This window comes from Varanus komodoensis, unplaced genomic scaffold (genome assembly GCF_004798865.1).
Source record: "Varanus komodoensis strain SLA01 unplaced genomic scaffold, ASM479886v1 scaffold2, whole genome shotgun sequence".
Classification (NCBI taxonomy): Eukaryota; Metazoa; Chordata; class Lepidosauria; order Squamata; family Varanidae; genus Varanus; species Varanus komodoensis.
In genome coordinates, this window is record NW_025335568.1 from 58,901,332 (window position 1) to 58,970,585 (window position 69,254).

The 69,254-nt window shown below is 46.3% G+C and overlaps 2 protein-coding genes across 2 annotated transcripts in view; one reads left to right on the top strand and one right to left on the bottom strand.

Moving 5' to 3' along the window:
• LOC123022490 (phosphofurin acidic cluster sorting protein 1-like) overlaps positions 1 to 24,623 on the bottom strand; it is a 155,703-nt gene extending 131,080 nt beyond the window's left edge. Inside the window, exon 1 of the mRNA XM_044428192.1 lies at positions 24,515 to 24,623. Within this exon, the coding sequence (XP_044284127.1) occupies positions 24,515 to 24,570 (56 nt within the window). The 5' untranslated portion in view covers positions 24,571 to 24,623. The remainder of the gene's footprint in view (positions 1 to 24,514) is intronic.
• A 17,651-nt stretch (positions 24,624 to 42,274) lies between these two features.
• LOC123022939 (transmembrane protein 121-like) lies at positions 42,275 to 53,275 on the top strand. Its single transcript, XM_044429113.1, has 2 exons — positions 42,275 to 42,322; positions 51,762 to 53,275. The coding sequence occupies exon 2, from the start codon at positions 51,763 to 51,765 to the stop codon at positions 52,708 to 52,710; it is 948 nt and encodes a 315-aa protein (XP_044285048.1). The 5' UTR covers positions 42,275 to 42,322; position 51,762; the 3' UTR covers positions 52,711 to 53,275.
• The last annotated feature ends 15,979 nt before the right edge of the window (positions 53,276 to 69,254 follow it).

Genomic DNA, 69,254 nt, shown 5'->3' on the forward strand with positions numbered 1-69,254 from the left:
ATGTTTATAACCCATACCATACCATTTACACTCTCGTGAAAGCCGGGACACGGCTGTCAGGGTTGCCAAACGGTATGCCCAAGTAAGCAACGTTCTTCGGGAAATCGTGCCCCGCCAGAATGGGAAAGGGGCACTGAAACAGGAAGATGTTAAAACGCTCAGGGCAGAACAGTCAAAATGCCATGCTTCAAGAAAGAAAAGAAAGGAAGCTTGTGTTTAGACTTTTAAAAAACAGGAAAATGGAAGTGGGGGAAGAAAATCAATCTCTGAGGTAACAAAAAGAAGTCCCTAAACAAAATTACTAAATAGCCATGAAAATAAAAATAGTAATAATGCCCAAATATAAGAAGTCTCATCTATAACTCAGGAAATAGAGAAAATAAAAAGTTGCCGCATATCATATATATACTGGGGTGTCCAGACTTGCTCAATGGAAGAGCCACATATGGTAAAAGTCAGGTGTTAGAGAGCTGCAAGACATGAACAAATGTTTATTTATTATGACCATACAGCCATTGCCACAATTATCAAGCTACTTACTGCTTAAGTAAGTCTCCATCTTGGCTGGGAGTTGTTGAAAATCTGGCTGATGTGTTGTCAAACCTGTATGAATAGCAATTCTCTGGGAATTATTAATGGACAAGATTGTCCCATCAGTCGGGCTCATAAAAATGCTATCAGTCCTATACGCAGTTATTCCAAGATAAGTCCTGTTGATTACAACAATGCTTACGCACAGTTAGGTGCACAGAAAACTATGCCCCAAGGAGAGCTGTGGTAGCCTTTCATCGCCAGGTGGATGAAGACGCGTCCGACACTTTTTACAAATGTTTGGAAATGAAGGAAAGTTTGATCTGTCACCTAAACGACTGCTCTGATAAAAGCACTTGACTAATTGATTAACATGTTTTTCAGCTAATGCAACCCTACGCACACTTACCTAAGGAATAAGTTCTGCCAAACATAGGACTTATTGCTGAGTAAACTTCTGTTAGGACACTGCTATGCTTTCAAGTCTAAATGACTAAATAACTTTTGGAGTGGGGACTGTCTGTTTCCTATTTATTTATTTAAAAATTTTGTGTCCCGCCCTTTACAGTGTCTCAGCAGAGCTGTTTTTAGCTCAGAATTTATTTATGGTGTTAGTATAATTCACCAGGAAGTCTACAGTGCTAATGCAGAGTAGTTTGGCTGCTTCTGATTGCAAGCCCTTCAATTCATGCTCATGTGCTCTCCATGGTGCACCACATGGGGTGCGCCAGCTTGCACACAGAATAGCTGGCGTTAGTCTGTGGGAGTGTCGGTTGTCTTTCGGGGCTCTTTTGCCACTGCTGCTGCTGTGGGCTGGTCCTCTCAGTTCCATGCAGGTCACTAGCTTCCCACCAAGTGGGCACTTTGAGAGACAGCCTTTGGCTATGGGGCCTTTGACTATGCAGCAGCATACAAATGTGACTGATAAATAATCTACAAGCACTTTTACGTGCTTCTGAACTGCTGGGTAGGAAGGAGCTGGGACAAGGCAAGTGGAGCGCATCCAGCTACACAGATTCAAACTGCAGGCCTTCTGATCGGCAAGTTCAGCAGCTCAGCGGTTTAACCCACAACACCAACTCACTCTGAATATCGGAGGAAACGGAGTGGCCATGCACTACTGCTTCAGGAGTTCAGCTACAAGACCCAACAGCAGAAGCAGACGGAAATCTTGTCACCAGCTATGGTGCTGGAAGCTTCAGCAAGGACCTGCTCCTCCCCTGGAATGCATCTGTTGTGAGGTCCCTCAGCTCCAGCAGGGCCCACGGAGGAAGCAGCCTAATTTCACATACCGACTTCGGCCTCAAAAACACACCTTGTCTGATCAGGTGTGTCCCATCTTGTCCCTCCCTCACTCCACACCGGGGCCAATACTGTGCTATAGGCTCTTCCATGAGCCACAACATAAATTCAAAAAGCACAAGTGACTTGTAAGCCTCAGTTTGGCCACAATACCTCCTTGAAGAATGTGTCCTTTATTGCCCAAAATCAGCACAATCCTGTGCATATTTAAAGAGAAAAAGTCCTCTATTTCCCAGCACTCCCAATCAAGTTTTTTTCCATCTAAACATGCATATCACTTTTTTTGCCTAAGCATGCATAGGATTGTACACTAAGCATCTTCCAATACCGATCAAAACTGTTTTGATTTGCATATCTTGCTCTGTTCTCACAGAGCTGGCAATATTTGTCATATTCCCACATCTTGCATTCTCATTCAACAAACCTTTGGCTTCAAGTCCATTTCTTTCTATTTTGCATAAGAGAGCCTGTAAGCAGTTCCTTCTCTTGTGTTTAAAGTCCAGCAGGAATATAAATCAGCAAGAGAGACAAACATGATATTGTCAGGGTTTCTTTCAAGAGTCTCCCTGACAATGAGGGGACATTAATGCAATGGGCTTTTAATACACACGAGGTGCAGACTGCCTCATTATTTGGGAGCTGAGGAAAAGATCTTGCTACAATTGCAAGCAATCACCAATGAACACATCCTGAGGACTTCTTTCTCAGTCTCCCTTCACAACGGAAGGAAGAAAACAGGGAAGGATCTACCAAATTGATGCCTGGAGTAACTCGCCAATAAAGAAAGGTTCAACATCTACCACTATTTAGAGAAAAGTCAAGAAAGAGGTGCCCACCAACCATCAGTGGCTACCAGTCCTGCTGGCTATATGCTACTTCCAGTATCAGAAACAGTATTACTATTATTACTTTACATTTCCGGAGCTGGAGCTCTCTGGGCAGTTCACAACATTTAAGTCAACCAGCCTGATTTCATCTGGGCCCAACCCTGTTTAGCTTCCAAGATCAGGCAATTCAGGCTATACAGTACTGGGGAACTTGGGTGAGATGGGGCTGGTTGGCCACGGTGTGACCAGAAAGTCGGATCCAGTAGGGCTTCTTCTTAAGTGCCCCTCACTGCACGAAGAATCTGGGTTGGGAGTGATGCTTTGAGTAAGGAGGTTGCAAGGTTTGCAGATTTGTCTTATGGGACAAATTCATGGAGGAGAAGGTTGTCCATAGCGACCAGCTTCGCTGGCTGTGTGCAGCCTCCTTTATCAGAGGCAGCATGCCTGCATACAGTAGCTGCTGAGGAGCCGGGGCGGGTGGAACTCTTGCACCTGTGCTGCCCGAGCGGTCCTGTGGGCAGCTGGTTTGCTATCATGGAATGGAACGCTGGTCTCCTCATCTTTTTCTCCCCCTTTAGTCCACCATAGGAAACAAGCTTTGTTCTTTGTCCTGTGCCTGTATGGGCTTGAGGCAAAGGCAACAGGGCATCTCCCCTGCAAAAAGATGAGGTTCTTGCTGAGAATGGGGTGCACATTCTCACATTCACAGGAACACCCGCTCTGCTGAACAAGATCCCTTGAGACTTGGGTTGGAATGCCCCATAAGCCACTGCTGTTCATTGCCCAAGGGGGTCCCTGCCACCCCTTGGCACCAGCCACGCCCTGGGCCATCGCTTCTGCCAAGACTTGAAATCCATGAGTTGGCACTTCCGCAAACAAGAGTATTCAGTGTAAAGGACTTTATATACAGTGCACAGCTCTGAGCGCAAAACTGCTTTTCAGAAACGCTGGAGAGCCACAGGCGACCCCTCCAAGGCCCTGCTGGAGCACCTCGGAGGGTATCTTGTGGGTGCCAAAACACGGATTGCAAAAGTGGGCTTGATAGCTGCCTTTCAGGTTCTTCCCAAAACCCCTTTCCAAGGGAGAAAAGCAGGAAGAAGCCTGAAATGCATTGCAGCAGGGAGCAGGGGAAAGATTCCTTCCCCTGGGATACCTGTGGGAGACCAGAGGAGGGAGGAAAGCAGAGGAGGGCGACTACTCTGCAAAAATGGCCCAACTGTCTGTCTGGCACATTGGGGGCAGGCTGGCTTATAAACCACATGGTGTAGCTTGGTATGCGGAGTGACTTATTCTGCAAGCCCACCCACTATGCAGCTGCTGCAAACAAGGAAAATCTCATACTAGGCATTATTAGGAAAGGCTCTGAAAAGAGAACTGCTAGTGCTGCAATGACTTTCTACTGCCATGCCTGGAATACTGCGTTTGGTTCCTGCAATCACATTTCAAAAAGGATACTATAGAGGCGGACAAGGTGCAGGAAAGGATAGCCAACACTATCAGGGGGTTCTAATTTCCCTGCAAAGGACAAACTAATGGGCTTGAGGAGCCTTAGTTTATTTTTATGGATATTATACTATTATAAGTCTAATATATACCTTGATTAGATTTCATTCAGTGAAACATTAATATACAATCAACCTTAACTGCTTAAACTAATAGCACTAGAGCAATCAATTGGGAAGATGCATTAAGGGCATAATCCTTTGATCTCTACTTGCTGTCTAACCATCCATAGGAAAATATGAAGCCCCAGCTCCAGCCTCAGAAAAGGGCTTTGAGGTGGCAGGTGGGACTCCAAATTCGGAGTGCCTTCCCTCCACCCTTGCACCCTGCATGGTTCTCTTCATGCCAGCTGCAGTGTTTTGTCGGGTGGAGTGGAAAGATACGCCTGTACCAATGCAAGTCTGCGCCAAGAGAAGGTGGAATCCCAACACTGCCTCTCCCTGCAAGGTAGGTGGGCTGCAAGGCCGTGACTGGCCCAAAGTCTCCCAGTTGGCTCTATGACTGAGCGAGGACTAGGACCCGGATTGCTGAAGTTCCAGTCCCGCACTCTTAACCACTACAGCACACTGGCTCTTTGTTTTAACATACTTGATAAAACTATACCAGGCTTTGTATAAATTGTTGGCTTCATTTTTTGTTGGCTTCTTTATAGTCCCTGCAGTTCTCAGCTGGCCTTTTTTCTTTTCCCTATCCCCCAGTCAACCTGCCTGATGAAGATATCCAGAGATCTATAAAACAAGCACATTTCTTGTGATCTTTGAATTGGACTAAAAAGGTATCACACTATATAGATTTTGGAAGTTTTCTTATTGCCAACACGGCTGTCTTTGTCACTAGATGTGTAGTTATTTTTTTCTGCTAGAACAATCATTTATACTTGGCTGTGTGAGACATGTTTTTGTTTTCCAGATTTTATTATTACTTACCTAGCAGCTACAAAGCAAAAGTTAATCATTCTTTGTGAAGCATTATCTTGTTTGACAGTACAATCCTTAACAGACTCACATCTGTTCAGTTCAACAAGGGTTACTCCCTTGGAGGAGTGTTTAGGATTGCAGCTTAAGGGGGAACATGACATAACCCTAGATATATATAGATAAATGCAAGCTTCAGAAATATTCATCTGGTTTTGACCAAATCGACTAGTGAAAAGACCCAAGTTTTTTTAATGATTGGTTTTAATTAAAATCAACTAAGGTTGCTTGAAATGGGCTGCAGCCCTGCTCAGAACCCCAAACTTGAGCAGATGTCCTTCCTGACACTGAGGGAAAGGGAACTCTTGGCTAGGACCAATGTTCACCTTTCTCCAGAATTTAAAGCAGCAGCGAGACTCTGCCCTAGGTGTACCCGTCTGTCCTCTAGTCTACAGAGCCTGCTGGAGCAAACACCAGCCACAGAAGGTCTTCACCTTGACGTGATGCACACAAGGCCTGCCACCTGAGCATCACAACAAACATTCTCCAAAAGAGCTGCTGTAAAGCAGTGATCCTGACTGTGAGTGCAACAAAGCACTCTGGGGAAGAATTAACTCTGGCCTAATAAATCACGGCGATACACTTCTTCTATGTCCCTGCTTTAGGTGAGCCTCGGATACCTTCCTTACCCCTAAAGGCCTCCATGTACGAGGCTGAACATGCAGGTGATGCAGAAGGGCATTTAAGCCTAAGGCACATTGCCCATGCATGAGTGCATGCATGCGAACCATGATGACCACGCATGAATATGCCCTAGAAATCCACATGCATGAATGAAAACCAGCTGGCAAATGGCCATCCAATGTGTCTAGCAGTGCAATCGAGTTATTGGCAGAGCGGAATGTAGCCTACATAGGTCAGTGTTGTTTCATTCCTGCCACTGTTGAATTGCTGGCTTTCGTATCTCTAGGAGTCTCTGGCAAGGCAGAAATAACGTTTCCAACCAATAACTGGATTGGAGGACCTTCCTGTTACCTCCAGGTAATGAATGAAAAGTCCACCTCCGTTTAAGGATCCCATCTAACTTCTCAAACCGGTGCCAATGAAAAAATTATTTCACTTTTAGAACTAGGGGCAAAATGTTTCCTCCTGAAGTCATTCTTTAAAAACAGCTGCACTATTTTCTGCAGCAACATTTTAAAGAGGTCACCAGGGGCACAGGACACGCACCCGGCAAAATTAACTGGAGACAAGGAGAGAGAGAGATCCTTATAATAGAAAACGCTTTGCAAACATGATGAACTATAGCTAACAGCTTTACATATAATTATGGTAATCAACTGACTTTTTCGCAATCAGAAGCTCGTTAGAAAGCAATCTTAAGTATGATTCTCTGCACACACAAATCTTCCCTCCAACTCCAAAAAGTTAGACTCGGAAAGCTTTGCAATATACAATTTTAGAGAACTCTTTAACAGCTTTACCTACACTTATATATTACTTATTACATTCATATCCCTCTTTTTTTTTTCTTTCCAGGAACTCAAGGCAACTTACATCATTCTCCTTCTCTCAATCTTATCCTCACAACAACAACAACAACAACAACAACAACAACAACAACCCTGTGAGGTAGGTTGGGCTGAGAATCTGTGACTGGCTCAAAGTCACCCAGTTGGCTCTGTGGCTGAATGAATACTAGAACCCAGATCTCCTGAGTCCCAGGCCCAATACTCTTAACCATCGCACCATGCGGGTTCTCTTATATGCAAAGAACAGTTGCTGAAAATTAGCCAATGTCTGTACATAACCTTTGCAATGCATACAAGATTGTTGAGGATGACTTAAGAACCAAAATTAATTGATGGTTTTCCGCACTTGTGGTTTTGTTCCTTCAATTAAACAATGTAAGGGAAGTGCATGCAATTGCCTTTACATTTTTCCAAGTACTTCAATAAAAACATCAACATAATACAGCTATTATTAATAAGAATTAATATTATAATTAAGTATAGTTATGATAGGGTGAGCTGCAAACCCTTTTCTGGATTAACAAGCATTGGATTGCGCCCTCAATCACATTAAGGGAAGAGTTTTGGCACTCGCAACCTACATGGCTCTGGCTTTGGATAGGCAAAGGGCTCAAAGACCCTCCTTCCATCTATTGAGCATCTCTCTTTTAGGTTTGTGCACCGCTAATATTTTCCCACAAAAAAATCAAGACAAATACTTGTGGTTTACTGGGACAAAGGATTAACATGGTGTACTAATATGAGATGGACTAAATACAAGTAAAATCAGCTCCCCCAGTTGAATCACCTTCTATGCAGGGGGCAATGTGTGGCCCTCCGAACTCTAATCCCCCTAACCATGAGCTATGCTAGTTAGGGATGATAGGATTTACAGGCCAAAGCATGAAGGGCATTAGAAATCTCCCTATGCAAATTTAGTAGCCTATCCAAATAAAGTACCCTAGTTTGCATAGAATTTTCCCCCACCCAGGAAATTTTCCAATTCAAAATATTCCAGAAAATTCTAAATGTTAATAGTGCCAGTATGGGTTATCTGTTCAGAAGCATCTCAAGCCTCCAAGTTTGGATCTGGATAGTCACAAATGCATTCAGTATCCCAGTTGCATCTGAAAAACGAATGACAAAAAAGCCAGAAGCAAAGCCATTGTGGAAAGCGGTCCACAGTTTATAGCATAAAATATAGCCAGGGCACTTTTACAGAATACCACACAACCCAGTAATCATTTCAGAGACACCTTTTAGTCCGATTTATGCTCTGGCTGAGACAAAGACAATGCCCGCCTCCTACAACAAATCAATTACCAAAAAGGCAATTGATTCCAGGCAGAATGGTGATCTCACCTCAGGACTGCCAGTCTGGAGTAATTGTTTCAAAATGGCCCATAAAAATCATGCTCTGGAAAATCAATCAATCAACACTCCTAGAACGCATGCTGGCCACCTTGTTCAAGAGACTGCTCTGATAAAAATCTAGAACTACAGCTTTGTTAGAATAAAGAGCCCCAAGAGATGAGAATTCATTCAAGTATCTTATTGGGCACCCAGGTGTGCGCTTCAGCCAGCAGAACTAAACCTCTTTTTTACTGAAACACCTATTAAGCTTGTCACCTTTTCTTAAACGGCTACTTCAAGCTATACGGCAGCTTGCCAGAAGAAATTCAGCAGGTGGATGTTTTGCTATCACTTTCCTCTGTGGTAGGAAAAGCTCTACCTGGTAAACTTGCACATCCACTGGACTGCTTCTTAAAGGTACAGCCAATTAGAAAAGATGGCAACCCCAGTCATTGTGTGTTGCAAAAGCATAAACACTCTCCTGGGCAATTTGTTCATGTCAGGCTGGTTCCTTTTGACAATGTACCGGGAAAAGAACACACTGGGCACATTCGCATATAACAAATAAGCCTATTACACCACAGTGTGCCTGAGTTGCATAGTAATGCACGCAGCCTGTCCATACTAATTTGCCTCCTCTCACTTATGCAAGAAGTAAACAATCTTAATATGGAGAGTTTCCTGTTGCTTTGTGATCCAGGGTTATGGTTTATTGCACACAAACAAGTCAGGTTTTTCAAGTCCTCAATATGAAACTTGGGTTGTTTGTGTACAACAGAACATGTACAAAACCAGAAACAATTATTATTTCACATCAGCAAACTCTTTAAAATCCTACAGTTGATAAATTTCTGCAAGAGCAATATCCTCATTAATCACTATGTGGCAGATGCCTTTGAGTCATAATAATAAAGCCAGGGCTGTACTTCTAAGAAAATTTGTACAGGATGGCAAACCATGCCCCCACTTTGTTCAGTGGGACTTTCTTCCAAATAAGTTTGCCCAACTTCTTTCAACTTAATTGAATTTCATGCTGTAAATTCCTATTCCAGAAGCCTATCTATCTGCTAGGGACTACCCTTACAAGAGGTATTCAAGAAAGTGGGTAAAAGAAGGGTCAGCTCTCAATTTCCTAATGTAAAGCACATATTTTATGGCACAAATATGCCAACTGACTTAATTATGCATGATAGCCCAAAACCAAGAATATGTAAATTTAGCAGGGGCATCACTGCATCCCCATTTACAAAAGCAGTAATTAACTATATTCCTGGTCAATTGCTCTTCATGCCAAACTCTTATTGTAAACCACGAACAATATATATATAGTTTTCCTGAACATCAAATACCAGTCTCAAATGTGAATGAACTAGAGTGGCCCCATGAAACACACAAAAGCATTTATTTCTGCAGAGTCCAGAACAAAGCACAACCACCTCCCAAACTCATCCAGCTAACCCACTGCAGACTTTTATCAGGGATAGTCTGATAAAAGGGCAAGCAAGAAAGAAGGGCAAGCAAGTAACAACTCTGCTCTTAAGCTGGAAGAACAAAGGGGCCAGCTCTTAATTAAGAGATAAAAAACTTGGCCCACTCCCAACAAGCCGATTGTCTTAAAGAAGACTTGCCAGAAGGAACCAAGCAGAGGGAGAGTTTCACACCACCTTTAGTGAAGAAGAGATGGCTGAGGCCTCCAAGGATGTCTGGTTTGTGTAGCCAAGGCACTGGGAATTACAGAAACCAAGGACTGTGGCTTCTGCTAAGGGCCCATGCAGGGGAGGCATGGATACCGCACACCACCACTGGCTAATGTGTGGGTAATCAATGATAAGTCAGCTAGTGTCAAATGTAAGATTATAACCACCTTACTCCTGAATGGAGGGAGAGACACAACCCGCACAACTGAGTATGTCTCACTGAGTTCAACTGATCTTATTCCCAGCTAAGTGGACACAGCATTTCAACCTCAGGCTTTCATTCTGCTTCAAACACTGGCTAGCCTGCTGTTTCTAAGATGCTCAGAAGCCAGGCTTAATGAAGATCACAGCAGGAAGCAATTCACTGCCACTTTCCCCCAGCACCCAAGAGGAAGAGAAATACTAGCTCTGAACATGGGAGTTCCATTCTTAGGTTTGTATCCAACATTAGTTCTACATATGCTAGACCCATGGGAAGTAATGAAGTTAGACCAAAGCTGAAAATATCCCTTAGTTAAAATGGCACATAGTAATTATCCGAATCCCAAACTATCATCGACTTTCAGGATACCTTGACAAATGGTATGTGTCTGTTCCTAAAACAGGAAATGACTGTTCCTAAAACAACAATATTATTTATTAGTGTGATTGATTAGATCTGAATACTGCTTAACTTTGGATGGTCCACAATCAGCAACCAACAAACACAACTCTAAAATAAATAAAAATACAACAAACTATTTAAATAATAAATAGTAAACATCACTTTTTTAAAAATTGTGGAGCCAGTAGTAAGATCAACCATCAGGTTAAAAGATCAAAAATTAAATGCCTGCTTGAAGAGGAGTGTTTTAACCTGGCTTCCAAATGGACTCTATCTTCCTGGGAAGGGCATTCCACAGACACCCCCCCCCCTTACAGAGAAAGCTGGCTTTGTCTCATCACTGTGGACAGCACCCACAAGACTGTCTTTGCAATCAGGCAGGATCACAGGGAGAAAGCACTCTCTCCAATTAAGATACAAATGTTCTTCAAGGGTTGCATCTGAGTCCACCAGTCTAGTGCTAAAGAGGCCCAGAATTTAACCTACAATTCATGCTCAATGATTCCCATCTGATGCAACAGCCAAGGAAGGCAAGAACCTTAACTCATTACTAAGTCAAGCACCCGGCGTGCTGTACACACATTGGAGCTGAAGCTCTTCCAAGAAATAATCGTGTTAATGCTGTTTTCTCTTGCCACAGTCATTCCTCACCTCCTGGAAATCCCTAACTCCAGGAGCTTAATTTTACAGCTATTAATTAAGGCTGCCATGTACTTTTATGGGAAGTGTGATAGCAACTCTGTAATTAGAGACAAGGTTCACTTTCAAAGTTTATTATTATTATTCTCAAACAAACTTTCAGGCATTAAAAAGTTTTTTACAACCCAAGTTTATCACATGTGGCTCAAATTAGATTACCAATCAATTTTGTGAATTATGTTTATGATTTCAATTTCATTTTTGAAGTCAAAGCTTTAGAGCTGGAATTATTTCTCAGGTAGGCAAGGCAGTTAACAGGAAAATAGTAAGTCAGCAAAGAGGTTCATTGCTGAGACGGCACAGAATGGCCAGTGCAGAGGACACAGAATGGCCACAAATGCAGGGGCACGGGTGTCACTAGAACAACATACAAGGAACCACAAAAAGCCGCAGGCCATCATTTCTCGGCCTTGGTTGAGAAAGACTGTTGATGAAAGCGAATGCATCTAAGGGCACTGACCAGACAGCCACTGTGTAGTGGTTAGAGCATCATAGGGGGCTGGAGAGACACAACTTCATGTCTTCTTTTCACCCTGAAGCTCGCTGGGTAAAAACTTTGGGCCATCACTGACTTTCAGCCTAGCCTGCTTCACCAGGTGGTTGGTAAGGATAAAATCAGAGGGGAGGGGGAAATAATTATTCACAGTTTATTAATTTTTTCCAGTTAATACAAGACAAACAGTGGATCATATCCAATATTAACCCTATTCAAATAAACCCACTGTAATGAATGGGACTTTAGTTGTGACTCAAGTCCCATTCACTTCAACAGCTCTACTCTATGTAAAATAACACACAAACAGTTCCTTCGCCTTGCTCCAGTTCTCTCCCCTTTTGCAGTCCTCCCTTCACCATATCTTGTATTTAAAGAGTAAAGATTTCAAACATGTAAGTAAAATCATGGAACAAAAATTGGACAAATTGTTACATTAAAAAAGGAAAATAAAACTATTGTGTCACACATTATCTTTACTGTCGCAAATAAAACTATTGTGTCACACATTATCTTTACTGTCGCGCACTGATTTTGAAATGAGCCATACTACTCTACACATAATTCAAAAAGCTTTCTCCTCCCTCCCCACACCATGTTAATGGGAATCTATTGAGTAATTTGGTATAATATACCTTTTTGAAAGCAACTAACGTGTTCTTATCCATGCCAGGTGAAGGCCAGCTTTTCCCTGGAGTATTTACATCTTTCTTTTGTTTTAAAAATGTTACTTGATTTTAAATCTTTGTATTCCTGCTAGCTTTTTTGTTTTGTTTTATGTCATACTGTCATTTTAAGCCTTCATAATATATTTGATCATGATCTATTTTATAGTTTCAGTTGCTTTGAACTGCCCAGAAATCTATTGGACAGTATAAAAATATAATAAATTAATAAATTTTGAATGCAATTCTGTAGTATTTCTAACATCACAGAGTGCACAATCCTAAGCATGTTTAAACCAAAAGAAGGCCCACGATTCCGCTGTTGTCCTGGGTAACTGTGGGAGCTGGAGGACTTTTTTCTACCTCAACATGCACAGCACTGCACCCTTAGCCATTTTGGTGGCCTTACTAAACCATGCAGCAATCCTGTTCAGCTGAGTCCAATTTGCCTGGAATTCATCCCATTAAGGCAAAGGCATCTTTCCCATTGGCTGCGGTTTCCACGATTGGGATCCCAATTCTTTACTTTTCTGGGTGTTTCCAGATGTTGCTTTTGTTGTGCCAGTGTGCTGCCTCACTCACAAAATCTGACTGTGGGGTGGGGAGGGGGGATTTGACTGATCTTTCATTTGTCCCCCATGTTTCTCCCACTGTTTTGGGGAGGAGAGGAAAGAAGTAAACAAACAAACCAATACCAAGGCGTAAAAGACCAAAGAGTAGCATAGTGTACTTCAAATGGAAGCGTTAGAACATCTGGAACCCCCCCCCCACCAGGAAATACCTTTCTGATCCAGCTCCAGCTGCTGGATCTCAAGGTTCTAGTACAAAAACAAAGTAGCTCCCCCAAACCTGGTATCTCTCTAGGAAGACTTCCACTAATCTAACACTGGGCTACTTCCGCCCTCATGAAAGCTACGACCGAAATGCAGGTGTGCAGGGCTGGGTAACTGATTTTTTCTCCTTTTAGTGGCTGCCATTTCAAGTCAGAACAGCCAACACACAACACAATACTGTCTTTCCATGTCCCCTCCAGACAGAAGAATTCCATTTTTCATTTCATGTATTATATTTCTATACCAACCAATAGCCCAGACTGTCTGGGCACTTTACACAGATTAAAAACCTGAAAAGATGTTTGAAAATGACATTACATACAAGCATATAAACCAACAACACAGAAATGGTGCTGGCAAGCCACAGAATGTTTTCTGTGGACTGGACCTGGATGAGACCTTTCTGTTCAGTGATTCAATAATTCCTACCTACACCCCACAGGCACTTGTTCAAAAAGTGTATTTGTCTCTGCCATATGAGCCACACATGAATATCCAGTGGTCAGTTCTATATAGACTGAGTTTGAGAGACAACCTGCTGAGATGGAGCTAATATTCTTTCTTACTAGCCAGCTTTCCAGATGTATTGGACTATGGTTCCCATCATTTCTGGTATAGTCCAACCCATCTCTATTAGATACAGCTGCTAGCTTCTGTACCTCTTCTGCCTCAGATCAGCCCTGTAATCCTCCCAAAAGCCTAGAAACACTAAAGAATGCACAACCGTTTTCCACCGTTTTCTTATTTTACCTACTTCAAATTGCACCTGCCTGAACTAAGTATTTGGGGCATCTATCAGCTGAAGAGCCTCTCATTAATGCTTCCTCTCCTCTCCTACAAATTAAATCTCACAGCAAATTTTAAAAGCTGGACTTACTTGGCAGTTTTCATATTAAAGGCTGAAGTGGGAGGGTTTCTTTAGTTCAACAAGGTTCTAAGGAGAAACTCCACGTCTAGGCATGCAGTCCCTAATGCATTCATTCTCTAGGGCAGTCCTTGGAATTTAAAGGCTTCCAGAATTGTGATTGTGTTGCCCAAATACCTTATTTTGAAGAGCAAGTGCTGTTTTTTCAGCCTGCCATGCCACCAAATCAGAAAAACGGGGACACAAAAATGATCAGGACCACATGTGACCTGTAGATTTCCTACACCTGATTTAGATCAACAGTGGAGAACTCTTTTTCTGCCGAGGGTCAGAACCAACCCCAGTTTTCCACCCATCCCCATCACATCCTCCTCCTTCTTCCCTCCTTCCCTTGCAGGCAGCACCCAGAAGAACCCTGCCAGCAGTTAGCTTTGAAATCCGGCCAAGGGCTACATGCAGCACCAAGGCCAGTGGAAGTCAACCCCTGTGTTAGGCATAGGAGACACACCTGATGCCTTGCAGGAGAACAGCAGCCTGGCAGAGGAAATATGGGGTTGCCTTTCATAACCACTCCGCCCAACAAGAACTGGGTATATTTTCCCAGAGCCAGATCAGTTCATCAAGGGTGGAGACAAGCATCTGTTGCTCACTCAGTACGGCTACAAGGAGGCAAGGGCCTCTCTCCAAGTCCAGATGCAGTAGAAGTCCAACAAGTAATTCTTTTTGGCTAGAGCTGCAAGGGCTGAAATGTCACAGCCAGGATGACATGATTAATATGCAACACACGCCCTGCATGAGGCTGGCGTGGATGATCTAACCGACCTTTTCCAACTGGGTGCCTCCCAGTTCATCCAGTTCATCCAGATCTCCTGCCCCTGCCGCTGCCTTTGCCCCCCGGCTGGACCCCCCCCCCCCCCCCCGCAAAGCTTCCTGAGAGCTTCCAGAAAAAAGCAAGCTCCAAACAGCAATGTTTTCAGATGCACTAATGGGGATTTAACACGAGGATAAGCATCAACATTGGCACAGTTCCTCCTTCTTCCCTTTAAAATTTAGGATGTAGACAAAACAAAGCATTTCCAGAAGCCCCCTTACCCAGAAAAACCCAAATACACTTTTTCCTGTTTCAAGGTCAAGCTCGGAAGACGCCGGCACAACACATCTGAAGCAGAGGTTGGCTTTGCACAGTGCCCACCCGATGTCCACGCTTCCATCATTCAGAACTCCCCACCCACCCCAAAAACAGGACAGCTTTATGGAAGGGGTACTAAGATGGTGAATGAATAAAAGGACACTTCCAGCACACTGAATGGGGTCTGGGGAGGGAAGAAAGGCAGCTGTTTCAAGAATGGTTAGAGAAGCAAGACTGATGGGCCAAACCCCCTGCTGATCAAACTACAAAGCCAGAAGACATCGGCTGAGGTATCCACCAGTGAGGGGGCGAGTTGCCTGAAGTCTCCTGTTCCTTAGCCTAGAATGTTCATCAGCCACAGCCAACATAGCCAATAGGGAAGGATGATGGGTGCTGTAAGCCAAAATATATGGAGGGCCACAAGCAACCTGTTCTGGCACTAATATTTCTCGTTCTTGACTGCAACTCCCTCACCCCTAGGAGTCACCACTGCAACTCCAGATCATCACCCAACCCTGGTATCTATCTATCTATCTATCTATCTATCTATCTATCTATCTATCTATCTACCTACCTACCTACCTACCTATCTATCTATCTATCTATCTAAAACATTTTTACCCTGTCCTTCTCAACAAAACGTCTCAGGACATCTTACAATGTAATGCAGCCATTTTCTTTCCTCACAATGTGAGTGCCTTCCTGCCAAGGGATCCACCCCGCAACGAGATTACTCAGCCTTCCACAACCTTGGTGCAGTGCAAACTTGTTGATGCACTACATGCTGGAGAGGAGAGAGAACCAATGAGGCAGACACAGATGATAAACAGCTCGGAAAGCAAGGAATCCCTCCAGTGCCCTGCCCCATCAACTTATCACTTTCTTTGTAAAAATTTACAGCGCTTATAGTGTTTACTGTTTTCATAGCACCCGGAAACACTGGCACAAATAGAACCACTCCCTGCTGATTTTTAGCTACAATGAAAGACGATGAACTAGAAATGAAGGAAGCATACTTCAAAAGAACCTGTGGGAGGTCCATTTTTCTCATTCATAGTCCAGGTAGCAAAATATTCCCCAAACTGGACTGCGGTAGCACATCTTGGAATGCAGCTGCTGGCATTACCCAATCATCATGGTAGGCTGGAAGTAGTAGCCCAAGACACCTGGAAGGCACCAGGTTGGAAAGCAAAAGAGTTTAACAGTACCCGTTTTTGTGTTTACTCAAAGCAAGTCCACTGACGTCAGTAAAGCAAGAGTGCCAAGGGCTGCAGCAGACTCAACCCAAGTCTCTTTAATCTCTGCCTATGAGCTGAGAGCAGGCAGAAGCTTTCTGTACATATACAACTTGAACAGCATGAGTGTGTGCCCTGGAAACAATCACACACTGCTAAGGAACTTGCCACTGTGTGGAATGAATCGCATCATACAACCACGTGTGAACACTGCGACCAGTTGCATTATTTCTCACCCACCTGGGAGGGCTGCTTGCCATCCAACCAGGGTGCATTTTGGTAGGAAACAGCCACAAGGATTAAATTCCTTGTGAGTGTTCACACTCCTTTGAAGTGAGAAGCAAGAGGGAGCCAGAACTAAGCCAAATAAGAAATGCTATTCCACCCGTACTATTTCCACCCTCAGGATAGACTAGGGAGGAGTGCAGTTTTGCAATCAAAACTATATTATTGCTATGATTCCTCTTCAGATCTTTGGTTCCATCAGATTCTTTTCCACTCCTACCTGCCACTCCATGTTAATTCCCCATCTATTTTCTGCAACAAACCTGTATGCTGCTCAAAACACATCACCACATTCTAGACTGCACAGGTTAATCAGTGGAGGTTGGAATTGGAAAGATTAATTGGAGGGGTCCCTGTGCCTGTGGGAATGTGGGGGAAGCGAGGGAGGGAGGTTAAGGAAGAGAAAGGGGGCAAGACTGAAAGGCCAACTACCCTAGGAATTCACAGGAAGAGTTTGATTTATTTGGTAGAAGAAAAATTTGCCCAGGTTCAGACCTTGCAGACTTTCACTACCTATTTCCCTTTCTGCTATTTCTGTATAAATTGTTCTTAATGTCTTTAACAACAAGAATAAAAAGCTGAATGATACAACAGAGTACAGTTAATGTAATCCCCTTCATATCTTAAATGGGCTAGCTTTGCTCTCAACAATCCCTCCCATCCAGTAACATTGTTAAAAGGACCTACGGGCTTAACTTCTGCCTTTCAACATGCTCCTTGCCAAGCTTTTTGGCTTATGGACATGCTTTAATTCCCTTTTTCTCCCTCACCTCTCAATTTTTCAGGAATGTATTGCTTGCAAAAGAACTTCCTAAAGCAGTATGGCAAATGTAAGAAGTATGGTGCCCTTCAGATATTTTGGACTACAGCTCCCATATGCTCTGGTCATGCTGGCTGGGGTTGATGGGAGTTGTATTTCAAAACATCTGCAGAGCAGCAGACTGTCAAACCCTACAGTATGTTGATGGAGACGTCAGCCCAGGAGAGCCAGGTTCAAATCTCTACTCAGCTACACTCCATTTTTGGCCTAGTCCTCCTTGGAAGACTGTTGTGAGAATGAAGTGTAGTAACTTTGCTAAATCCTACCATGAGCTCTTTTGGATTCAAGCATGATTAATAGGCCTCTGTGAAAGCCTCATCATTCGCCCAGCTGCTTCTGCCCTGCATTCTTACCCAGTGGATCCACTATTTATTTTTAACTACCCGCCTTCTAAACAGCACTGGATGGAATCCCTCGCATTTAATTTCACAACAATCCCATAAAGTAGGCTAGATTCAGAAACAATGGCAGGTTCAAAGTTATCCAGTGAAATTGGGCCAAACAGGGATTTAAACCTGCATCTCACTGGTTTAAATCCAGCACTGGATCACTTGTTCTCTTGGAGATTTATTGAAAATTAACTACATATAACACAATACTGTTTCCTTTATGAAGTGCTCATCAGACTGAATTAGAGCCAAGATGGCCATGCTAAATATGAGAATCATGCGTTTATAAAAGTGTTCTCCATTCTTCTGCTCTTCCTCTAACACTGGAAGTGCCAGCTTATGAAGTCTGACAATCTGCAATAATTAAGCAGATTACAATAGATTTGGAAAGATTCCCCCTCCACCACCCTCTCATTATGCTCCAAGCACCTTTAATCCGGATTGGACCCACTACCTAAATCAGGTGTAGAACCTCTTTCGGCCTCAAGGCCAAATTCCATTGCCAAAAGCATCTTGGATACAACATTCCAGTGGTGGACAGAACATATTTTAGTTAAAATTCCTGCTGCCAGCAACTATACCAAAGGAGAGGCATTTCCACCTTTTTATTTTATTCGAACTTTTAACAACAAACCCAAACAAAAAAATGGGGACAACAAACAACAACACCAATTGAAAAACTTTATTCACAATACCACTCCTTGAGGAGAAAAACGATCCAACATTTCAGTTTCAAGCATATATGTTAGAATAAGTAGACTATACATCTAAAGAATCAGCCAAACAAAATTAACTGCCATAGGATACATGTTCCAAGGCAGCAGGCGCAGTAAGATCTTCAGACCATCAAACAACAGGCCTGAAAGTATTCATTTATTTAGAACATTTCTATGCCGCCCCATTCGCAAAAAGCGTCGGGGTGGCTTACATTTATCCTTCCTAACTTGCAGTATGAGTCTCTGCATCTCTTAGGCCGGTCAAAGTCTGCTTTGGCTGCCCACGTGTTAATACCCATATCTCACAAGCATAATTCAAAAGAGCATGAGCACCTGCAATTATAGCAGATTTTTCAAGAACAACATTTCTGCAGGCAGTAACTTCCAACCAGTTGGACATCACCATCTTTTAGAAAGCTGGGTGTAACTGCACAAAAGCTGGGACACTAACAAATGATCAACAAATTATTTGGGGGAACAGGTTGTGGTTTCCTGGGAACTTCAAGATTTCACCCCTGAACTTGAAATTCTATGCCCCTAACCTAGTTAGTATGTGGCTAATTTTTAAAAAAATCTGGTGTTAGTACTGAATAAAAATTACTATGAGTTTTTCACCAGATACAGTGTTCATATACCGTTGACCAGATGGGGCAACATATCAGACGGGGGAGCAGATGGAGGACCAAAAGCAACATCAGAAATAGGAACCAGAGAGGAGACAACATCAGGACAACCAGAAAGCTAGACTGCTCTTGAGCAGGTCTGCAACTGGAAATCAGAGGGCCAGTAAGCATCCCAAAAGCCATGTTCTGTTAATGTATATTCATAGTTTGAGATCCATAAAGGTGCAAGCTCCCAGTTTTGCAGCTAGGCTGAAGAAGGTCCATCTAATCACCTGATGGCAGCCTGCAGAAGACAGAAGTCTGCTTCTGAGGGTTCAAGATGGAGCAACTCACAGCAACATAGGAAGTAATATGGGAAGCTCCCTTATGCCTCGTAAAATCATTGGCCCACCAAGTTCAATATTGACTACACTATGGAGAGGCAACTTATGCACTATCACGGACTAATTGTCCTTCCCCAGTTCCCTGTGACTCTACATGGAGTGTGGAGCATTCAAGGAATGTCCCAAAAAGCATCCCCCTGATACACACACAATCTCTCTCACACACACACCAAGGAACTCCAACAAGACTCCATTTGGATCAAAATGAGAAACGCTCTCTTGGCAGTAAAGCACTTTCCTTCACAAAATGGCAGGAACCTCAACAAGGGGGAAAAGACAACAACTTCACAACCTGCCCCTGTTCTGTCTTGTGCCTGAAGAATATACTGAGCAAAAGAAATAGAAGATTTTTCTTCTTCAAGTGTGGCTGTTATTGGGGATCAGAGCAACACAGACAGCTCCCTTTCCTGTTGCTAAGAGAGAGAGGTGTTCAGGTACTGTGGCAACGCTCACCGTCTGAGGATGCTACTGACACTGATGAGATCTGCAGTCTCAAATGGAATGGACCAAGAAGGTAGTTAGTTAAATTTTCTTCCAAAAAGGCAGGCTTTCAACACCGTTTGCCCTTCCATAGCAAGACACAACAGTAGCAAGAGGTCCTAATTTGGAATTCCCAATATTTGCACAACTATTACTGTACAAGAAAATGCCAGTTATATCGACCCTGGAATTTGGCCTAATACAACCCACTAAATATAGTCTTTACTTTATGGTCTATTTGCCCATCTCTGTAATAGATAAGCTATACACAGAGATACTCTAAGATTGTGTTGACTGTGCATTTGTAAACAAACCAACCTGATTTGCACAACTCAGAGTAATATGTGGATTGGAACAAAGTTATCTTTCTGAATCCACACTGTTCCAATTTGTGCAATGCCTCTTCCGCTTTAAAAAAGATACAACTATGCCTTAAAATGTGTACAAATAGTTGTGTGCCTTTTAACAAACCAAAACAATGCAGACTAATACAGAAATGGGATGGAACAAATTCATCAATAAATACATGAAAAACTGTCTGGACCAAAAAAAAAGTCCAATTTGCCCATTGCCTAATCTGTCTATCCCTCGGGATGAGATGCAAGCATTATCTAGATCAGCAACTGAGTGCATGCATAAGGAACACAGCTGCTCCAGCTGAAGGGTCCCATGGAGGCCACACACTGCATGAGGCTCTGGGAAGCCACTACCAGTCTGAGCAGGACTCAGCCCTGGGCTAGAATGCATGAATCAATGCTGTGGCTGTTTGAGGCAGCTTCATGCAATCCTACCCTAAACTTCAAAACAGCAGGTCTCAGCAGGCCCTATCTTAACCCCAACAAGTCCCGTTCATTAATGCCCCCTTCCCCAGATTCCTGTGAAGCTCTCAAACTTGCTTGCTGCCCCAGTTCTCTTCAAGGGGATTTCTGGACAGAATCGAGAAGCACACGGGACTTTCCACCCTCCCTTTTATTCCTGGCATAGATGCTTCCTATTTTGAGTTCCTTCTATACAAATGTCAAACAAGGAAGGATCTAAACAACAGACTTTTAGAAAAGGAAGAGATGAGAGTTTAGGAAGGTGGGAGAAGTATGTGCTGCACTTGGGTAAGAGTGCGCAAACACATCTGCCACCATGACACATGGGTAATTGGGTGCCACTCACCAGGATACATAACTCCACTATGCCTAAGAGACATTTTTTGTCTCCATTTTTGGTCTATACAGAAAGGCTGGGTTCAGACAACACAATAACTTATATTCAAGGGTTGAGTATCACTTGTGTGAGCGCTGTGTGTGCTTGTTTGAACTCAATTGCATTAACCAGTCATGACTTCAACATAAACAACCAATGAAGAGAACCCATGGATTGTTGCCGAATTGTGAATTGTTCAGTCTGGTTTGTTATTTCAGCAGGGTTCAGACAACACAATAACCCATGTTTCAACAACCTACCATAGTTCAATGACAACCCACACTCAGCTGACATTCAACCCTTGTGTGAGTTATTGTGTTGTTAACCAGTCAGTGCCTTCTGTAAAAAGTGACATTCCCTATGCTTCCTTGGTCTTCTTTCTCTCCTGTTCCTAAGCAACCTTAAGTGTTCCAGTATCTCAAACATCACAGCTTGTACTAATCCCAAGCCCTGGAATGGACACCTGCTAAAAACAAAATTAAACAGAAAGAGAGGAGGGAGAGGGAGGGAGAGAGAGAGAGATTGGGGGGGGGGACCTCAAACAATTGGCCAGAAATACTCAAAAATGTAAGTGCCAAAATTATTCTCCCAACCAACATAAAAGGAAGCTGTTCCCACATATAATTCAGAGATTTGTTTTAATTTTGTCAGTCAACAACCTCCACCACCACCAAAACACATTAGAAGAGATCAGCTACTTGAACACCAATTAACTCCCTGAATCTTCTACAGACACCACCAGTTCCTAGATCACCACAACTAGCCAAAGCAAAACAGTAGACACAAAGGCTAGCTCCCCCATCAAAGCTGCCAGGAGAACTTTTGAATCTGTAGGGTAAAAAACTACTGTATGAGAATGAATATGAATAGTTGTCTCCACACATTTTAAGTGTTCCATTTTTCTCTCCAGCCTAAAGACAAAGGGCAGCTATATTCTAAGGGTCACCTTTCTGATCTGTTAATACAAGTGTAAGAAGTACAAAGAACAAACTTCAAGGCTGGGCAATAATACATGAATTCAAGTATTCCTCAAGCATTGCAACCATGCAAGACAACCACGTCTCATAAATCTCCCAAAGGGTCAACACTTGAGCCAAGCTTGTTTACATGAAGTACCTCACATCTTTCCCAGAAGCTTAAGAAGTTTTAAGAAGCAGCAGCAATATGAGCTGGGTAGTTAAGCTCTGGGCCTACCCAAGCTTGAGTTTTACTACTCCTTATTGCCCTAAGTCTCCCTGCAATAATAAAAGACATAACAGGACACACAGACTGAAAAGCAAACACAGCGAGGTGGCATAAACAATGAAAATTGCTAATGGAAGCAAGATTCCAACTCATGGTTTTTCTGCTTGGAAACAGTCGCCATCAGTTGCCATGGAATGTGACAAAGCCCAGAGACACACAAACCTTTTCAGAAGTGGCTTGTCTGGTAATGTACCCCTTTGTGCATTCCCACGAAGACTTTTTTACCAGTCTGAGAGGGCTGATCTGCCTCCCCTCCTCTGCCCCAAACATGCTCACACCATCTGCTATTCTGCCCAACACCCTTTTGATCAGCCTACCCCAACCTGCTGCCCACCTGTGTCGCCCTGCAACTCCCATCATTTCCAATTCTGCCATCTGCAACCTCCAAAGGTATTTCCAGCAAATGCCAGGTCATCTGAAGGTGGGGAGAATCTCTCCATCATATCACTAAAGGTGGCGTATTGAAATGTGCATGCAGGATAAAAGTACTAGACACTTCTGTTCTGAGAGCAGCAGTGTTTTTGTCAATCTGGCCTTGTGAACCTCTTACAGCACACAGGTAGCTTAGCCAAGGAATGTGACTCTTCACGATGCTCATGCACCTGTGGATGCCAGCACAAAGGAACAATTTTAATAGGCCAGGAGGGATCCATACATGCACACAGGGGCCCTGGAGAAGTCACAACAGTTGCTCTTTCTTGAGCACGTGGCCCGTTTGCTCCTGGCTACAAGCAAACCAACAGATGCTCTGAACAGTCTGACTCCCCTTAGCAGGGTTAGGTGGACCTAAACCCATCCATTTCAATATGAGTACATGCACCTAATTCTGCCAAAAATTGTCTGCTCAAGCAAACCCAAATGGACCAGACACACAAACATCACATTATCCTTCCTATCGACCAAGCAGCATTACTAACATCTCTTTCCCATGCTTGCCTTGAAAGAGCCAGCTGCATCGGCATCATCAGGGCCTTGTTCAAGCCAATAAGCCACAAAGACATGAAAACTAGTACTGAAGAGCACTAGAAAAAACCAGTAAGTAATTGTGCGAACAGGTCTAACACACACAGCCCATAAAAAACACAGATGTTGCTGGGAATGTGCACTGCCAATGAACAGAAGTAACCAATAATGTCCTGTCTAAAAGTTAAGCAGGAAAAGCCAGCTTGAAGTGCAAGGCTGAGAGACAAGTGGTGGAATAACTAACATGAATTAGGCACCCTAATTTAAAGTCCCACATGCAACTCTCCTAGCCAAGCCATCCATTCTTCAAACCCTTGGATGACTACCAACTTTCCTGAACAGCAACTCTGACAGAGAGTGAGGAGTTACAGGCCAATATCTGATACATCCCAAAACTCATCTGCCACAAGTCCAATTGTGTATCCACCTCCACTGAGCACTTTTAAAATTGACAGCTACAGGCCAGATATCACACTCAGGGTTGCCGACCCTATTAATAGCAAGATTTTTATCATGATCACAGAAACAGGAGGCAACAAATCCTGAACTGTCTGGGAATTCAAACTGTGGGCTGAAAACGGATTTTTTTTTTTAATACTCATGCCCCACTTACAGTAACTTAGCTAAATCAGTCCTTCTCAATTTGATGGTGGAAATCATAGCCCAACACATCTGGAAGGACACTAGGTTGGATCAGGCCGTGCTTCCCTTTTCCAAAGCACTGTTCTCTTAATACAGGAATACTCCACCCTTCCTTGCCCAAACTTTCTAAAAAACCTCACAAGATCAAAATGTAACCTCAGCTACCCTGCTGCAGGCTGATTATTGTGCGTGCGCGCAAATGCATGTGTGGACAATGCACACCTCCGTGTTTACCCTCCAACACACAACAAACCCCCCTCCCACTAATGCGCACGCTTTCAAGGAGAGGATGGGGAGACCCCCAGCACCCCCATACCATCCCCAGAGAGTACCCAGCTCTTGAACACCGCAAGCACACTCACTCTACCACTCCAGCCTGCCCAGATCCACCCCGCCCACGCCCCTAGACCCAGGCGACCCTTACCAAGCACCTCCCGGGAAACCCCAAAGCGCCCCCTGCCCAAACCCCTCCCGCTTCTCGCCAGACGCTCCGTTATCCCCCGCCGCGCCTCCACACCCACATCCTTCCCCGCGGCGAGGCCCCCACGAAAGGTCGCGTTGCTGCTGCCCGACCCCGAGGCAGCCAGCTCTCACCGGCCCCCGCCCACCTCACCTGGGCACGCAGCTGGGCGCCGAGCGGTCGATCTCCCAGGTGGCGAAGAGGTTCATGGGCACCGGGACCGGCCCGAGCCCTCCGGACACCCCCGACGCCACCCCGCACGGACCCGCCGGGGGCACGGCCATGCCGGACGCCCCCCCAGGCCCGGACCCCAACGAGCCCCCCGCCGCCGTTGCTGCTGCCGCCGCCGCCATCGCGCCGCTACCCGGGAGCCTAAGCTGGGTGCGGTGGGAGGGGAGGTGGGGGTCGGCCGGGACCCTCGGCCCAGCCCCGACCTCCGCCTCAGAGCGCGGGCGGAGCCGCCGCACCCCAGCCAATCGGTTGCGAGGGGGCGGGGCTTACGGCGCCCACACGCCAACCCGCGCGGGAGGGTAGGACTGGCCCTACAGCTCCAGCCAATTAGCATGCGATGGGATAGTCTTTGAAAGAAGGAAGGTTCGACTGGGTGTGGGCTTAGGAAAGGAGAATTAAAACGGGGCGGGGAGACAGAATATTAAGTACCAGAAAGAAGCTGAGTGGCACGAGTTTCGTCCAATTAAGAAAGGAATCATTATCATCATCAAATGTTTTATTAGTATCACGTTGATAATACACCAATACACTTGGTATGTTGCAAGATATGAATATGCAATTTAAAATATTATTTTATTAATAGCATTATTAGTATTATATTAATAATGTCTGTCTCACTTGGGGCATTGTAATAAATAAGCTTAATAATCTACAATGTACAATAATGTTTTATTTGTAGTATAAGAAATAAACATAATCCAAAATGTAAACTCAGGTTTTAGTAGTATTACTATTACATTGATATCTTTCACCTGGGGCACTGTAATGCATTCGCAAATATCTGTTGTAGTGGATTTGTGGCTAAGCTTACACTGGAAGTGGTGAGGAAATCATTGCTCCTACACGGGTGGAATGGCTGCTGCATCCATTACGGATTGAAGGAAAGGGGAAAGCACACCACTCAGATATTCCTAAATGAAGGGGAAATGGAAAGCACACTTCCAGTAGCCATAGAAACACATTGGCCAATCAGTGGCTTATTGAGCAAAAGTGATGTTCTGTGTATATTGAAGGCTGTGATAATAGGGGCTTGTCCAAACCAGCTAACTATTGGAGAAGTAACACAGCTAATGCTTAGCTTATTCATATGATTTGGCAATGCCCAATGGCTGCCACTTTTGGGGAGGAGGTAATAATATGGATAAACTTTGTGTTGGAGAACTTGTTAACATTTACTGATGTACATATTCCTCTCAATTATTTACCTGCTGTTTGAAACTGAATGCAAGATCAATGTACATGGATTCTGCAGGGTCTTCTCACCGCTAAAAGACTATTACAGTCCTGGAAGCATGAACACCTTCCTCCAGAAATACAATGGACTGAAAACTTTTCAGCTTTCAGATGGGTGATCTTGAAGCATAACCTATGAATGGATAAATATATGAATATATATCCTGCCTTTGTTGAAGTCTTTGCATAAGTAGACTAATGCTAGTAGTATATCTTGCCTTACATAAAATTTATAGAGTATAAATTCCATATGCATCTACTGTAATTGATTCATTCAAATGTTATGTAATTTATTTATTTTAAAGAAGGCTGTTTTTAATCTTCATTTAATGAAATTCACAGTAAAAAAAGTTAATGGGGGGAAAATCAGAGGCTGAGCTGGCAATGACACCCACATGCAGCCCACATAGGGATGATGTGTGTTCATTTAAGAGCTCGATACAATTGATAGTTGTATTTTTACATTCCTGTCATTCCAGCTTCGCACAAATTCTTATGCCAGGAAAGAGGGCTTGATTTTTTTTGGTATTCGGAGGAAGCAGTGGTGAGAAGAGCCAGTGTTCTCACAATAGCACACATGGAAATTTTCAAAGAAATGACACCATCTGATTCAGTTCCCATTTGCTTATGGTTGCAAAGCAAGGTACCTCCTTATAGAATAAAGTGAACCCAACTACAAATGTGCACTTAGGATATGAATTGCAAGTTCCCTTTTCACACTTTTGTTTTATACTACTTCACGTTCACCCAGTTTCTAGTTTGGGGAATGTCCATAATGTGCCCTTTCCCTCTGGTCTCTTTGTCCGCAGCATGACTCACCAGGTGCGCCACCTGCTTCAAGGCCCCTGCCACACTCCCCTCATCAGGCTGCTTTGGCCGTAAACAGGACTGGAACTGGAAGCCTCACCAAAACTAGGATGCCATCAAACCGAAGTCTGTCCTCTGGCAGCTCTCCAAATTAGAGCACTGCCTTCTGTGAAGCACAGGGTGTGGAGCACAAGCTATACAAGCCGTGGGCATTGCACACAGCGGCACCATGCTTTTGTTGGGGAGCTGTGGATGTGTGAGACATGGCCATTCAGTCTGCCCAAACTCAAGCCACCTTCCCGTTTCTGTTAGCAACCAGGTGTGTATAGAACCGATACAGATGCACTTGTGTGCGTAACCCCAATATCTTGACGTTTCACCCTTTGCCAGCGAGTGAGCTCTGCCAGGCGGCCCTCTCCCCGCACTGACTTCTTGCCTTGGCAAGCCGCCTCCATACTGGGCAGCCACCGTATCTCTTCAAGGTTGGCTGTTTGCTGGAGTGGATCCCTCCAGGGGAGCATCACGCATTAGCAGCACTATCCTGTGCGTGCCTCGTCAGAGGGAAAGTCCGCTGCATTCAGTGAGACTCCCTCATTGTGCTTGCAGAATTGCTTACGCAACTTGCCCTGCAATGCAGCCTCGGAGGTGATGTTTTAGTGAATACATAGCTCTTCTATTTACTTTACAAATAGTATGCTTATTTTAGTAAACTCTTTCCTAACCAAATATTTTGACACAATATTTGTACTTTTCCTGGGAACTCTAGAATGTTGCCTCATTCTTTAGGGTCTTGTGTAACTGCTTGTTTACTATGTTGCTGCCTTCTGGAGGAATAAAGGCAGACAGAAGACAGCTCCCCACTCTAGCCTTGAGATGAAGGCCACCATCTCACATCCTAAACTTATAATCCAGTTTCTTGTTCACTCTTGCATACAAAAAATTGACCGGGCTGCAGGTGTAATTAAGTTCCGATCTGGACCTGGACTACTTTCTCCACTCTCTTGTGTTCACCCTTTCATAAGTCTGGGAGGAAGGGAAGTGTGTGCTGTTGTATGTTTTAGCAAGGGTTTGGTCCTAGGCAAATTTATTGTATAAAAAAGACCTGCAACTATTATAATTTTTTTTTATTTTTTCCCCTGAATTATAGGCCTTTTCCCATCTTAATTTTCATAGGAGTGCTCCTTAAGTAACATACATCCATCAAATGCTGTTTACTGATGGTTCTAAATAGCTGAAGAGATCCAGAGAAAAATGTCCAAAACTTCTGATCAGTAAAACTCAAAGTCATCCTTCAGTGAAAGTCCAGCAAGTTGTCCACTGGTCACTTACTGGTAAAGGACATTTCCTAGTAAAGATAAAGCTATACCAGTTCTGTAAATTTCCAACCCCAGTGACATCAACACTTCTAACATCTCCCACTGTCCGCCAGCTGTGAGGTATTGCTAGCGAATGGCACCACTAACCATTTCCAACGTGAACTTCAACATTGTTCAGCTCTGATCTGAAGGCATGTGTGCAAATCATCAAGACTAGGCTGCTAACACATTTTTGGGAGTGCTTCGTTTTGTGATCAATTGATACGGAGTGGGTTATATTTTTTTTACTGAGTTTACAACAGGTCTGTAAGATACATTAGTGCTACTGTTGTACAACGTTTTGATATTTCTCACGGTGCATTTTAGTAGAAAAAAGATTGATAGCTGTGTAATAACTGCTAGCTTTTCAGGTACAGAACTTGCTTGGGTAACTGCCTTGCTAAGACCATGTGAGGAAGCGATGGTTGGAGCAAAGATTTTCCAAGTCTGTGTCCAGAATGATTTACTGGGCAACCCTGGCTTTCAGAGGGCTTTCTGATATATGGAACCATCCGAGTACCTTTTTTCTTGTAACAATTTACTGCATTTCCAGGGATGTCTGTTTTTAAAAGAAAATATTTCACCTACCACTAGTTGCCCATCTCATCACTCCACAAGCAAGTTGGGAAGAGGCTGACGGAAAGGGAGTTGTTTATTCTGTCTGGGTTTATGGAGTTCACAAAGCTTACCTAAGAGTTGATGGACTCCATCAGAGAGACACACTCTTCAGATTTTGTGGTGCCTGGAGGCTCACCGAAGCAGAACTCCTGACCTCTAGTAAACTCTGTTCAGGGCTCATAAAACAAATGATTGCCAACAGGATTCTTCTACACTTTATAGCATTTCCTTCCTCCTGGAGCAGCCAAAGCAGCAACTAGAGAGCTCTCAGGCAGCTGATTAGCAGCCAAATCACAGGCAGCAAGTAAGGAAAAGGATTCCCTGATCTGCGTGTCTCAGGGCATGTCCAAGTCTTGAATGGTGTTTACTGAAAGCATTGGACAGAGCGGAAACAGAAGATGGCAAAAAGCGCAACAGCGATTTGACCCGGCTTTCCCTGAGGAAAATCACCCCCAGTAATATCATATTCCAGTTCTTTCTGTGTGGGAAGTTTATTTTTGTAATCTTCCACTTCTTTTCTTTTGTTCTTAATGTGTTGTTGAATCACTGATTATAACATAATGAAATGAACCTTTCAGCTACATCATACAGAGAACATTTTGGTGGAGTTCTTATGGTTCAGATGCATCTTAGGTGACAGCTCAGCATAGGAATCAGAACAAGGGTGGGCAGTAGATCAGGATCTACTGGAAATCTCTGGATAATTTGCAGTATATTGGCAAGAAAACACACACACACACACACACACACACAATTGCTGAAATTATCCTTGAAGTAAGAAGGAATGGATTTTTGTATGACAGGACTATTAACTCCATTACCTTCTGGCATTCCATACATATCCTGGACTCAGAATTCCTTAATTCTAAGTACTGTGGTGCTGGAGGAGACTCCTGCGAGTCCCTTGGAGTGCAAGGCGATCAACCCGGTCAGTCCTAGAGGAGATCAACCCAGACTGCTCTCCAGAAGGCCAGATCCTGAAGATGAAACCCAAATACTTTGGCCACCTAATGAGAAGGAAGGAGTCCCTGGAGAAGACCCTGATGCTGGGAACAACTGAAGGCAAAAGAAGGGGACGGCAGAGGATGAGGTGGCTAGATGGAGCCACTGAAGCAGTTGGTGTGAGCTTGAGTGGACTCCGGGGGATGGTGGAGGACAGGAAAGCCTGGAGGAGTGTTGTCCATGGGGTCACAATGGGTCAGACACGACTTCGCGACTGACAACAACGACAACAACAAAGTATGGCTTTTGCACCAGGGTTCTAGCGTAAATCTAATGTCTTCCCACCCCAGCACTTCCACAGAGGGGAGTAACATGTAGTCTACAGACTGTATATGTATACATATTTTTAAAGCACCCATCTTTCTTGAATTCTCTGCCTTGGCAGACAAAAAGGGGGAAAAGGTGTTTTGGAACGTTGCATCTTTGTTGACACCACCTTGCAGTGGTGATTCTAGCAAAGCAGCAACTGTGATTTTGGTAGCAGTGGGGAAGAAGTGCACCCCAATGGGTTGTGTTGGGAAACTGGACCCCCAGAAGTTCCCCACATCTTTCCTAGACAGCTGGAAGCTATTGTTACCAATTTGGCCATCCTGAGTCCAAAGATGGATCAATCGTTACAATTTTACCTCAGGTGCCACCTGATAGGGACTTAATAAAAAAAGAAGTCAGTGTTCTTTAATACTTGGGAATTCTTTTCCAGCCTTTGATGCCTAATATTTATCAGAGCTTGCTGAAATTGGCAGCCTCCAGCTATTGGAGGCGGAACAAAGCAGCAATTTGGCACCCCTTTGTAATTTAAATTCTGGGAGAATCCAGGAGATACAGAGTTTAGGGGCCCTGGACCTGCTGAAAGAAAGCACCTCAGGGCTCCAGAAAACTCTCAGGCTATATGATACCAAATTAGAGGATTTGCTGCTTGCTGGAGGAGTGTCTATTTGTGTCCAATATGCTGTGGGTACATGGTTGGAAAGCAAGAAATTACGGCTGATATATCATGAACACCAGTGTTCTCTCACCCAAAGGAAACTGGGCCTTGTTCGCACTTAAGAAACTGGGGGTCAGTTAGCACCATGTATATGTTTACTTTCACTTGTTAAGGGCCAAGGTATATGCGGCAGGGGAAATGAACAATCAGATCTCCCATTATTCTTTCTTAAAGGAAATGCAGCCCCAGGGGGAATAATTCAGACTAGAAAAATGATGCAGGGGGAAGTGTTAAATAAACTGTTCCAGAAATGCCATGGCCCAAGTCCAAATCAGAACTTCCCACCACTTCATAGGCTCTTAAAACAACAAATCTGTGATCTGATTTCACACTATTTTGTACTGCTGAACCCAGCATATAATGCAATGATCCCCCATTATCACCATCAAGCTGAGGGGTCCAGTCCTAATACCCAAGACCGATCGATTACTCTAGCACCTCCAGCTAGATGGGCCACCGAGTGGCTGAGCCTGGGATCAAGGTAGAGAAAACTCTTCATTTCATTTTAGGGTGGGAGCATTTTCTTTCCTTTGGGGCTTCAGAAAGTGGAGGGCAAGACCAGTCCCAGACATTTTACTGCCTGTGGCAAAGATGGCTGGTGCCTGGCAGTTCACTCACTCTCTTTTCTAGTATTTTAATACATAGGTAGAATTTTATATGTTTACTGCAATGATTTTATATATACACACACACAAACAAACACATTCATAGATTTTTATTATATTTATAACCCCATTGCCAGGAGCCCAGTGTGACTTACATAAACCTTCACTCCATTTTATCATTACAGCAGCTCTGCGAGGTATGTTAAGCTGAGAGTCCATGAGTGGCCCAAAGTAACCCATGAGTTGCGTGGATGAGCAGGGACTAGAAGCTGGATCTCCCAAATCCCAGTCCAACATTCTCGCCGCTGTAACACACGTGTACAGAGAGCTTCAGCTATTGGGCAGTATGGAAATTAAGTGGATAAATAAATAAATACAACAGTCGCCATGTACCCAGCCTCCACTTGCCAGAGGGCAACAGGCCATCCTAGGGGGCAGAGGCCAGGATATGGGTCACACACCCACCTTGCCAGTGTCATGTGTCTGAGTCATTTATTATTTTATTTATTAAAACATTTTTATGCCGCCCCATTCGCCGAAGCCTCGGGGCGGCTTACAACAATAAAGTTGAGTCATTCCCCTTGCTTCCATCATGGGTGGCTCTGAAGACCAAGGCCCTCACTCACAACAGGGCCTCATCCATACCATCTGATCCAGGCATAGCTGCTTCACAGAATCATAGAAGAGTTGGAAGGGGCCATGAAGGTAATCAAGTCCAACCCCCTGCTGTTGCAGGGCACCATGTTATACCATCCCACTCAGATGGCTGCCCAGTTTCTTTTTGAATGTCGCTAGTGTGGGAGAGCCCACCACCTCCCTAGGCAGCTGGTTCCACTGTCATATTGCTCTGACAGCGAGGAAGCTTTTCCTGATGTCCAGCCTGAATCTGGGTTGCCGCAATTTGAATTGATTATTCCATATCCTACGTTCTGGCATCAGCAGGAAGAGATCTTGACCTTTCTCTTTCTGACAGCCTTTGAGGTACTTACAGAGGGATACCATGTCCCCCCTCAGTCTTCTCTTCTCAAGGCTGAACATGCCCAGTTCCCTCAGTCTCTCCTCATAGGGCAGTGTTTCCAAACCCTGGTTCATTTTTGTTGCCCTTGAAAGGGGACAGTGAACCACATGATATTTGCATATGCTAATCCATCCTTAAAAAGGCAAAGTTAGAAAGAAGTATTATAATTTATAAAGAAATACAACCATCTCACCATGGTGTGGAAGTCTGGGACTGGGTATCCTGAGTACAGGCCTGTTCAGTCAGCCCTCTGGGTGGGTGACCAGCCTTAGCCCTTTAAATCAGTATTGGGCTAGACTAGAGGACATTCCTCTGGCAGCCCTTCCAATAGAGGACCGTTCCCTATACAGGAGAACTCTTGGCCACCCACTGAAATTTCCAGCATGTCCATTCAAGCACAAACAACACTCTAGTCAACATGCCCAAGGGGGATTTATCAATATTTGGCACATTCTGTGCTATCGTTTGTTCACCGCAGAGAGTTTTCTGCAGAAAGCACAGAAGTGAGTTTTAGGTGCCTGATCCTCTTTCATATACCCTGTCACTTGTCGAATGATTTATGATGAAGTGGCACACTTCTCCGCTCCTGAAAAGGTCTTTTCAGAAATAGCTTGTTTGCAAATGCTGAGGCATAACAGTCTGTAAGGAATTGCCATTCTATGTGCCACTCAAAGATATGTAGAGGCGCGAGACTTCCAAGGCGTCTGACCCCAGTGCTGGAAACAACTTAGCTTCGTGTTCTGTTTGTCTCAGCACCTCCAGCAGGGAATGCCTGATGGGCTGCGTGACTAATAAGCGCATAATTCCATTCCTCATCAGAGACCCGAGCCTGGAAGCATCTTGCCCAATTCTTCTTCTCTGGGAAGGGCCTGTGGTTCCCGCAGGGAGGGGCAACAGGGAAGCACACAGGATTTCCAACATGGTATTTGTGGCTCTGGTGCTCTGTAATAAGCAGAGGGGTTTTCAAACTGACGATTGTCTGGCAAGGCTGCCAATCAATTGGCCTGCATTTAATTGAGAACAATGGAAAGGAATGCATGTCATGGCTGTGATGCAAGATGTGGAACAAGTGGAAGGCTGGATCACAGCTGAGGGGCAAGTGATGGGTAAAAATGACACCATCTCACACCAAAAACCTAGAGGAAGCAACGCCTCTGCATCCTTAAGACATTAGGCTGGATTCCAGTTCAGGTACATTCACTGAAATCAAAGGGATGCAAGTTAAAATTATGCAGAGATGGTTTCTTTTTAGTCTTTCTCAACCGGATGCCTTCCAGGTATGTTGGCTTGCAACACCCATCATTTCTAGTCACCGGGCATGCTGGGCTAGAAGCTCAGAGTTACACTCCAGCACATCTGGGGGGCTTCACATTGAGAAAGGCTGGGGTAGCTCATCCTGGCATGCATGGGACCACTTGTCCTCCCGACCATCAAAGAAAGCAACTGAAGATGCCTTGAAACTTCCTGTGAATGCATTTATGATGTTCGACAGCTAAGGTGAAGATACAAATTGCAGCGTATGGTAAACTCCAGAGAACCAAACAGCTGTTCCCTGAAGGGAGAAGAGACTCCTGGGTGAGCAGTATGGGGAGAATTCAGCTGGCCAGTTTGGCTCCCTGCTTCAGCTTCTGAAGCCGCCTTGAGTACATTGGCAGAAAGGCAATTTATACATGAAATATTTGGCCCAGGGCAAGGATCTTCAAGCCCAGAGGCCTAATCCAACCCTCTGGGGTTTTATTTATATCCCACCTTTTTCCCTTTCAAGGAACTCAATTCAGCTTACATAATTCTCCTCCTCTTAATGTTACCCTCACCACAACAACCCTGTGTGGTAGGTTGGGCTGAGAGTTTGTGACTGGCCTAAACTCAGCTCCATAACTGAGTGGAGACTAGACCCTCTTAACCACTACGCCACACTGATTCCCCAGAAGACAAGGCCCCGGTCCTTTGATCCCAGGATTGCTACCCCGTGCATCTATCCTAGTTTTTCCACAGATTTTTCTCCCTTCTAGAAAGTCAAAATGCTTCTCCTAAGGATTAGTTTTTGGAAGGAAGAACTTTAATCTATAATGTGCTGGTACTGGTTATACATTGCCCCTTCTTTCGCCTACAGCCCTGCCCCCTTTATCTTTTGCCTCACCCACCACTGGAATCCCCCCTCTCCGTGGTTTCTCTGAAACCGTAGCGCTTGGACGGAAGGATGATTCCCAGCTCTGATACAGTCCATCCTGTCCATTGCACATCACTTGGAATTGCCAGGCCAAATCCCTGCTCAGCTATAGGCTTTGTGAGTGGCCTTGGCTTAGGCTAGGGGTAAGTGACCCAGTACCTCCTTTAGAACTTCAGCCCCCATTACCCACCCTGACCATTGGCCCTCCTATCTGGGGCTTAGAGGAGTTGTAGTCCAGAACATTGGAAGGGTTCCAAGCAGTGAACTCCTGGTTTAGGGTGACCAGATGCCATATATCAGGATTTCCAGGAGCTTAATTCGTTTAGCCTTGTCATAGCATTGTGTGGCCCAAGAAAGCGGCATTGGCCAATATTCCTTCATTTGTCCTTCTGTTAAAGGGACAAGATCCCTGTTCTCTTCTCTATGTGGCCATCTGCCCTAGACCAACTCAGTCTCAGCTATATGGAAAGCTTCCAGCTTTTGTCTCAAAATTTCACCCCTCCTGAAGAACACCAAAATTAACAGTCCATGTTTGATTCAACGGATTTCTAATGTTTGACCTGCCCCAACAGAAAGAACTGTTGGACTCTTTTACGGATCCTTGCTAGTCTAAGTCATGCTTTTTGCCCATCAAATAAATGTGTAGAATTCAAAACAGACACCAGCAAAGGCACCTGGATTTTCTGAGCTTCTTGGAACGGAATCTGTTTTACATTATGAGTAGATTCCTAAACAGGGAGAGTTAGAAGTCTGAGAAATGTCCGCTATTGCCTATTGTCCCTGAGAAGTATCCCACAAATGCAGAGGAACGGCAGAGCTGAGAGTGAATTCTGTAGCCTGGTAACTTCTGCTGCCTGCACAGAAATACGCCCTCTTCATCCAGAGAAATGCCTGATCAGCAGCCTCTCTGCAGAGACTCAGTGACACCCAGCGGCTGCTTCCATTGAAGCTCTCTATTTATGCATGACAAATGCTTCCTGCGTGTGGGTGAGAACGTGGTCAAAGCAAGCTCCCCAGCCGGGAGATTGAGGCAGGTCTCATCATTAGGTGGCACAGCAGGGAGTCCTTTGCAGCAGCTTCTGAGTGCCATTAAAGGGCAACAAATGCTCCGTTATTTATTACAAGGTTGCCACTTACACACTGGCGAAAGCCAGGAGCTGCGTCACAGCAGAGGACATGGATTTGCATAAAATGTGTGCATGCTCATTTATATGCATAAATGTCCATCTAAAAATCATGAATCTACTTTAACTAGAGATGTCACTGCAGCAGCCGACTCACAGCTGCCCACTCTGTGGTCCAGGCACTGCCATAGGCAGCTTCATGGCCCTTGCTCTCTCATTTTCTTCCAGTTCTGTATCTTTAAACCAGACTCAAACTGGACTGGACTGGACTGAATTACTTTCTATAAAGTAGGACATATGGACACTCTATCTCTTTTTATTGTAAGTGAGGCGGTGTGCAGGGAGGAGAAGAAACCATTTGGAAGTTCTGCCTAAGGGATTTTTCTGGCAGTGACAACCCCTCCAACAGGTTTCTGCTTGGCACAGTCCCTGAAACAGGGAGGGGTAGGGAGCCTCCTATCTTCTAGGATTTTGCTCTGCAATTCCCAAAGGTATCAGCCGCCCCAGAATTATAGGAGTTGTACTCCAACACATTTGGAAGGCATTTGCTCATTTCCCCGTGCCCTGAGCAAATCCACAGTACTACCCAAGAGGTTGCTAGGACCAGACCACAAATGAGTACATGGCAGCAGCCTTCAACAGGCATCTCTCCTGCTTCTCCCGAACTACGTAACCAGGTCTAGCAGCCACTTATCTTGTTGAACACCCAAGGTGACCTCGCTATAAGGTATTTTGGGAAATTGAATGGAAGTCCCTAGCCGTTTGGTGATCATCACAGGTGATCATGACTGCATCGTAGTTGAAGCAACTAACCTGGGTCACCACTGTTAGGGAAACTCACAGGGACTCACCAAAAGCAACTTTGGCTGGGACCACATTAACTTGTGGTCTTAACCACATTTGGCTGGGACCACATTAACTTAACTCAGCCTGATTCAAAGTGCTGGTCTCAATCTCTGAGCCCAAAATGGTTTGGGATTAGGGCTTGTTGAAAGGGGTATTTCCTCCCACAGGAGCCTAACCACATGTTTAAGTTATGAGCAAAGGTGCTGTTTCATGTCCCAGGCACAATTAAGGTACTGAGGATGAGAGAGCCTTCTCAGAGCCAGCTCAAGATTTTGGTGAAGGAAAAGAAGCCCGCATTCCATGCTCAGAATGTGAATTGCTGGGCAGCTGGCAACACAACACAGCCGATGGAAGTGCATCCCCCATCACACCTGGAAGCAGCAGGGCAGGTCAGAGCACACAGATCTCTCTGCCTTCCACACCTCGCGTCTGCTCCAAACCTCCCAGCATCTGCCACCCAAGGTATCTGCCTAATGTTAGCGCTGGAGCTGAGGCTAAAAAACAACTCAGGTCATTTGCAAGGAGATGGTTAGGCAGGCAAAAGAAACGTCACCCAGACTATCTCAGCAAAGGCAGGAAGAAGTTCAAAGCAGAGAAGCTTCTGCATAGTAGCCAGAAGGTAGCCAAGTACCGTGGCACGCACAGGAGCAGTGCCTGCCTTCCCTTGAAGCTGGGTGAATCCCCTGCCTCAGGCAGCAGTTTTGGAAGGAGAGGTCCCCGGGCTTCTGATGCTGCCGCTGCCAAGTGAGGCAGAGGGGGGGCAGGTGCTCCAGGGAGCTCCACCAGCCCCTCTCCTGCTGTTGCTGCAGGAAAGCAGCACTGGGGACTCTCAAGAGCGGCAGCTGCTCTCCCCGTGACCACCCGCCCTCTGCCTCACTCTGAGACAGGCAGAAGGGCAGCTGCAGCAAAAACCACCCTAGCATGGCCGCCCACTCAGTGCCTTGCCCTGAGCATCCCTTAAAGCAAGGCATCAGGTCAGAAGCCTGTGAGGGGAACCTGCCTGGCCCAGAGGCCTTGCTCTGGGAAGCCCTTTGCAAGAGCAGGTTGTCTCTAGGGTCCCTGTTCTGCTATCAGGACCTGAACTGCTCTGTGGCTGCCAGAACCGACTCAGCAGTGAGTGCAGGACTAGGGCCCCTCTCTGACCATCACAAGTGAGACCTGGGGCTGTACAAGAACAAGGAACAAGGTTCTCCCGAGTTGCTGTGGTGCTTTGTGTCTCCTGGTGCTGCTTGGACTCTTGCTGCCTGGAATCTGCCGTGTTGTTGGGCCCTGCCCTGCCAGCCTCACCTCACCCAGGTACCTGCACTTACCCAGACTTCCTTGTGTTCCTGTTCCTTCCTTGGTCTTGTCTTCCTGGTATTTGACGCTTCATTGTTCCTTGGCCCCATCAGTGCTTCTGGGCCCCTTACTGGGCTCTGGACTGTTCTCGGCAACACCTTTGTCCTTTTACTGGACTCTGCCCAGTCTTGGGCTCAGGGTCCGAGTGCCCTGCCCTGGTTCCCACTGCCTGCACCGTAAGCCCTGCCAATGCCCACTTCTCATGAAGGGTCTCACCCAGCCAGCCCGGCCTGCAGGTTAGAAGGGGGAATTGGGAAGAGGGGGAAAGTGGCAGGGGTGGCTGAACTTTTCTTACCCTCCCCATGCAGCAGCCAGAGGCTGCGTGCCTTTCCTGGGCTAAAGAAAGTGCCCAAGAAATTGCTTTTCATCTTAGCCAGCCTTTGCCTGGCTGAAACCTCCAATCAGCCTGCAGTGTTAATCAAAAGTCAACAGTTTCTCTGTGGCTGAGGATAATCCTTTGATAATGCCACATTCTCTGTGTTCTTCCCCACAGTGGAATATCAGTGCCAAATTGTTTTTGCCAAAGTGAAAATCTCCCCGAAATGGCTCTTCAGTTTCCGATTGCCTCCCACACCTTCTGCTTAGTGCAACACCAGTGATACACAAGGGAAATCCCATGAGCCCAAACTCTTGATGATTGACTGTTCCCAAGCTTAATCTTCTCATGAACCTGTCACTCACTGCTGGATTATCCATGCCCAAGGGGAATCTTTTCACACCTACGGCATGTTACTTTATTGCCTTCAAGGGAAGCTGTTTTCAGTTTCCTGCCTGGTACCAAATTATCTTTTCCCCCAAAGAATTCCCCTTGAGCCTGGAACTTGGCATCTTATTGTCAAAGTAGAAGCCCGATGCCGATCTCACTGTTTGGAAGTGACTCCTCACAGAGTGCCTGAACCAGCAGCTTCATGCCTGCCTGTATGAAAAAAAAACAGTATTTGCACCAGCTGCAGCATTTTGCACCCACGCGATAGGTCCTGGACCGATTGCTCTGGCCTCATACCAAGTATGAAGAGGCTTCATCTGTAAATACACATGCACACGCTGTTTGTTTGTAGTTGGCTAGGGCTCAGGAAAAGGTGCATTTTAAGAAAAATATGTGTGAAGAAAGGGTGGGATTCTGCAATCTGTAAAAACTGGATTCTGTAACTTCTATAAGAACAGGCAGCTTCTAAAGATCCTGAAGGGGCCACCATATATAACTGGAGGGTTGTGTTCATCTTAATGAATACCCAGATCATGTAGGCCAGATGGTTAATTCAAAAGCTTCATGGAACAGGTGGAGGTTGAGAACGATTCAAAGGAAAAATGAAGAAGAGGAAAGGCAGGTCTAGACTGGCAATCTGGGATAAAATACCAGGCAAGAGAGTTACTAACAGTTTATATAGGTAAAATACAGAATTGGTCAGTCAAAAGGACCTCTATGAAAAGAGACCCATAAGAACCATACAGTAATGGCATATATGGGGAAACAACCTGTCTTCTTTATATCTGGCAACATTCTGAACAGGTGGAGTATGACCTTATGAATACAAGCTACTCAGGGCTTGTTTGGATTTTTCAGTCTATCTATATGCATTTAGAGGGGTTATGCAGTTCAGGGTATGTATTCCTTATATCTGCAATGGGAGTTCCCTTGTATTTTGAGCAAGTGAATTCAATGCTGGTTATCTTATTTTACAACAGCGATCATTCCATCCCATACCGTAGAAGTGATTCAACTTTTTTTCTCTTAACAGTGGCCAGATTTGTACTTGCAACAAATCCAAACAAAATCCATCTTTGTAGGGCTTTGACAAAGCCTGAAATTCTTGAACAGGAGAAAAAAGTGCACATTTCGTGCAAAACTTTCCCCCAGGAAACAAAAAACAAAGCTACTTAGCTGGATTCCTTTTGCAAAACTTACACATTTCCACAGCAGTGATTCCTTAACCTTGAAATGCAAAACATTTAAAAATCCCAAAGCTACTGTTTATATTCTTTGATTTTCTGTAATGAGAGGCTGACACTGTTGGATTTAGCTCTCTGTTATCATGTTGATATTTCAGTTCTTTCTTTGTTCTTGATTCAATATTTGGAGGAGAGAGGGAGAAAAAACTGGGAAAAAATAAATGTTTTTAAAGGATGTAAGAACATAGCTGGATCAGACCAAGGGTCCATCAAGTGCACCATCCTGCTGACATGGTGGGAAACCAAATGCCTATACGCATTCCATCCACGTTTCCCAGTGACTGGTGGACAAAGGAATACTGACATCAGTATTGCTAGCCATTGACATTTATTTATTAGATTTGTATCCTTTTCTTCTTACAAACTCAAAGTGGTGTATGTTATTCTCCTCCTCTTGAGCTCAATTTTCCCCCACAACAACAGCCCTGTGAGGTTGGTTGGGCTGAGTCTGCGACTGGTCCAAACTCCAGTTGGCTCCATGGCCGAGCAGGGGCCAGAACCCAGGGCACCTGAGCCCCAGTCCTGTCTTCTTAACCACAGCACCACACTGATGGCCTTCTCCTCTGTTGATTTGTCCAATCTACCCTCATGGTCATCTAAGCTTTGGGCATCACTACAGGCCATATTTTAACTCTGCCTGGTATGACAAAGGGCTTCCTTTCCTCTGACTTGAAATATGTCCTGTGCAAAGCACCAAATGCGACAGTTCTCCTTGGAAACAAAGCCAGTTTCTTGGACCAAAGCCACCAGAAGGTTAGCGTGCTCTTTAGGATCAGTCAATGACCCAGTACAAACCTGGTTAAGGGCCTTCTAATCCATGCTTTGCTGTATCTGCCCAAGTTTCTACTAACACTGCAGGAGTTACTCCATCATGGAAATGTGGGTTGGGACCCAACAATAAACTTTCTTGAAAGTCTTGCCTTTGAGTGTGTGTCGCTCTTGTTTGCAGTTATGGCAAGTTTCTGGTTGCAATGAAAAGCTTGGAAGTGTGCCAATTAGTAGGTGGAACACCCAAACCACGCACGTGCGTGTGTCCGTGTGCACGCCTGTAGTGGAAAGAGAATCCACACGGTGCTGCACAGAGCTTTGCTCCAGCTAGGCTTAACTGATTCAAAAGTGTGCAAAACCTACATCCTTCTGGTTCTGCGTTCAGAATTCTGCTTTTGCTGGCAAAGAACGGACCTGGTGCAGAAAGCGGGGGGTCGGGGGTCGGGTGAGGCATGCAGGCCGTTCAGCGGCGATGCACAACTGACAGGCGAACGCAGGCAGGGCACGCATCCCTGCCTAAGATTCGACTCTGCCTTTTCTCTGCCTTCCTTTTGCACTCTACGAAGCTGAAAGGGCGGAAGGAGCAGCCCCTCGGGAGCGCCCCGAACAAGTCTTCCCGAAGGCCCGCTCAGCGAGGCAAGCCCCCTATCAAACGCGTTCAGCGCTCCCCGCGCTCTCGCTCTCCCTCTCCCTTCCTGCCGCCGGCGCGAAGGGCCATTAAGCCAGCCCGCCCGCCCCACTCACTCGACCTCGCGGCCTCTCCCGCTCCGGATCAAGAGCCACAGAAAGGCTGATCTGATCTCGGTCCAGTGCGCCGAATTCAGTCGTCTGCCAGACTGCAGAGCAGCAGTGGCGGCGGCGACGTCGCCCGGCTCCCAGGGAGCGCGGGCGCCTTCCTGCCGGAGAGAACAGCTTTTGCCTGGACTGCCTGCCTTTCTCTTTGGCCGCTGGAGCGCCGAGGCGCGAAAGGCGCGGAGGCAGCGGCGGGGGGAGCGGCAAAGCCGCGCAAAGTCCGGCGGTGGCTCGAGAGCCCCTGGAGGCGGCGGCGGAGTGTGCGCGCGCGTGCACGAGCGCGTGTTTGCTTTTGAACCCCGTTCCCGGCCGCCTGCCCGCCCCAACCTTGCGGCCAACGGTGTGCAAAGCAACCGCTCTCCCCGCGGGAGGCGGCGGCGGCACTTCAAAGGCACACACGGCAGGAGCTGCCGGCGGGGTCGCCCGCAAAAATCGCTGCTGACCTTCGCTCGCAGTGGGCAGGGAGGCCGGTTGCCGCCGGGTCGCCTCGCGGCGGGGGATGCCGTGGTCGGGCTGCGGGCCTGCAGGGCTCCGGGCCAAGGCGGGCTGCCGATGCCGGCAGCGGCAGTGAGGGAGCGGTCTGGACGAGGCGGAGGCGGCGGCGGCGGCGGCGGCGAGGGGCTCCGGGCAAGCCGCGCAGCGCAGGGTGCTCCGCGGATTCCCGGGCTTCGCTGACCGCCCCCCCGCCCGCAGCCCGTCACCGGGGGAAGGAAGGCGACCCGGAGCGGCGGGGGGAGGCGCGCCGCCTCGGGGGCGAGCCACGCGTCCAGAGAGGGAGCCGCGGCGATCCCCGCTCCGCCGCCGGTCCCGCGGCGGGGGCAGCCCGCGGAGCACCCGCCATGAGGGTGGCCCTTGGCCCGGCGGCGGCGGCGGCGGCTGGGGTCGCTTTGCTGGAGTGCGAGCCCGGAATCCACGCGCGAAACTTGCTGAGCGTTCATTGGCTCCAGAGGGCTGCCTCGCTCTGCTCGGGCGCCCGCTCTCGCCCTCCTTCTCCGCCAGCCGATTAAACGGACCGGATCGGCATCTGGAGGCATCCTCCCTTCCTCCTCTCTGCCCGGAACCAGCCCCGTTCAGCTCGCAACCGGAGAAAAGTCCCGCGACTTCCAAGTCCGGCTCTAGGTAAAGACATAAATAATCGTTGTTCTACCAAGAATTCTTTATTAAATGGGATGTTTAAAAGAGGGAGAAGGGAAGAGGGAGAAGCTGCTGGATTTCTTTGGAAAGTGCCCAAAAGCTCCGCCAAGGCACACTGACTGACGAATGGCCCGATACTGCGGGTATGGGCTCAGGGGGTATGGCGAGGTTACGGGAACGTCTGAATCTTCGGCGTTTGCTTGTGAAAGCCTAGCAGCCCCAGGCGGATTTTGTGAGTGGTCGAAAAGTCAGTGATGTTCCGGTCAGTGTTGACAGGCACTGAAATGTGGTTTTCCGCATTCACTTATGCAGATCCCCAAAGGAGGGAAATCTTCCTCCCCCAGGATTTCACCCAGTTCAGCTGGGATTGTCAGCGTTTACGACTGTATGCTCATTTACGAAATGCTGAACATTCACTCTCATGTTCAGGGTCAAAGTAGATGCGATGGAAGCAATTCCATGATTTTTATTTTACAGAAAGCAACCATGGGAGGGATCAGGCAATTTGGATTGGGGCCATAGGGTGGGGGCAGCAGGTTAGAGCTCCTTTCCGTCTCTGTGATGGCCTTGATCTGATCTGGGGTTTGCAACATAAAAATACACCAGTTGTGAGACTCGCACATCACATGTAGTTTGACCTTACTGGCACAACGAAGGCGAGCAGCTGAAGCTTCCTTGCTTTCTTTCTCACACATGTGTTTAGTAGGCTGTGAAGGGAAACCAGTGCTGGATGGGTATGTTGGGAGCTGTAGTCCAAACACTTCTGGAAGGCACCGGGTTGGGAAGGCTGCTATGAACATCCTGTTCTTGCACCTTTCTCCTATTGTGAGACTGCTTTGGAGCTCTTCATAGAGGAATTCAGCACCCTACCCCCCCCCCCCCCCCCCCCCCCAATTCCTACAATCTTATGGCAAGCCCATCCATTCTGGCTTCCTCTTCTGCCAGAGAGCATTGAGCTGGGCAAATGAATGGGTCTCCCTGCCTTGCTGCCACGTTCCAAGCTGAGCACCGGGTGCTTTTCCGCTCTCTTTCACAATGGCTGACTGAATGCCAGAAGCTGACCCAAGTTCAGCAGGGGGTGGCAGGTCAGCATCTAACCAAGGTTCACTGAGCTCCAGCAGGTAGGGGACAGCTAGCAGGTGGGTCCTGCCACCAGCTGGTGAAAGGGAATACAGTGGGTTAACTGGGAAGATATGAAAGTTCCTGGCCAGTTTTTGGAATGTAGCATTGGGGCTGCTCCACATCTAAACAAACTGCAGAGCAGTGAACTACAAAAGAATAAAAACACCTGACTAAAATGCGTTTGTATCAGTTATTAAATCTACTTTTGTCCAGATCAGATCAAACACCATGATGGAGGAAGTCCTTTTGGTTGACTGTGAACAGAGAGAAGTGGGAAGGGGCTTCCAGGAAGATGGGAGGGTGGACTTTGCCTTGAATGTGATGACATTCCCATGTTGCAGGCCAGGCAACAACCTTTCCAGTTGGTCATCTTCTGTTGGGTGTATTTGAAAGAGAGAGGGAAGCTAATTATAACAGGAGAGACAGCTGAAGCTTGCAAGTAGGTGTAAACATGGCTAAATCATGAGGACAGATAACTCGCATCTGAAAGGAGTCAACTGCTGGGGGAATCTCCTTTCCAAACTGGTGTGCATTATGTAGTTTAGCATCCACCAGTCTGGTGCCTTCCAGGAGTTATAGCTCAGTAGCAGAGCACCTGCTGGGCAGATGTGCCCACAGCATGGGGGAAAGGGAGCTGTAGTCAACAGAGCTGGAGGATGTCACTTTGGGGAAGGCTGATGGAGATCTCGCTTGCTTACTTACTGGTGATGTGTCTTGCCATATCCTTTCACTTCCAGGAGTGGAGGTGTCTCTCCTGGGACTGCAGAATAAGCCATTCTGCTAAGTAGGCTATGGGGACCCAACCCAAATGGGATTCCTGCCATGCTGTAATCATCTGGATGTTTCCCCAAAGAGAAAGTGTCTCTCTATTCCCTGAGGCAAGAAAGAGAAACCATAACAGCAGATTTCAGATGCTGGATTAGCACAGAGTTGCAGAATGGAGATAATATGGTAACAGGACCCAGCCCATCGTGTGGGCTGGGTCCCAGTTTTTATGTAGCACTGCACAAAACCTGAGACTGAGCCGGCATTGGGAGGAGTGGCTGCCTCCATATGACTTCTTTTCTCCATGCAGGGGGAAGGCTTGGAATGCTGTGCCTTTCTCAGCCTGGAGAGGGAAAAAGAAAAGCAGGGGGGGGGGGGGGTCAGGGGCAGGACCATGTAGCCCTGACATCTACCAGTCCATGGTGGGCAATCTGGCCCCCGCCTAACAATAGTTTTCCTCCTCTGGTTTAGTAGGACAAACGAAGAAAGGGTGGGTTCACTGAATCAGAGTATGCACTGCAAATGCCTCTTTCCGGAGAACTGGTCTAGATGTTAGATTCTCCATGGGGATCCACATCCCCACCACTGAATTTCTGCTGGCCTGGGCATATTGTCAATTAGAACCTATTCGGAGTTGCCGCTTGGGCTGCTGTAGGGCTATCACTGCCCAGGGAGGAAGGGAAATTTGTCGCGGGCATCCTGATCCCCATGGTGAGTGTAACATCCAGACTGGCACTTCAGTTAATTTCTGTGCAGCAATTTGGAACTGCTCTGCAGATGTGCTCATTAAGAAAAACAACTTTGCCAGTAAAGGTGGTTGATTCTAACTTTCCCAGAGCAAACTGCACAGTAAAATGGATTAACTCTCAAGGAGGCCTTGGAGTAGAGGGTTTTGGGGGGACTAAAAGGTCAGGTGCAAATGCAAAAAAGACCCAAATCTAAAATTAAGAAAATTTTACTTATTAAAAGCAGCATGTGGCTCTCTTACCTTTTTAATGTCCGTAATAAAATCTTTCACTCACTGGCCACATATATCCATTAAGTGGGAGTGATGTCTCTTTAATAAACTAAAAGAGAGAACTAAATTCACTGCCCATTGAAAATCAGAGCTGACATGAAGCCCTTTTAGACCTACTATTGACAAGTTCTGTGGACAGTTTGAGAGGGGTGATTGTTAAGTGAGTTCTGTATTGCCATCCACTAAGAAGCAATGCTGCTTGGGATACAAGGGCACATCCCACACTTTCTTAATCTTAAAAGTATGGGAAAAATGTGCCTATGATAGACAGTAACAATGTATTATATGTAAACATATTCCTGATTGGTACAGCATTGCCCAGATGATGACCATCTTGGATGTCTGTTTCGATATTGCTTAACTTTCCTTACGCCCAGAGTGCATGGTGTACAGCATATAAATGTTCTTTAAGGGTACAGTCGTATTCATGTTTAGGCAGAAAAGGGGCTTGTAAGAGTATGCCTGAGCCATCTGGTTGAGACATACTGTCTAAACATGTATAGGATTTTCCTTAAGACTCTTTTCTTGATATAGATGCACCATCTTGTCTGGTAACTGCCCAGGTAGTTCTAATGTAGCAGGACGGATTGCTCTAATTGGATTGGATTTTGTAAAACTCAGTCTGTGTCTTTGACACAACCATTGTTTGAAAAGATTCTCTTGGCTCTAAATCACATGGGTCCATGGGATTGTTTCTCTGTCAATTTGGGGAAGCTGTTTTTCTTATTAGAACAACAACAGCAAGGAGAGAAACCGGAAACAAAGAAGAAAAGCAAAATGTAATTCTTGCTACTTGTATTGTGGGTTACTTTCAGATGTGCTTTGTTGTCACTTCTAAAATAGCGCATCAGAAGAAAGCAGCCCTTGGCAAAGATAAAGATGAAACTTCACTCTCTAGGCATCACATGTGTTAGCTGAAGCTAGCATTTCATAACTTCTAGCTGCCTTTTCCTGCCTTGGCAGCCTTCAGTAGATAAGCTAACAGAGTGTATTAATGATAACACCTTTTTGTGTTTTGTTTATTTTCTTATCAGCCTTGTTTTTCCCCAAATAAACTTACTTTCAAGAACATTCTAAGATTTTGCCTAGGGAATTCATAATCTCTGGCCTAGCCACACTTGGTTGTGCACTACTTATATAATAATCTTTTGCAGAGTGGAGAGTAAGCGCAGAATGACACTGCCTGCTGTGGATTAATAAGAAATTGCTGCGTAGATACAGCCTCTGTTTAGCTGCTCTTTTGTGTTAACCAGCTGATTGTGCCTGGGTAAATATTTGAGTAGAGTGGAGACAGCTAAGATTAGTGCCAGAGTAAAAGCTGTTTCCTTTACACCTGTGTTACTGTCAGCCCAGGGCTGAGGCTTGGTCCAGGAACTTATTGGCTCAATTAGCTCAGGCCTTGGGTCTGTGACAGCTGTTTTATTGCTTGCTACTTAATGTTGTGGTGCTACTTATTGCATTGCTCTTAAAAACCAGTTACACATGGAAGAAGCATAAATTCTGTGCACAGCACAACCCATACCAATATTGCTCCTGCTTAAGGTTCCTGGCAATTGGACTTACACGAGCTGCAGGGAAGATTAAACATGACAAAAGGGAAAGGAACACCCACAATGTGTGCGCACAAGTTTGCATATTTCTCTTCCTTGCACAGAAGTGCTACAGCACAAAAAACATGATGTTTCAAGCAACCCAAAGATGCTTCGCTGTTTGAATCTCTCCAGAGCTCTGCTGTCTGTGTCTCATTTGGGATTTTTCTCCAGGGCCGGATTTGTTAGTAGCATTGATCCTGGCTCTGTTTGTTTGCTGAGCAATTTTCTGGCCTCATCTGTAATCGCAATAGTTTCTTTTGTGGCTTTTTTGCTTGCCTTTGCTGGTACATGCAGCATCTCACATTGGCAGTTGTGAATGCTATTAGTCTGTCTTCTCAAGTACAGCACTCCCTCGTTCTCCCACTTACTGGCCCTCATAAGGAAAAGTTGTGAGGCTGTCTTAATGCCACAACTAACACCCTTGTCCTGTGCATGTGTGCTCAGTAGATTCCACAGCATTCCATGGAGCTCACTTCCAAATGAATGGGGTACAGACACTGCCTGAGACCGAGTTCAAATTTTACGTCTGCCATGGTCTCCTGAGGTGGTTCCAGGCAAGCTGTCATCTGTTCGCATGCAGACTGCCATTCCGTCATCTCAGGATAATGAGTGGTTTGTCCATCATCACTTGAGATAATTCAGGCACAATGCTTCAATCACTCATAAACCATTCTAGAAATAATGAATTTGTTCACATATCTGTATTTCCTTTTGAAATTTGGGCTTTTGAGAAAAAGTTCACAAGACAACCCTAAATTTGCCTCTATGTGCCAAGTAGTCTGGTGTAATTTAAAATATTTAGGAACTGCTTTTCTAAGGCACAATCCTTTGGGTGGATTTGTATTTATATTCAGAGGTCTGAAGTAGGTAAGATCTTTCATTGATTAATAAATATAAATGGAATATTTATACCTTCATAAGGTGTATGAATTCCATTAATTACAGTGGCCCTTTGTATGAACTATAGAAACCTAATTCTATGGCATTCTGATCTCTTAGAGCCTATTGCAGGGGCTTACACTTTTTCAGAACAGTGGGCACTTTGAAAAAGTGTCATGGATGCTCTCACAAAATGGCTGCTTGGGGGCTCCTTTATAAAAGCAATAAACTAGTCACAATAGGCTGGTCACCCATTTCCCAGAAGGAAAGCTGGTGAGACTTTTTTAAAAGTAACTTGTCCAAAAACTTGAGTACAAGCCAGCATGGGATCTGAACTCCAAAACACAAAACTACTCCTTTGAATCCAAATAAAGATGTCAGTGGAGGGCAGAACTTTGCAGCAGGCCAGCTAAATAAAAATGAAGTAATTTAAGAAATTGAACTCGGGAGTGGCAGGGAGCCTGGTGGGTTTCAAAATAGGTCTTCCGAGGTACATTGGTGCCCACAGGCAGCATGATGGAAATCCCAGGGCTACAAGTGCTTGTGGTCCTTGCAGAACTGGCAGATGGAAGTGCAGACCACCTGGGCTAGAACCCAGGTGCTGGGAAAAGGCTCACGGGAATGGGCTGCAGTGATCTTGCTTGGAATGCAGTGCTGTCCAGGAACCAAAAGGAGCAGCTGAGGGCCGCACCAGGCCCAACAGCTGGGCAGGGTCCACATGACAAGACTGCATGGGGGGGTGATGTGAACCGCTGCACTTGCTTTCAAAGGGCTGGACTGGGAAGATGTTCCACTTAAGCCAACAGAGTGCAGTGAGACAAGGCGGGGGGGGGAGGTTCCCGTACACCCATTTTTTATGTAGAAAACGGACTCTCTGTGACTGGCACACGGGTGTGCATGAAAAGCTCGTGGCTTCCATGCTTGGTGTGGCCGCCAGCCTCCACAGCCCGCCTGCTAGGCTCCCTGCACCATGCAGCAGTGGATCCTGGGGACACCCTTCCTTTCTGTGGTGGGGAGACAACGGGTGCCGTGGCACATGGTCATGGCAGTCCCCACCGCTGTGCCTTCCAGACGTGTTGAACAAGCCTTGCTGCCAGGTCCCTCCAAAGCCACCAGCTGGTTCTTGTAGTCCCTGGGAGCAGGCCGTTTGTAAAACTAACATGTCTTCAGTGTCCCTTCAAGCCAAGAGCGTGGGGATGATGGGAGTTGCAGGCTAAACCATCTGGAGGGCCACAAGTTGCCCTGCAGAGTACACCATGGGGGGGGGGGGTAGCCCTGCAGGAGCCAGTTGCTGGCAGCCTTCCAAGAAGAGAACGAGGATTTATTTATTGAGTTAATTATTTCATTTATATCCTTCTTGCCAATAAGTGGCACTCAAAGTGACTAACAATAAAATACAGATTAGGGGGAAAAAACTTAATTAAAACATAACATAAAAACAAATTGATTAAAAACACAACAATAAACCATCACGGCAGGGGCTGAATGAGTGCCCACAGGCTGTGTCACTTGGCCTCCTTCTTTCTGAATCCATTCCTAAACAACCTAATTTTAACAATAATTGCAGCAGATTCTCAAATTTCCCCATTAGGATGCAGCCTGAGTCTTTCCTTTTTTCTTCTGATGCCTCTCTGGCACGAGGGTCTCTCAATGCAGCGGGAGCATGTGCATCTTGGCATTTTAAAGATCACCTTGACAGCCCCCTCAACCAACCTCAACTGTTCAGCCCTCCCCATAATAATTAGTCAACACGGGTGAGCCAGGAGCATGGAGCGCAGAAAGCTTCAAGAGCAACCCTTCAGCCCAGCAGGCTCAGGTCCTGCTTTTCAGCGCCTCACAGAGTGAAGGATTTCTTGCACAAAGCAACCCATCTTCCGGGCCTTTGCAATGGGTCAGTGTTCAACCTGAGGACAGAGGCAGGATTTGGGGAGGCTTCTTCCTGGCTGATTAAGCTGCCGAGTCAGCCTGAAGCAGGGCATGAAGAAGTTGATGCTGATCTTTCCCAACCTGGTACTCTCCAATTTTGTTAGGCTGCTCGCTAGGAATTCTGGGAGATGCAGTCCAGCACAACTGGAGGGTCCCAGACTGGGGAAGTACGCTTAACAAGCAGAGGAAAAGGGTGACGGGAAGGGGGAGAAAGGGGCACTTAGTAGCTTCATGCTATAGTAAACATAATTTTGGATCCCATTGTATCGGGTAATTTTGGCTACTTCAAAATATGCCATTTTTAGGCAACGTGCTTCAGCACATGCTAGTGACTGAACTTCAGAGATCTCTCAGTTATGTGGATCATCTTGATATCTTCCTATCTGGGTCAGACCCACTGATGGAATCAAAACAGCTCGGGCCATTCTGGTCGGCCAGTCCGTGTTAGGATGTAGACAGGATGGATTGTATTCCTGTTTGGAATATCTCAGCAGCTTTCCATATCAGTGACCGTGATATATTTTTGGACCATCTTGCTGGGATGAAGCTGAGGGGGGGGGGTGTGCGTGAATGTGCGCACATGCACATGTGGATTTTACAGTGGATGACAAGATGAAACACAGTGTGCAGAAGGTGATGCTGGAAGATCTCCATGAGCTTTTGGCAGGGCTGGCCCTTCCACAAGGAAGGTGAAGCATTTGTTCCGGGGAGAGGTTCCTGGAAATGGCAGCAGAAGCCCTTCCACCACTTCCATTTGTGCTCCCTTGGATGCCACCTTTTTCCCCCAGCTGTGGGGAGTTTGTCCGAAGGCTCATGAGATTTTGGATGGGTCTTCCAAGCCTTCAGGTAGCCTTCCACAGCCAGGAAAGAAAAATGGTAGCAGCAGCCATGGTGGCTTCCCTCCAGCTGAAAAATAAATTGGGCTGAGCCTGGCTGATGGGGTTCCCCCAGCTTGTACCTGTGCTGTTTTGTGGCTACCTGAGACAGCTGTTTATACAAAAATTTAGAAATCTGCTGGTGGCGTTTACTAATTCAAAATATAGTCTCAGTCCTAGCAAGTCTGTCTGCCTGCCTGCCTGCCTGCCTGCCTGCCTGCCTGCCTGCCTGCCTGCCTGGGCTTCTATCCATTTCAGGCTTTCTCCTCAGCAGAAAATAACTGATGGACTCCCCCAGCCATTACTCTGTTGATGGAAGAGACTCCTCAGTGGAGTTTCACTCACAGGAGCCTCAAGCACGCAGAAGAGGAAGAGAAGGACATTTTGGTTCCTTCTGCTCCACCCACCCTGCACTTCTGAAACTGCTCCAGAATGCTGGAAAACCCTTTGGAACAATGTGGGGGCTGGCAGTGCAGGGGGGCTGCAGGAGCAGGAATTTGTAGAGACTGCTTCCTCCTTGATCTTCTTCTGGTGTAAGTCACCACTATAGTGGGAGCCTCTTCCTCCAGATCCAGCCCTATAGCTCATATATATTTGCTTCTCAGTGCTCAAAACACAGATATATTATCTCCATTTTACAGATTTCTGCCTGGAATGCACATTTAGAACAGCTTGAACAAAAACATCCATGCTCAGCTCTCAGTGACAGAATGTAGCATCCATTCCATGGTGCTCCTTGAAACAAACAGGAGATACATTTCCACTGTGCAATTGATTATTTAATGTTGAACCTCTTTCAGCCCACAGGCCAAATTCTATTCTGGGGAAGCTCATTGGGGCTACATTCCAGCTGTGGGCAATGCCAGAGGCAAAGGGGCATGGCCAGAATGCCAGCATGTTTCATCTTCGTGCCCTTAAAGCCCATAGCTAGCCTTATGAGGGGCATTTCAACCCTTTAGAATGGGGGGGAAACTGTTCACTGCCGCTATAAGCAGCTGATGGTTGGCAGAAGTGGGTGGGGCCAGGGGGCCAGGGGAAGAGGCACGGCCTTCTGGGAAGTCCTGGTGGCGGGGACCGGTTAGAACCTCAGGAGGACCACTTTCAGCTCTGCAGTTCTGCATCTCTGGACTATTCAGTGCATTGATACAGAAGGTGTATTTCCCCACTGAGAGCTGTAGAATATGCAGTATAATATCCAACCTTCCTGGCTAATCTGTATATGTGTGACTCTGTGTTCCTTGTTTCAGGATGGTTCCTCCCCCACCCATTAACAAGCCCCATGTCTGCCTATCTACCACACTCATCATGAGCAGCATGGTACTTATGGACGCCTACCTGGTGGAACAGAACCAGGGCTCCAGAAAATTGGGCATTTGCATTATGGTCTCCGTCGGGGACCTCTGCTTCCTGGTGGTGCTCAGGTATGTGGCGGTTTGGGTCGGAGCCGAGGTGAGAACTGCCAAGAGAGGCTATGCCATGATCCTTTGGTTCCTGTACGTCTTCGTTCTAGAGATCAAAGTCTACTTCATCTATCAGAACTACAAGGCTGACCGCAAAAGCTTGGATCTGATGGCCCGCAAAGCGTTGACCCTCCTCCTGTCCATCTGCATCCCAGCCCTCTATGTGCTGCTGGTGGCCACAGAACACATGGAATACGTCAGGACGTTCAAGAAGAAGGAGGACCTCCGCAACCGACTCTTCTGGGTTATTGTTGACATGCTGGACGTGTTGGACATCCAGGCCAACCTCTGGGAGCCCCAGAAGAAAGGGCTTCCCATCTGGGTGGAAGGCCTAATGTTCTTCTACTGCTACATCTTGCTCTTGGTCCTCCCTTGCGTCTCGCTGTGTGAAATCAGCATGCAAGGGATCAGCATCATGCCACACCGCATGATGCTGTACCCGATGCTGAGCATGCTCACCATCAACATCACCACCATCTTCATCAGGGGCAGCAACATGGTGTTCTTCAGGGACATCCGTGTCTCAGGCATTTTCATGGGGAAGAATGTGCTGGCCATTGTCCTCAAGGTCTGCATGTTTGTGCAGTACAGGAAGCATTTACACCATGCACCAGCAGGATCAGGCACCTCAGACCCTCAGCATAACGCCACTTCCCAACCACAGCCTGTCCTGCATCTCCTGAAGCCCCAGAACCAGACTCCCTGTCCTGAGGGACTGGCCCAGGAGAACACATGACACAGCAAGCATCCGTGTGCTGGGTGACGAGCAACACCTTCTGTTGGTGATCAATAGGTTCAAAGGCAAAGAGGAACAGAATCCACTGAGCCCCACATAGACGGTGCTGGCCCTTCTGGAATGTTTGTGAGCGCCTTCCTCTCCCTCTTCCCTTGCACTGCGCCCTGGGATTGCCTTGGGCTAAGAAAAGATCACTTTGAGAGTGGCCCAGCCTTGATGCCAAGGTGTGGGCTGGCAGACTGTACAGACAAATGTATAGGTCTCTGGGAGGGTGGTTGCCATGGGACTGATAATCTGCTTGATGGGCAACAGGCAGGGGCAAACAATCGACTGCCTTCTTTGCCTCTCATATAGCCAGTTATTTCTGTAATGGAAGGAGTTGTGTCTTGGAATGTAACCGTTTTGTTACCAGGGGTAGATCTGGGAATGCCAGGAAAGCACCTGCTAGACAGACAATTGTACTGTTTAAATAACCTTCCTTTCTGGGATGGTTGAAAGACACTGCACCCTGCCCACCTAAGTTCCCAGGGAGTGTCTGGGGTCAGGGCATACAGTAGCCTTTCCCAGCCTGGTGCCTGCCAGATGTTTTGGACAACAACTTGCAGCATTCTCGGGCTTTGGCCATGTTGGCAGGACTGTGGGAAGCTGAACACCAAAAGCAACTGGGGAGCATCAGCTTGAGGAAGGCTGGTGTAGGGTGTGTGCTGGTTCCAGAGCCATTTTGTCTCCCCTGTGGAAACATGCAGGTCTATGATCCTTCCGGCACCCCTTTTTTCATTAATGCCTTTCTCTTTTCAATAAAATGGAGGCCAAGCCTCAAAGTTGTCAACTGTCTGTGCAAGTGCCTTTGGCTATCAGAACAACACGAATCCCTAGTGCTCATGGGCGGGAGGGTGTGAAGAATGCCAGCTTGGCTGCAGGAAACAGAAAGGCCCGGTGGGCCCAAAAGAGCTTCCCCTTGGTCACCACAGGACTTAAATTCTTGCTTAGTTCTTCATCCTTTCTAAAACCCCATCTAATACCTGGTTTAAAATGTGGATCCTCTTTTAGCCCAAGAGCTTAGTTTGATTCTGGAGAAGTTCTCAGGGACTACATTTGAGTTCTTAGCAGGGCCACAAAATGCCAGCATACTCCTTAGAAATTACATAATTAAGCTTTAAGAGAGGCATTTCACCCTTGAAAACAAGAGAAAAACGGCATTCAAGGCAGTAAAACCAGCTCATTAGTGGTCTGAGGGCAGGGGAAGGAGGTGTGACCACCTGAGGAGAACCTCAGAAGAACAAAGATTGTGTTCAGATAACATGATAACCCACTTGAGTATTGGTTCTTGTTGAACCATGTGTTATATGGTATGCATAGCTGGCCCTTTATCCTGTTGCGAGGAACCCCAGGTGGCTTTCGCAGTCCTTTTCCATAGGCTTACATAATCCTCTTACATAGTCCTCTTCCACTCCAGTGTATCCTTATCACAACCCTGTGAGGTAGGTTAGGCTGAGTGTCTGTCTGGCCCAAAGTCATCCAGTGGGTTTCATGGCTGAGTGCAGACTAGGACCCAGATCCCCAGTTCAGTACTTCTAGAGCCTGGCTTCTCATGTCCGAACCCAGCTGCACTAACCAGACATGGCTTGTTCACTACAAACAACCCATTGAAGAGAATCCATGGCTTGTTGTTCGATTGTGAACTATGGGATGTTCACTATGGTTTATTATCGCAAATAGTTTCAGACAATCCCTATTTGCAACAGAAATCCATGGTTCAACAACTCACAAACAACCCCTGGATGTGAGTTTTGTGTTGCTGAGCCCAGGCACTGAGATTTCCGGAGGGCCAGATGTCACCCTGGGACTGAGTTTCTGCAACTGTGATTTTAAAGAATTGTTTGAAAATTCTGTAAGTGTCCATCCCGGGAGGGGAGTTGAAAAGTTATGCGTGTTCAGTCAAGGAGCAGGTGCAGCCTCCCTTCTCAAACAGCATTCCCAAACTGACAGTGCTGATGCAATTTAATAGTGATGGCTATAAGTGTGGCTGGTCACAGTGATGAAAAAGACAGAAGTGCTCTGGTTGTTTTCTGTGTGGGGTGACCAGAGGTAAAGGAGGACAGACATGACTCGTGTGCAACTGTCACCTTCTTAATTGTTTTAAACAATCTGTTACTTCTGCATTTACTGCTGGATCCTGTGCATTTTTCCTTGGAAGGCAACCTTACATGTATCAAAGATGTTTACTCTCCAAAAGTGTATACAGGATTGCAGATTTAGGTATAATTTTGTTTTGTGTCTTATGCATGCTAACCTTGACCAATCTGCAGGTCACAGACTTGAGCAAATACTTCTGATTCTGGCATTTCATACTTTCAGCCTGAACTGTGAAAAACTGAGGATGCAATCCTATGCATTTTTGGAAAGAAAAAAGTCCTACCATCCGGAGCAGTCCCTGGACAGCATGAGGTCATAGAATTTTCTTCTGTCTAAAATGCATAGGATTGTACTATAATAAGGAACTACATGAACCAAAGACTTATACAGGACAGGATGGGCGCGCGCTCGCTCTCTCTCTCTCTCTCTCTCTCTCTCTCTCTCTCTCTCTCTCTCTCTCTCTCTCTCTCTCTCTCGCCTCCCCCCCCCTTTTTAAGGAGTTCCTAGAGGAGACTAAAACTTCACCTTTAGCAAGGCATTTTCAAAATGATGAGGGTTCATTGTGAAATGATTTACTTTACCAATTGAACGATGTTGCATTGCAGCCCAGGAGAGAGCCTTTGCTAAACATACGCTTCATGTGTCTCGTAGCTGATCCTACATGTGCTTAGTTAGCAGAAACACTGACTAAGTTTAATGGAGGTTCTTGCAATGGAAGAAGGCACAGAGTTGCAATCGTTCACAGGGGACATAGTGAAGAGTTAAGGTTTGCAACCTGGAAGAGTTGCTTCACTCATATTATCCTTAAGTTAAGACACTCAAAAAACTCCCCAGAAGTTGTGCTAAAAGCACAAGTAAAGGGTCTGCGTTTAACACAAGTGGAGGAAATGGGTTACAATTCTGTGATTCTTACTAGAAATAACAGCCGTGCGCCATCCTTTTTAAATCCCTACCTTTACTTATGCTTTTAGCAGAACTTTTATGGACCATTCTGAGAGTACCAACTGAAGGGTCATGTGGGCAAAACCCATGAATCCTGTTTGAAAAGAAAACCTGGTATATATAAACCTCGTGGGTAGAGAGTTTTCGTGATCTTGACTATAACTCAACTCAACTAAATGCTACAAAAACATGTTATTCTTCACTTTTGCAAAAACATTTCTTGGATGGGAAACTGAAATGGCCACTTAGGGTGAAATGCTCTCACTTCATGTTGTGTGTGTGTGGGTGGGGGGGGGAGGCGGGGAGCACAGGGCTATTTGTGCTAAATAGTGTTAAATAATTTGGCCTCCCAGCTGGGACTTCAAAAGCTGAACTTCCACTCTGCCTCTTCCACAGCCAGTGTGGAAAGAACCACGCTGGCTGCTTCCCCGAGATAGGAAATGTGCTGGGGCAGGGAAGGGAGGATGCTGTAGCCAAGGATTTAGACTCCTTCCCTCCCTGGTGCTTTATCCATTATGTGTCCGAGTCTTCTCTGACTTAACGCAACCCCATGAATGAAAGCCCTGCTCTGCTTTTCTAAGCTCAAGGCTGTGACTTCTTTTAAGGCAGGGGTCCTCAAACTTTTTCAGCAGGGGGCCAGTTGAAAGGTGCTGGTGCTAGCCATGGGCCGGAAAGTGGTGCTGGCGGTGCATGCGGGCCAGTGAGGGGGCGGGGCCAGTGTGTGCGGGCAGGTGCAGGCACTGAGGTGGGGGCGGGGCACATGGCAAGGCGAGGCGAGGGGCGGACGGGAGCCCGCGGGGAGGGGAGGGGAGGCAGGCACACGAGGCAGCAGCTTGCTCGTTTGGAGATCGTTTTCTCTGAGCGAGCAAACTGCTGCCTCTCTGCGCAGCAGCGGGTGTGCGCATAGGCGTGGCAGGTCCAAATGGGCATGGCGGGCCGGATAAATGGGCATAGCGGGCCGGATCTGGCCCCCGGGCCTTAGTTTGAGGACCCATGTTTTAAGGAATCGATCCATCACATACTCGGTCTTCTACCTTCAAATTTAAATTATTCTGTTCTCTATAGAGCCTTGCATCCTCATGATGCGCCCAAAGTATGACAACTACAAGTGTTGTCATTTTTGCTTCCAGGGAAAGATCTGGCTTGATTTGATCCAGGACCCAGTTTTTCCTCTGTTGGTCCAGTGTATTGGCAAAGCTGCTCTCCGGCTCCATGTTCTGAGTGCATTTATTTTCTTCCTGTTAGCTTTCTTCACTTGCGGTCAGGAATGCAATAGCATGGATGATATTGGGTTTGGACTCCAGTAAAACATCTTTCCACTTGCGGCTAGATAACAGGGCACACGGTGGGTGATCCTTGTCAGCAAGCTTTATAATTGGGGCACAGGATGCGTGGAAGTCTCCAAGTTCAGGAGCCTACATGCTCTGAGGGTGCGGTGTGAGGGTGATGAGGTTGTGACCTTGGGAGCCAAAATTGGTAGTTCCCATACATGTTCACTTTTGTACCAGGAAATGTAAGTGTATAACAGTGTAAGCCCCTAATAAAAATTACATACAGGTGGGAGATGTGGAGTAGCAGTACCAAAAATAAGAATGGAAAAAACGAGAATAAAAGGGTGTGGAAGGAATCGCTGCTCGCGAGGAGAGCCGAAGGCAGATGAACCACCCCTCCAATGCCCTGCTGGGCTTGTGCCAGCAAGGATGTTTTCCGCCCTCCCCTTTTCGAGTTTTGTTATTGTTGTGGTTTAATCCTTTCCCTTCCTTTGCGGCCAAGGTGCAGGTTGCTTTTCCGCCAGTCTGACATCCTCCTCTGTGATTTTGCACCAGCAAGCAGTTGAAGTGCACTCAATCATAAATGCATAAGCACCGATGTGCTGGATTTCAGGATCACGTTGCAGCCCTTGTGGGGACAACCTTGAAAGTGTGAAAGAACGCTGTCCTAATGTCTCAGAAAACAGGAAGCAAGTTCAAGAGAATGTCAGTCATCTGCAGTGTTTATGCAGTCAAATGTCATGACTTCAAGGCCCAGTTAATGGTTGTGCAGGTATGACTCATGCCTTGGGATAATTAGCAATACCAGGTCATTTGAACACCTACTGCTGGATGCCATTTGGTGTCTTGCCGAAATTTTGCAGATGAGGCCAACAAAAGGAGAGTCAAGCCTCAGAAAGTGCTATGGAACTTGTGTGTGAGAAGCATTCCAGAAAACGTTCCCAGGCTTGTTGGCTTTTGAATCTTAAAATGAATGAAAATATCACTCATAATCAGGACAATTGTCCTTCCAGATTTCCTGTATGAGACACTCTTCTCCTGGAGGGAAGGCTCCTCCTTTTATTTCTCTTTTTAACCCTTGAAATGCATCAGGCAGAGGAGATGGAAGGCAAGATGCTGCGCCACATAATGAAGTGCTCTTGCCCACTGTCCCCAGTCTGTCTTCCCTGAAGGTGCCTTCAGGGTCTCAGCCTGAGCGGACAATTCACCCCACATTCCATGCCAGTCTCTTCTAGAGCTCTTGCTCAGCATCCTCTTTTAGCTGAAGTCTAAGCCTCAAGATACTGCCATGTACAGAACAAACGCTCTGCTTCATGATCCATGGCAGGTGCACCAGGTGCAGGTGCTCCACCCAGGGCTGAATCCCAGTTTGGAGCAGCTCTTGAGCTGTGTTCTGCCGGTGGGTGGGGCCAAAGGCAAAAGGAGTGGGACTAAAAATAGCATCGTTTAGATTAAAGCTCTTAAGCCAAACCTTAAGCGAAGCTTTTCAGTCTTTCAGAATAGGTCAAAAACTGCACAAAAGGCAGGAAGCCACCAAACAAATGGTGGTCAGGGAATATGGATGGGACATAGGGAAGGAAGCATGGTCCTCTAGGGGCACCCAGAGGGCCAGACTGGGCTCACAGGAACACCCCTGCTCTGAGAATAGGGGCAAGTGACAATTTCATTCAGATCATTGTTTAACAGAACTACTGATTGTGCAAATGTTTTACAAAAATGTGCATGTGGGAGAGCAAAACCTGAAAGATTTGGCTGTCTAGTTCTTCAGGTGCTTAATTCGAAAAAGCAGGGGAACAGTTGTGATAGATCAGACCAAAGACCTCTCTAGCAAAAAGGGAGAGGAATGGAGATGAGCAGAGAAATCCACTTCTCGAACTGTCGGGCAGTCCAAATTTACTGACTAAGCCGCAGGCGCTGAAATGAGCCTTAACAGCATTTCCTGGTTGCTGCTCACAGTGCCTTCATCCTCCTGGTGCCTTGAGGCTCCAAAAGGCCCACAGGGCGATATTCGAGGAAAAAGCCCGGCCATCCCAATTTCCCTCAGACAGCTCTGGGTTCAGCAGCACAAATAGCCACTCCAGTGTCGCCTGTCTGGTTGGGTCTTTACTCCCACCGAGGAGTTGCCCCCTCCACCACAGCTCCATCAAAGGAGTTGTTCTCAGAGCTCAAACAGCTCACTGGTCTGGTAAGCACAGAAACGTGAATCAACACACATGTAAATTAACTTTCCTCAGCAGTAATATTTACATTTGCGAGCAAACATTTTCACGGTCTGAAATTTATTAAGTGTACGCTGAAGATCTCAGCTAGGGTCTCTCTTCAAGGCATGTTAAGAACCCGTCTTGCATGGAGAGATTTTACTGAAGACAAGCAGCTTTTATTATGTCTCTCTGTTCTCTACCACACACTGTTCATCTATCCCTTAATGGGTCTTGATTCAGTTGTTGCTGAATCATAGGTTGCCATTCTGCATGAACCTTATACTATGGCTTAACTAAGGACTGTCAAGCACAAACAAGTTAACAAGAGAACCAATGGTTTCTTTTTGGGTTGCAAATTCTGGGTTGTTTGTGGTTAACCCATAGTTCAACCACAATGCAGGTTAACAATCCATGAGTCAACAAAAAGCAATACTCAACCTGTACTCTGGCTTGTAGTCATACAAGAAACAGTTCTGAATCTCCCATGATGGGTTGCAAGCTTTAATTAACAGGTTCATAAATGAAGGTTTCAGCTGAGTAATTGGAACAGGAATTTTTAAAAAGGGCTGAGCAAAATTAGGGCACACATGTTTATCTGCCAAGAGGGAGACCTTTAGTTTCCAAGCTTTTAACTATGATAGGGAATGAAAATATTAAAGATGGCTGTTTTGTCCAATAGCAAATGGCAGCTTTTGTTAATTAAACTGTAAGTTATATTGTGCTTTGTTTAGTACTGCAAAAAGGCAGTAATTTGCCAGATGCACATTTTATTAAAATTTAATTGATGAATTAATCAACCCGTGAGTTAAAAGACTGATGATTAAAAGTCTGCTTTTCTGCTGACAGCCTTTCATTTCACTTCCTTTCATTTCTATACTGTCCAATAGCCTATCCAGAAATACGACATAATAAAAACATGATATCAACTTTGCCCTAGTACCCCTCTCCTTCATAGGGAGCTTTCTGCACTCAACACACACAACACTTTTAATATTGGATTAACTGCCATTGCTTCTCCCAAGGAACCTACAGGGAGGTGTCGTTTTGTGAAGTACTGAGAATTTTCTGCTTGTATTCTTCAGACACCCCACTGAATACCAGTTCACAGGGTCCATGGGTGGCGCTTAACAAGATTTCCTGCTTCAGGTTGGCAGCTCTGGAACAATGCACCTTGATGGAACAGCCATGAAAGGGGAGCATGTGCTGCTCCGTCTCAGGAAGCAGAATGTCTTGAGCTTGTTGTTGTTGTTGTTGTTAGTTGCAAAGTCATGTCCGACCCATTGCGACCCCATGGACAACATTCCTCCAGGCCTTCCTGTCCTCCACCATCCACCGGAGTCCACTCAAGCTCACACCAACTGCTTCAGTGACTCCATCTAGCCACCTCATTCTCTGCCATGTCTCGAGCTAATTCTGTCTTATTTATTTAATTTCTATACTGCCCAATAGTTGAAGCTTTCTGGGTAGTTTACAACAGTGCATTAAAATACAGTATAGAATGTATCATATTAAAACATTATTTAAAAAAACCTTTGATATAAAATATAAAACCAAATTTAAAATGAATAAAAGAAATACAATGACTTGAAGAAAAATCCTAAGACCTGTTTCATAGATGTTGGAAGGGGCCAGAAGGCCATCAGGTCCAACCCCCTGCTCAGGGCAGTGCAGGTGATCAAGTTAAACCAGCCCTCTTGGATGGCTGTCCAGTTGCATCTTGAACAACTGGAGACTGTAGGCCTCTAGCGTAATGGTTCCACTGTTGTACTGTGCCAACAGTCAGGAATTTTTTCCTGATATCTAGCCAGAATCTGGCTTCCTGTAACTTGAGCCCATTATTCCATGTCCTGCACTCTGAGATGATTGAGAAGAGATCCTGTCCTTCCTCTTTGTGACAGCCTTTTAGGCACGTCTAGAGCACTATCTCATCTCCCCTCAGTTTTCTGTCCTTGAGGCTAAACATGCCCAGTTCTTTCAATCTCTCCTCATGAGGCCCTGTTCCCAGTCTCTGGATCATCCTTGTTGTCCTCTGAACCCTTTCCAGCTTGTCTGCATTTTTCTTAAACTGTGGTGCCCAGAACTGGACACAGTACTCCAGATGAAGTAAAGAAGAGCTATTACTTCACATGATTTGGAAGTGATAATTCTATTGATGCAGCGTAAAATAGCCTTTACCTTTTTCACAGCCACATCATATTGTTGACTCATAATCAGCTCGTGATCTACAACAATTCCAAGATCATTGTCACCTGCAGTATTTTTGAGCCAAGAATTCCCCATCTTGTAACAATACATTTGGGGTTTTTTTTCCAAAATGCAGAACTTGGCATTTGTCCTCACTGAATTTCATTCTATTGTTTTCAGCCTAGTGCTCCAACCTATCAAGGTCACCTTGAATCTTCTTTTTGTATTCCACCCAGTTTTATGTCATCTGAAAATCTGATAATCGTTCCCTGCCTTTCTTCATCCAAATCATTGGATGATTTAGCAACTAGCAAGACCCAGTAGACTAATTGAATGCCCTGCAGTAGAGGACAGTTTTTGCTTGGTGCCAGTAAGATAGTAAAGTTGGTATTAGGTGAGCCTCAGTGGGTAGCTAGTTCCAGAACTGGAGGGTCACCACTGAAAAGGCCCTTCTCCTTGTGGCCACCAATCAAGTCTCCCTTGGAGGTGGCAGTCAAGCGGGCTCCAAATCTGTTTTCTTGCAACAGGGGTGACATGGCTTAATACATATCTAAGAGGGGATGCTAAGGCTTTAATCTGTGTGGGACACATTCCATCACTGCCAAGGGCCTGGGGAAGTATAAGCTGCAATTGCTTACTGATGAGAGAACAGCATTGTGCATATGCTCAGAGGTGCTCTTTATTTCACTGTTATTTTTCCTAATGCTAATAAAATGTGAAGAAATTATAGTAATTGTAAATTCTAAATATTCTAATAAATTCTAAACCTTCACACATACAAATTCACAATGTTACATAATGTCCTTGCTACTCGCCCACATTGTGAACAATTCAAAAATAAAAGATATCTGGAGTGGCCATTTTGAGGATATGTTTGGCCTTGTGAGAGTACCATAATTAAACAGAGCATCCAAAGAGTCAAACAGCTTGAAAGCATGTTCATTTTAATCCTTTGAGCACTCTGAATGCCATTTTGATTTTTAAAGGTTTTTTTTCAGCGGCATGCTGGAGAGGTGCAGGATCCAGGGAGCAAAATAAACCCCCAGAGCACCCAAGTTTGCTCACACCTGGTGTATCTGTATAAAGGTGCATATGCATACACATGCAAATTTACATCATGGATCTGTTCCCTGGATCTTCCAAGACTATAGCAAAGCTCCAGGTGATCAGAGTGGGGCGTCAGGTAGTTCCACTTCAGTTCTCGCTCAGGATCAAGCAATATGTCCCACATGGCCACACACACTGTCTGTCTCAGAACGATGCTATCTCCTTCTTCATGGGCCACACAAATGGCTCATAATCCTTCCTGCCTAGAGAATGAAGCCTCCTCAGCCTGCATGCTCACTGCAGGGGTGGGCAGCTTGCAGCTCCACAGCATCATGTAGCCCTCAGTGTAATATCATGGGTGTTTTCATCCCATTTGCCCTTGTTGCAAATGTCTAGCAGGTGTGATCTGGCCCTTTCCCAGCAGCCTGTTTGGCAGGAAAGAAGAATTGGGGGGAGCAGAAAGAAAGGAGGGGCAAAGAAAGAGAAAGTACGGCCCCAAACACTTTTGGGGCAGGCCCACCCACCACTAACACCCACCCCAGAAGTGGCTGGGGCCATTCCTTGTCTCTCTCCAACAGATTCCTCCTAAGGAAATACCATCCTCAGCAGAAAATGGACACTTCTCTTACCCTATTCAAGAAACATGCCAAGGGCGACATCCAATTAACTCATCCTGCAATTGGAGCAGTGTGATGTTAGATTCCTTTCTTCCCCTGCAGCACAACATCCCTCTATATGGGGGACCTCCAGTATTCGCTTTGATTTGTCCCTCTTCAACCACCAGCCCTACTTTGGTCTTTGGGGCATGTTTTGTGAGATGCTTTAAACTGCAAAATGTGGAGGCCGTTTCCTAGCTCCCTGTGCATTGCTGCTCTGCAGGGGGTCGCTGGCATCCCTGGGGTTTTCTCCCTGGGGTCTCTGCAAGGGAACATTTCTGATGTGGGGACAGCATCTGGACACAAACACATTCCTGCAAAAGTGTGAACACGGAGACTCAATGCAGTGCACGGCCTGCTCCTTTGCAGTGCAGCTGCCGAGAAATATTTTGAAATGCTGACAAGACATTGTAGCCCATTACTTATTTTTAAAGCATTTTTAAAACCAAAAGAACGAACACCCACCTGGCTTATATTAAATCAGCAGAAGACAGGCAATTGAGGGCTGCATGAACAAAGGCAGCTGAGTAGCATGCAAGAAGCTCTTGTGGGTTGGCAGCAGCCCTTTGGAAATGGGGGTGCTTTAAAGGGTGCGCGCCTGTTTGGGTCTGTCTTGGGGGCGGGTGTGCAGAAGCGCTGTCAGTACCTCTCCTGTCTACTGGCGTGGTCTGACCCTCGCTGTTACCGGAACAGCCTCTTGCCAGCCACAGTCATCCTGAGACAGAAGCGGTCCCCGGGAGAGCTCTCTGGCTTCTGCACTGGCACTTTCCCAGCAAACAGGGCGAGGAGCTGCCTGCATGCACAAGTCGGCCGGCAGGGGAAAGGATTTATGGATTGCTCTCCCCTTCGCCTGGCCAGGGTTAATGCACGGTGCTAAATTACCGCAGACTCCCAGTGCTCTCTGTTCCCTTTAATGACTGGCTGCACCCAGCAGCCAGGCCCACAGTGCACAGGGCTGCTCTATCACAGGCCGCATCTGGCTCCCCCTTGGGCCGGGCCGAGCCCTGACTTTGCTGGGAGGCAGCCGAGGAAACCCAATTCCTGCGCATGACGGAGGAGAGAGAACGGTGCAGGCTCTGCAAGGAGGAAAGCCCTCATTCCACAGGCAGTGCTCAGAAGGGAGATGTAAATTCCATCATGGGAGAGCAAGATTAGACCTGCTGTTCTAATTCTGCAACAAACCAGAGGTCTGGGTCTGGTCAGGTCCCTGAATGAAAGTCACAGATGTGTGACTTACAGCTGCTAAGAAGAATGCTGTGGTTCAGAATGAATCAAGGTTCGGAAGGCCTGATTTGTAGTAAATTGGGGCACAGGGCCTTGAAATGGATTGGGTCCTCTCTTCACTTTCCCTTGAGACACAGGAATCTATCCAGGCCTTGCAGAGTGGGAATGATGCTTGACCTGGACAAGCTGTTCTCTACAGGTTGCTAATCACAGGAGGGAGTGCAGCTCCATGGTCAAGGCCAAGCACCTGCTTTACATGCAGAATTTCCCAGGCGTGGTTTTCAGTAAAACTAGAAGAGAATCCTGCCGGAAACTCTGGAGAGGCAAGGGCAATTGGTGATGATGGTACTGAGCTGGAAGGACCAAGGGTCTGACACAGCATCCTCTGTTCCTAAGGAGCTGGGAAGTCGATTGTGCTCCTTCTGCCATGCTCGTCCTTCCAACCACCTGTTAGCTTATCATAAAAGGCAGTCCTAAAATGCAGGTACATTTACTGCTGGGATTTGGAGACAAGCTTCAGGTGGGGCCATGAAGCCTGTGGGGAGAAAAATGAGGGAAACCTCAGAAAAAAAATTGGGGGAAGAACATTGCCTCATCCTTGTGTTTCCCCACAGATTTTTAAAAAGAAAAGTTGAAACAAAAACAAAATCAGAATTTTCCAGAGTTGCTTTTCCCCCATAGCAGTCAGATTTACATGTGCAACTTTTTTGGACTGTCAAAGATACTTTTGTCCCAGCTGGGCCTTTAGCTGCTCAAGAAGTGAAATGAAAACCCCAAAAAAGCACTGCAGTTCCTGGATGAAAGAAGCCAAGAAAGGGTGAGATTGCTGGTGAACCAGAAACCAAGACTTAGGTATGGCTGTTCCTGCAAGCACCAACAAGCAGGTGCAGAACGGCCTGGTGCTACTGAGCAGCATGAAAGGTGCTGCCATGAGAAGGGTACCAACATACTCATGTTCTTGTGAGCGTAGGGAGCTGGCTGGACTTGATGGACCTTTGTTCTGATCCAGCAGGGCTTCTATGTGTGGTTTACAAAGGGTTCCTTGTGGGAAATGCAGACTAGTTCTAGGTGTGCTTAACCAGTCCAGATCCGGAGGTCCTCTTCTCCAGTTCCAAGTTCTTCCAGCCAGTGCCTTGAACTGGGGACTGAAGTACAACTGCCAGAACAAGACGGAACGGGTGAAGGTGGATGGCTCGGCTTCCAAGGACATATGCCAGACGGGACCGATCTAGTGGTTCCATCTCCGTTGCTGGCTGCAGGTGGCATAATCGGGCATCGTGCTATTTCTGAGGCTGAGGAGGACTCCAAGGCGTAAGGGCATACCGCCCAGGGTACCTGACTAGTCTGGACACACTGCCACAGCCTTGAGCCCATGTGAATTCCTCTCCAGGCAGTACAGCAGAAGCATGAAAAGCACGTGCAAAACAGCATGGAGGCAGACAAGTTATTTCAGAGAGTCCATGAAAGAGGCAGAGATGCCCATAACACATGTCCACATAGTCCACCGTCATCTCTGACAGACAGGTCCTGTAGGCTCTTTCTGGGGGGAGGGTGCTTCAAAAACCTGCAGAACCTGCTTTACCAGAGGGCAAGCAGACTAAAGAAATGAGGGCCACACCATACATGAGGATGCAGAGATGGCTCATCGCTTTTTGCTCTTTTAGGAAGAGTCTGTGCCACCAGCGTCCATTGCACCCTGCGTGTTACCGGACCTAGAAGTCACCTGGGGGAGAGTCATAGCCACGGGTAGCAGGGCCCGTACCTAAGTTGCAGTGCAGATGCTTTGCCTGCAGACCATACTGGGCTCAGTCCTTGGCATCTCCGGTTAAACTGACCAGATAGTGAACAATGGCAAATACTTTCGCCTGAGATGCAGGAGAGGCACTGCCAGATACATAGCTCTTCCCTAGTCTGGTGCCCTCCATACATGCTAGACTGCAACTATTGTCCCCAGCCAGAGTGCCCTTTATTGTCTAGAGATGGATAAATGTGGCCTAGAGCCAGACAAAGAGTCTGACCTGCAATAAGGCAGCACTCTGTGTTGAGCAGCAATCTGTATTTTTGTGGTTCTGCCATGCCAGTGAGGATTCGCACTGCTGAGCAAAGAGTTCAGCAGAAGCACAGAACGTCTAAAATCCTAGAATAAACAATCAAATGACGCCAGTGTGTTCCTTTTGATACACTGCATTATCTGTTTTCAAGAGAAACACAGAAATCTGAGACTAGACAAGGCCAATGTGGATAGAAACTCCACCAGTACCTTGTTCACACAAGACGAGAGCAATCCTGGGAGAAGAAGGCTGGGCTGAGAAACCGACACAACAGCCCCTGAATAAGCAAGGCTTTCTTTGTTTTTGCCAGTGCTGAGACACCCTGGAGCCTGACTGGTACGAGCGAGCGGACTCCATCAAATGGAGAGCTGCATGTGTGAGCGCTTGTCTGCCAGCCAATAGCCCAGTAAGCCTGAGCTACAGTTTTGCCTTACGAGCAAAACAAAGCACTTGGCTCATCAATGGGAAAGCCGTTTTAGAGGGGCTTCCACAGCCAGCCATGGCTCGCCTCCCTTCCTGCACAGTCCTGGACACTTGTATTTAAACCACATGCGGGGGCTGTTGGCAGACGCCTGGCCCAGAAGCAGTTGCCTCGAGCATTCTTCACCTAGAAAGGAGTAGTGGGGGAGAGAGGAGACAGGAGGCAAAATAGGGAGGGAGGGAAAGAAGGAGATAAAGAGAAAGAAGAAAGGGGGAAGAGGAAAGGAAAGAGCAAAGAAAGGGAATAGGAAGAGAGGGGAAAAGGGAGAGAAAAGGAAAGCCTTCTGATGTTTGCAAGGGCACTGTCTGCTCTGGATGGGCAATGTCAGTGCTGGTGAAAGAGACGTGCGTCAGTCATGCACCCCCACCCCCCATCACTAGCTAATCAACGCCATTGCAGAATGCGCATCTTGGCATCTAAAGAAGCAAATTAAATATGCTAAATTAGTACTGCTAATTTACATGATTTCTTGCAGGAGTGTCAGAGGCTATAATAGGAAGGGGCCAAGAGCAACCCAGGAAGATGACATGTTTTCTCAGAACGTCCATAAATGTGTCACTGATTCACAGTGTGTGTGTGCGGGGGGGGGGGGATTCACCCAAGTGCATGTTCAGCAATGACATGCCAGGCAAGAGGCGCAGCTCGTGAATGCACACCGCTCTCCTGCTACACACACAATATATAACCACGTGCTTCAGGTAGAGAAGCTGACAAGACTTTCTTGGGACACAGCAAGTGCCCCCACCCCAGCTCACTCCGCTCACTCCCCTTTCCAGAACATAGGAATGGGAATCGCGCTGGCCTGCTTTACGGGGTCAGTGCGAGGAGGACTAAGATCGCATGTCAGGAATGCTGGGCCCTTCTGTCCAATGCACTATATAAACACTACAGACTATGCAACTCTTGGTATGTGTGGATGGCCAGTTTCCACAATCCTCCCTCCTCCTTGGAACACGTTGTGGAAATTTCCTATGCCCCAGTGTGCCAAATGCACACCTCATATCACGTGCTCGTCCACTATGCATACAGGCAGCCCAGTTTGCAGGAACTGGCTGCACATTTCCAGTCCACACCTCTTTATTCAGAGATAGGCCCTGTCTGTTTAGTGGGATTTCCTCCTAGAGAAGCTTACTCCTAGGATCACAGTACTGAGCATCAATGACATGTTTGCTCATATCTCCTAATGTGAAGCCCACTGGTTCCAGCCTAGTCTGTCCTACCTGCTCTTGGGGCAGAGAGGAAAGAGAAGTGGAAAAGTTGAGAAGGGACCATTCCATGCTGAGGACCACCCCCAGGGAAGGGGGTGGTCTTATATTGATTGATTGATTGATAGCCTGCCTTTTTCCTACAAAGGGCTCATGGCAGCTTACATCTCCTCCTCCATCTTATCCCCACAACAACAGCCCTGTGAGGTAGGTTGGGCTGAGAGTCTGTGACTGGCCCAAAGTCACCCAGTTGGCTCCATGGCTGAGCGGGGACTAGAACCCAGATCGCCTGAGTCCCAGTCCCATGCTCTTAACCACTACACCACACTGGCTCTCTTCCCTTAATTCTCACCATCACCACAAGCAGCTGTTCCAGCAGGCTGTATGGAGGGAGTGGAGAAGGGAGCAAAGCCATTCCACCAGCCCTGCTGAAGCGTTTTGCTTCTTCCCTCCCATTCCTTTCTTCATGTGCTTCCTGTCCTTTTAGATTGTGAACCAGAAGATTATATATAATCAGTAAATCTTGTTTTACTGATCGTATATAAGTCTAGGAGCTTTTTTTAGCAGAGACACAGGCTAAAATAAGTAAGAACTAAATCACTGAAAGGGGAACTTGCCGGATGCAGGATGAGAATTGTTTCACTTACACAGCAAGAACAGCCCTCCTAATGTTCGAATTAGGGGGTGAGAAGGGCCCTTAATTAAATCCAGAAGTGCTGCCCTTTGTTTTCTCCCCCACCCTGAGGACTGTAGCTAAAGATGCCAGGCCTGATCCCATCTCTGCTTTTCAAGCACAGAATAAATTATTTGCTTCAGCACTGGGACTCAACTGCACCTCTTGCCCTGGTCCAAATCAGTATACTTCTGAGCCACTGTGCAGATCCTATGACTTCTGAAGAAGCAGAATGCATCCAGCAAGCTGGGACACACAAAGAAATGAACGGGAAGAGATTGCTTTCTAAAAGATGTGCTTGTGGAAGGCCAAACTAGATGTGAATTCATTCCTTTAGTCCTAGTGTTCTTGCTTTCTCAAAAATTTATAGGTGTATATGCATATATGTGACCTACTTCACGCAGTCACTGGGTGGTTGATGGCTTGCCATCATATTTACAGAATTACCCTGGATCTCATAGCTTGTGACATCT

Coding starts and splice junctions, on each gene's coding strand:
- LOC123022939 (XM_044429113.1), top strand. CDS start 51,763: ATGGTTCCTCCCCCACCCATTAACAAGCCCCATGTCTGCCTATCTACC.